The 50718-nt window shown below is 46.4% G+C and overlaps 1 protein-coding gene across 1 annotated transcript; it reads right to left on the bottom strand.

Annotated features, from left to right (window-relative positions):
* Positions 1–8896: 8896 nt before the first annotated feature.
* Positions 8897–44693, bottom strand: LOC132589303 (SERTA domain-containing protein 2-like). Its single transcript, XM_060262011.1, has 3 exons — positions 44320–44693; positions 34576–34693; positions 8897–12120 (listed from the first exon to the last, which is right to left on the bottom strand). Exon 3 carries the CDS (start codon positions 12114–12116, stop codon positions 11262–11264), a length of 855 nt encoding a protein of 284 aa, XP_060117994.1. The 5' UTR covers positions 12117–12120; positions 34576–34693; positions 44320–44693; the 3' UTR covers positions 8897–11261.
* Between the last annotated feature and the right edge of the window lie 6025 nt (positions 44694–50718).

Here is a 50718-nt window from a genome sequence, read left to right as displayed (position 1 = left end):
TTAATTGGGGGAAGGTGGCATTTTATCCTTAAGGTGAGTGAAACCTTAAAAAAAAAAAACCTGCCTGCCTTCAGAAATTAGTGAGTTAAAAGAGCCCATGTGAAAAGAAACCTCATCTCCAACTAGTTGTTTTGTGTGACTTCTCAATTTGATGCCTTTGTTCCTGCCCAAGTTCCTTTGCAGCTTTCTTACATTCAAGTCTGCATTCCCCATATTGTATAATTTACTCCCAGTTTGGTGCAGTGGTTAAGCGCGCGGACTCTTATCTGGGAGAACCGGGTTTGATTCCCCGCTCCTCCACTTGCAGCTGCTGGGATGGCCTTGGGTCAGCCATAACTTTCGCAGGAGTTGTCCTTGAAAGGGCAGCTGCTGTGAGAGCTCTCTCAGCCCCACCCACCTCACAGGGTGTCTGTTGTAGGGGGAGAAGACATGGGAGATTGTAAGCTGCTCTGATTCAGAGAGAAGGGCAGGGTATAAATCTGCAGTCGTCGTCTTCTCCTTGAAAGCACCGATCAAGAGTAACTCAGCCCTTTTGTCTCGGTGGTGCCGCTTTGGCAACTGCTGGGTTTGGCTTCTCTTACCAAGGAAGGACGTGTGGCAGGGATAAAGACGTGTTCTCTCTCCCTCCCACCCCTGCTCCTGTTATGAAGCACTTTACACAGAGGAAGGCAAGCGGATTCTCTTGCTCGAGTTTTACAATTCTGTCAACAGTTGAAAATTCTAAGGCCCTTTGGAGATCCTGCTTGGAACACACTTTATGTGGCCTCCTAGTACATCTCCCACTGGCTTCTTATGCACGTGTGCTGATGCTGCAGCTTCTCTCGACAGCACGAGGCGAGATTTGGTCCAGAGCAGTGTAGAGCACCAGTCTGAATGTAGTATAACCATGGCCCCCGAGTGTTAGAACTGTGTGTTAGTCTACTCTGGAATAAAACTAACTTGACATTATAGTTGTGATTTTTAGGAGAGTCTGTTTACTTCCCCCCCCACCCCCATTTTAATAGCAATAGTTCAGCTCAACATCCAGCTGCCTCCTTGTAGTAGCGGCTGTGAAGATGCGAAGAGGCGGAAGCCCGCAGCTGAAAAGTACATGCAGTGATGAAGGCACGCCACCATCCTTGTGAGAGGTTCGAGGCTGAAATTTAAAACAAACGAAAAATCCAGATCTCTTACAAGGCAGTTGACAACTAACAAACCTGCACTGATACTTTTGTAACTTTGCCTTTAATAAAAGATTTGCAACCTAGACTTTTGTTTTTAAATGTTTTTCTTTTTGAACAAAAACGACTGAAGCTGTTAACACCAGCGTTCCGCCACTTCTCCACTCGCAGTGTCTACCACCCCTGCCACTGCTCTCAGGTTCAGGGTTACAAGTGGGTCAGGAGGGTGACCGAGGGAAAGTTCCACATTGAGACAGTCAACATCAGGGGAAGGCCTCGGCCTCTGTGCCTTGTTGGCCCTCCAGAGGAACCAATGGCCACTGTGTGCTGGATGAGATGGATCATTGGCTCAACCCAACGCGACTCTCTTATCTCTCATTTGCTACCTTTCTTGTCTCTTTTAAAACACAGAGAGCCATTTCCCCACTTGGGTCATCTCTCTTAGAGACATCACTAGGCAGGGCATTCCAGCCCCCTTTAATAACAGGCCCTCCCTCCACAGAATTGTTGGGGCTGGGGCTCAAACACCGGTTCATTCATATGCTGCCACCATTTATTCATATCCGATAATATATACATCATAAAAGGTAAAGGTAGTCCCCTGTGCAAGCACCAGTCATTTCCAACTCTGGGATGACATTGCTTTCACAATGTTTTCACGGCAGATTTTTTTTTTTAGTGGGGTGGTTTGCCATTGCCTTCCCCAGCCATCTACACTTTTTGACCAGCAAGCTGGGTACTCATTTTATCGACCTCGGAAGGATGGAAGGCTGAGTCAACCTTGAGCCTACTACCTGAACCCAGCTTCTGCTGGGATCGAACTCAGGTCAGGAGCAGAGCTTGGACTGTAGTACTGCAGCTTTACCACTCTGTGCCACAGGGTTCCTAATATATACATAGACTGAGCTATTAATGTGTGTGCTTCATTCCTTGAGGCATGCAGCCTACAGCGTTAAACAAAACAAGTTAACTTCTAAGGCAGAAGTTAGGTTTTGCTTCCATTGAACTTTTGAACTGTGGTCCTGGTTCCTGCAATTGGGATCCTTTGGTAATTAGTGGATCAGCCAAAAGGACACAAGTAAGCTCTTGGGGGAAATTTCTCCTAACCTGGGTGTGTGGGCTGCCTGTGGGGAGGGGTGTCCCTATCCCAAGAACAGCCTTTGGGACATCTTAAGCGGTAGCAAAATGAGAGAACGGCCCATTGGACTTACCGTGAGGGGTCCTTCTCCTCAGAGGTTCGGAGGACATCTCTGTGGGTTATTCCTACTATTCCTTCAGGGAGGCAGGAACACTTTTTTCAACTTCCTGTTGGCGCCTTCGGAATAACCCCGCCCTCAGTTGTGGGACTCCGAAAGCAGTGTCGTCTTCCCTCTAGCTAGAAGGACTATAAACACAACTAACAACTCGTTTTAACATGTAAACTGTAAACTTGAACTCCGATAATACTGAAAGTAACACAGTACAAGGGAGATAGGCTATAGAAAGAAACCTAAGCGATGAGAATGAATCTGGGAGTGGCGAGATGTCCTCCGAACCTCTGAGGAGAAGGACCCCTCACGGTAAGTCCAATGGGCCGTTCTCCCTCAGAGGTTGTCGGACATCTCTGTGGGACCTACCAGAGCAGTCCCCTTTTAATCGGGTGGGTCTTCATCGCTGACCTCCCCCAGAACATGCAGTAATACCTTTCTCCCAAATGCTGCATCTGCTGATGCCATGGAATGGATCTTATAATGTCTTATGAATGTAGACGGAGAGGACCAAGTAGCAGCTCTACACACCTCTTCGACTGAAGCCCTATTCAGCAGTGCCGCGTTTGTGGAGGCACTCCTAAGAGAATGTGCAGTGATTCCTCCAGGTACCTGTAACCCTGATGCCCTATATGCTTCGCTGATACAGGCCTTCAGCACTGCACTGATGGATGAATTAGACATCTTGTCTCCCACTCTTGGAGGAGAGATGTTGATGAACATGGATTCAGTTTTTCTAATTGACTCAGATCGTAGAATGAAAATCTTCAAGGCCCTGCGCACATCTAACGTATGCCAGACTACCTCCTTTGGGTGTTTGGGTTCTGGACAAAAGGTGGGTAAGTAGATTTCTTGTGAGCGGTGGAACCTAGAAGCAGCCTTAGGAATGAAGGAGGGATCCGTGCGCAGAACCACCTTTTCTTTGTGGAACACGCAAAGACCCGCCTTCACTGATAAGGCCCCCAGTTCCGAGACTCGACGTGCAGACGTGATGGCTACTAAGAAGAGAGTTTTCATTCGCACCCATTTTAAGTCCACCTCTCGAAGGGGCTCAAATGGCTTCTTGGTAAGCGCTGATAAAACGGTATGGAGCCGCCAAGACGGAAAGCGATGGACTGTCGGAGGAGATTTCGATTTTGCCCCCTGCAAAAATAATTGGATGTGTGGATGTTGAGATAGCCTATACCCTCCAACGACCGGTAAGACAGTGGACAGGGCAGCTATCTGCCTTCTCAGCGTAGCTGGTTTTAACCTGGACTCCAGGCCCTCCTGTAAAAACGCTAGTATCTCCGCAATGGAAGGGGAAAGCGAAGGAACCTTTTTCCTACGACACCATCGGACAAAGGCCTTCCAGGTGGTGTTGTATATGCGAACTGTGGAGGGCCTTCTTGATGCTAGCATAGTGTCCGTCACCTCCGGAGAGTAACCTAGATTTCTGAATGTCTCCCGCTCAATCTCCACGCGGTCAGATGAAACCACCCCGGGTCGGGGTGCCACACCGGACCCTGATGAAGCATGTCGGGAGGAACTGGAAGTGACATTGGAAGGTCTATTGATAGCTCTGTCAACATTGAGAACCACGGACGCCGTGGCCAATAGGGAGCTACCATGATGATTTCCGCCTGTAGAGCTCTCACCCTCCGCAGTACTCGAGAAACTAGAGGGACCGGAGGAAACGCATACAAGAGACCTGGAGGCCATATGGCTGTCAAGGCATCTGTCTGTTCGGCTTCTGGATGGGAGAACCTTGTGAAGTACCTTGGTAGTTGCGAATTTGTGTTTGAAGCGAAAAGATCCACCTCTGGTAGACCCCAACGCTGGCATATGAGGTCGAATATGTCTGAGCTGAGGGCCCACTCGCCCTCGCAGATTTCCTGTCTGCTTAACCAATCTGCCTGTATGTTGTCCTGGCCTCTGATGTGTTCCGCCCTTAGAGAGGCCAGATGTTTTTCTGCCCATGTCAGAATTCTTGATGCTTCCCGGTGCAACTGTGAAGATCTGGAGCCCCCCTGGTTGTTCAGATACGCCTCGGCTGTGATATTGTCCGTTCTGACAAGCACATGCTTCTGGAACAATTGGGTCCTGAATGCAACCAGGGCTAGACGTATGGCTCTGATTTCTAGCAGGTTGATGGGAAGCAGACTCTCGGACTGAGACCACCTGCCTTGGACTGGCTTGTCCTGAAGAGAAGCTCCCCAGCCCCCCAGGCTGGCATCTGTGAATACCTCCAGGTACGAGGGAGGATGGAACAACTTGCCCTGGCGAAGATGAGACAAGTCTGTCCACCATCGCAAACTCCTCTTGACTGACAACGGAATTATCAGATTTATGGCCTTTCTCTCCATTATCTGAAGTTGAAATGGTCGTAGGAAGAGTTGAAGAGGCCTGGAATGGAATCTGGCCCATTGAATCATGTCTATGGTCGATATCAAAAGTCCCATTAGTTTGGCAAGCAACATCAGAGGTGATGATTTGCTCTGGATGACCCTGGAAGCCAAATCCTTGATGGCCCTGGCCTTGGACAGAGGTAGAAATAGCGAATTGCAAGTGGAGTCGATCATTGCGCCTAGGTGTTCCAACCTCTGACTCGGCTGAAGTGAACTCTTTTCTTTGTTCACCAGGAATCCGTGAGACTGAAGACACTGAATGGCCAGAGTTGTCCCCCGAAGGGATTTCTCTTTGCTGTTGGATCTGACCAAGAGGTCGTCCAGATAGGGGTGAATGTGAATACCCTGCTTCCTCAGCTGGGCTATTGGGTGAATTAACATTTTGGAAAAAACTCTGGGCGCTGTTGACAGGCCAAAGGGTAAGGCCCTGTATTGGAAGTGCTGATTCAGTACCACGAACCTTAGAAAACGACGATGAGAAGGGTGGATAGGGATGTGGAGATAAGCTTCGGTCAGGTCTATGGAAGTGAGGTACTCCCCTGACAATAGAGAGTCCATAATGAATCTCAAGGTTTCCATTCTGAAGTGACGTACTTTGACATAGCGATTTAGAAACTTGAGATCCAAGATGGCCCTCCGGTCGCCATTCTTCTTGGGTATGGTGAAAAGGATGGAGTATACGCCTTTCCCCTTCTCCAACCCTGGGACTAGTTCGACTGCTCGAATGTCGATAAGATGCTGAATTGCTTTTGAGGTGATGAGACGTTTGTGCTTCTGCTTGGGGGAAGGTGATCTGACAAATCTGTCTGGTGGAATGCGGTGAAACTCTATTGAATACCCCTCTTTTACAATTTCTAAAGACCATTGGTCTGCCTGAGAGGCCTCCCAGGCTTCTGCAAAGTGGAGTAGTCGAGCTCCCACCGGTACGTGACCGTAGTCATGCCTGCTTGGACTTGCCCTCTCTGTCAGGCTTGTCCATTTTGGAGAAGTTATTACGATTGAATTTGGAGCCGAATGAGCCTCTTTTGAAGGAATTCTTTGGTGTTTCCCAATTAAACTTCTTTGATTCAGAACGATATCTGGCCAAGGAATGTTGGGTCCGAAAGGACTGGGGGCCCCTCTTTTCATTCCTCCGAATGGATTTGGGCATGGCCTTCTTTTTATCCCTAGTCTCTACTAGGATCTTGTCCAAAGCGTCCCCGAAGAGACGATCCCCTTGAAAGGGATAAGCTGCCACTGTGGATTTAGAGAGGAAGTCAGCTTGCCAAGCCCTAAGCCACAGGAGGCGTCTAGCCACAGTAGCGGAAGCCATTGTTTTAGAGGCAAAGGTCAGTATATCTAAGGTTGCGTCAGCTGTGAATGACGCTGCCTTAAGGATGCGTGAGGCGCCCTCTAACATGCGTCTGTTGTCCTCTGGTAACATCTGGAGGAACTTACGTACCCAAACAATGGACGCCCTGGAGACCAGGGAGGCCGCGGAGGACGCCTTAACTATCATGGCCACAGATTCGTACAATCTCTTCAAGGTTGCCTCAGCTTTTTTGTCCAGGGGATCTCTAAGAGAACCCTGGCCGTCCTCTGAAACCAGTCCCGAAGACTGTAGAGCTGCTACTGGGCCGTCCACAGTTGGAGCTTGTAACAACTCATTGGTATAGGCAGGCAGTGCATATAACTTCTTTACTAAGTGAGGAAACTGCTTAAGGGAAGCTGGCTTTTCCCATTCTGCTCTAACCTGCTTTTCAAAGTATTCTGGAAAAGGGAAGACTTGTTCAGAAGCTTCCCCCCTGGGCAAGAACTCAGAATTACCACTGGTTCTTGACTTAAACTTCTTAGATTTAGCTACCTTGACTTCCTCATCAATAGGGCCCTCCTCAATTTCTAAGGCTGAAAGCGTTTTGGCTAGAAGAAACTGGTAATCTTCCTGATGGAAGAAACGACTAGCCTGTTCAGGAATTTTAACCTCCTCCTGTTCCTCCTCAGAGAAACATTCCCCCTCTTCCCTGTCTTCCTGGTCAGAGTCAGATGCCATAGTCTCGAGCTCTAAGGATTGGGAAGACTGCACTGGGGCCTTTCGCGCTGCCTTAGTGGGCCAGGAGAAAGAGCGGGGAGGGTCTGCAGGAAAGGTTGATCCTTGAGGGAGAAGCCCCAGCCGGGCGCAAAAGGAGCCCATTTCCTCCTGCATAGCTCTTCTAATAAAAAGCATAGCCTCTGGATTCAGAGGGTTGCCCATTTGTACATTACCCCCGTCCTGGAAGCCTTCGATGCGCGGTTGCAGGTAGTTCCGAGTCTCCGGAGTGCCTGCTCCTGGGGGTTGGAAGGTCTGAGAGCTACGCTCCGCACTTCCAAAATGGCCGCCGCTGCTTGCTGCCGCCCCGAGGGACGTAGCCTGGGCCTTCATTACGCGCCGTTTCTTGGCGCTGGCAGCTGGCTCGTCTGCGGCCGCGTCAGGAAGGGCGCGAACAAGCCGCAAAGGCAGGTCGGCTCCTTCGACGTGAGTCGGCGCTGCTAGAAGCGCGGCGCGCGACTCTCCCTCCTCGTCCGATAAGAAACCGTCCCTACTACAGGCCATTCTAAAACGACCCAGAACAAGTTTCCTCGGTAGTCTTTGATCAGCAAAGGCAGAAGGAAAAGGAGGGATAAGTAGATATGGAAAGGAAAGGATATGGAATGGAAATTGAGAAAAAGAAACAGAGAAAAAAGGCTGAGCCTAGCCTTGTGCTGCTGCTCCCTGTAGAGGCAGGAACAAAAACTGGGGGCGGGGTTATTCCGAAGGCGCCAACAGGAAGTTGAAAAAAGTGTTCCTGCCTCCCTGAAGGAATAGTAGGAATAACCCACAGAGATGTCCGACAACCTCTGAGGGAGAAGTTCTGTTCTGACAGAAAATCCTTCAATCAGTCAAATCCAACACCATCCTTACACTACAATTTCAGATCAGTTTCGAGCCTATTTAATTTTTCTTCAAAGGAACCCTGGGGAATTACTTTATGAATCTTTAGGTTCTTCTGGGGGGAGGGAAGGAACCTACTAAAATCAACATGGTTGGATCCAGCCAGCTCTTTGTCCATGAAGGTCCCACAATCCCAAGGATGCCTTCTTTGGGGTGGTCAAACCCTATTCTCCCTTGTTTATTAGTCAAAAAGCTAGCTAGATCCCACCAACAGTTATTTAGGGAAAGCCATGCCTATTAGGAACAGTTATTTTAAAAATCAGAACTTAATTTGTAATGACATGCTCACACATTCATCACTGATGCACGTTGTTTGTCAACATCCAAGAACTGGATATCATGCAACCTTTGCTCAAGTGAGTGAATTTGTATTTTAGTACGGGGCTGCACAGCCAGTCTGGTGTAGTGGTTAAGTGTGCGGACTCTTATCTGGGAGAACCGGGTTTGATTTCCCACTCCTCCACTTGCACCTGCTAGCATGGCCTTGGGTCAGCCATAGCTCTGGCAGAGGTTGTCCTTGAAAGGGCAGCTGCTGTGAGAGCCCTCTCAGCCCCACCCACCTCACAGGGTGTCTGTTGTGGGGGAGGAAGGTAAAGGAGATTGTGAGCCGCTCTGAGACTCTTCGGAGTGGAGGGCGGGATATAAATCCAATACCATCTTCTTCTTCATCCAATGCTGATGTGCAAACAGCTGTTTTAATGTTAACCAAACACCTTCACACTCTAAACTGAATCACACCTTATATATCCCTTCCCCAAACTGATACTGCAAGGAAAGAAGCAGCTTTTCCACTCGCACCAGAAAGGATTATTGGGGAATAGGAGAGCCACCCCTCCCTCAGATAACATGGGCTGTCTTGGCTAAAAACAGCCTGAGAGAGTTGTGGGCTGCCTTCAGACCAGCCAAGGTCCTTGTCTTGAAAATTAAGAGATATATCTAGAAGGCATTACCGCCACTGTAAGATTAAAAAACTGAGGATGACTCCCATTAGCTCCTGCCCATCTCTCTCAATTCCTTGAGCTGTCATGAGGTGGGGAGTGGCTCTTCTTGGCCAAATTCTGGGGAAGATGAGACAGCCCAGGGAGAAGTTCTTCTCTACTGGAGAGCTGGCAGCAGAAAAAGAAATGACCACATCCATAGATGAGAACAAGAGGGTCAGATTGAAATATTTATTATCACAGGAAGTTAAAAAATATTTCACCCACAATTCTGCTTTATCACAGTGCAGAAGGCCCTTACCATTTTCAAGATTCGCATTTTTTTACATATAAAGAAGCATTTATGCACAGTCTTGTATACATTCTGAGACTTAAGCATCTTTTGACCTCATCCCTTTTCTCCAGAAACGGACCATGTTTTGCCAAGAGGGCCACAGTGATTTAGATCCATTAGCGCACCACATGCACGTTAACGCAACAGTACTTTTCAGGCTGCTGAAGTGTGCCGTGGGCCAACAAGAATGTGACTTATTTTGCGCTATTTGTGGCGTAAGACCGACACATTCGTGCCTGTGGTGGGAGGCAGAAAATCAGCACCAGAATCAAAGCAGATGGCTATTTCGCTCCGTCTGAGATTAAACTGTGGAAAGTTTTCAGTTCTGCTGAAGCTCAGTAGGTTCTCCTTAAAACAGTAAAATGGAAGTATTACAGAAAACAAATAGCAGGAACTTTCTGAGAGGAGACAAGTGCGGAATAGCGATTCAACCGCTTGAGCGACACCTTCTTCATAACCTGTCCTCGCTACCTGAGCTCTCCCATAACCTCTCTGGTCTGTATCACCGGCACCGCTGCTGAGCCTGCCCGTTCCTCCTAACTAAACTTTCTACTGCTAGCAGGCAATTCTGGCATAACCGAGTATGTTAAGAGCACGGAGAAATGGTTCTGTAATGCCCACGTGCTGCTGTGTTATGTTCACTTTCCAGTAAAGGACCAGTACAAGTCAGAGGAGGAGAGGAGAGATCTATCGAGCCAGATGCAGCTTACAGTAGCAAAACCAGAAAGTAACTGATGTGAGAGCATGTGCAACTTGTAAACACCTGTATGGACACCTAAACGTAAAAACCTGCAGACAGTACTGGTGTCATGAATACAGAAACTAATGAATCACGATACAGCAGATGTGGCTTCTTGTCTCTGGCAAGATGATTACTGCCATGAGGATTCCTGATCCACTGAAGATAGAAAAGGGTGATGCTAAGGGCTCCTTGGCGATGCCCTTTATTGGAGGGGGAAACCACACTAGCCACACAGAAAAGGTACATTCCATGGTGAACACCTCTGACAGGGAACTGTGGAACAACACAGCCTCCAGTCTCCTATAGGGCTTCTGCATAAAACTGCCGCCAAGTTTGTGTGCCTCCAAGACTGGCCCATCGGGCATCTTGAGTTTTTAATCTGCCATTTGCATTTAGCAACAGCTGCTTACAATATAAGGGTGGTGCAAAAAAAAAAAGAAAGTTCCATTTAAGTGATATATTGCACATAAAATCTAAAAAATTTGTTGCAAAGATACAATATTCTCCAAATAGTTAAAATACTTCTACATGTACAGTTAAATATTAATATTTTTAAATTCCCCAAATTACCCCAAATTGATGCACGTAATACTGACAAAAGTTTTAAAACTGGATCATCTACATATAAATTACATTTGTAAATGCATACAATTAAATACCATCTGAATTTCACCAGCCAAGTAGCTGTCAGCAATTTCTTACAGATCAAGCGCCAGCTGGGGGGTGGGGGTGGGAGAAAAAGATCTGCAGTGTTAGACAAAGCACTGGAAAGAGTTAAAGCATTTCAGCTTATAGAGGTAGTGCCACCCACATCCAATCAGAAATTCATCATCTCCGAACTATGATGGACCTACATAGTAAAATGTAGAAAGGCTAAAAAAATTTACAAAAATAAATAGTTTTCAAATGCTTTACAAATTTGCTAGGTTATTTTTGCCACCAAGCATCTTGAGGCTCCTTCAACAAAAGGGAAGAGAGATTTTTTTTGTCTTTTTTTAAATATATCTCTATTTACTGAGGCTGCAAACTCCCAAGTATGCAACTCCAGTGAATGCCAACACAGCATGTAGTCAGATATTAAAAAATAGAAATCTTTACTTCAGAAGATATTTTTTTTCCAAAATTCATGTATCCAAATTCTTTCAAGACAGTTTAAAAATTGCACATTACAAAGTTAGTTCTGCTGGAATAAGGGGATAAGGGGTGTGTGCAAGAGAGACATTCTTTGCATATACCCCAGAAGGACCAAAAAAAAAAAAAAGATTGCACGATTAGTTTAATATACCATTTTACACAAAAGCCAGCCACATTTTTTGGTTTACATATGAGTCTTGGAGAGGTTTTTAAGGACCACTCAAAGATAATGCCTCTGGGTTGCCACTTTTGACACACCACTTTGCAGCTTTCCTCTCCATGGTTTTAATATTCCTCTGTGGTTTTCAATTCAAATGTGGCAGTAGAAGAAAGTATCTTTGGATTTTTTTTTTTCTCAAGGGGTGGAAAGCGTCAGGACCCAACAAGAATCTCCATGATGTGGTCCAAGTCACTCAAATCGCTTCTACAAATCGGGATGTTGCCTGCGGAGGAAGAATTGCAAGAGGAGAAGGTTTTCAAGGTCTCCTCCGCAGGCACTACAGGGGACGGTCTCAGAAGCGTTAGCGAGGGGCAATCAAAATCCGAATCGTACATCGAAGTGTCGATATCTTCAAAGATGTCATCTATAGCCAAGTCTTTCAAGTAGCTAGTGGAGTTTGAAATTTCAAAGGAGCCAAATGCACATTCCACTCCCTTCAAATCCTGCCTGTCATCTTCTGGCCGAAGACTGGGTGTTTCAGGAGCCTTGAACTGATCATCTCCAGGTGCAGGCAAACAGCTGGGTGGGCTCACGTCCTCCATGAAGTCCAAATCTTTCAGAATAGAGGAAATGGCGGATGACATCTCGTTATCGGAGACCATCAACAGGCTATTTTCCAGGGGGCCTTCTACCGGCCGCAGTTCATAACCGTTTGACTCCTGCTGGTTATCGCAAGGGAAAAGATGTAAAGGCATTATGGGCGAATCCACGCTCGTGCAAGCCGAAGGGCTGGCGCTGAGACCGCTGCATATGTTCGGGAGCTGCTGGCTGGTTTCCTGCCTCATCTCCTCCTGAATCTGCCGGACGGTGTTGGCTATAAGGACAGAGCGGTGCAAGTTTGGTTCCACCAGCATCTTGTATGTCTGCAACTTGGCGAGGCACACATTGAGCACCAGCTGCCTCTTGAGCGGGTAGGGCAGGTTTCGACTCGAATCGAAGGCACTTGAGAGGCCAGCCATGTTTTCCTCATAATCACTCAACTTGCGTTTCAGACCCCTTCCCAACATGAACCTGGAAAAGACAAGAGCATTAAATTACTTGATTTGTATAACATGATCAACTGCGCAACTAAAACAGCACTCCAAGGTTTCAACTGATCAGAAGGAAAGCTGGTCAGAGACCCTGGAGAACTTTGGGGGGGGGGAGAGGAGCACCTTATTCTGCAGCCAGGGTGTTGTACATGGCCACAGTTTTTCAGGATTGCAGAAAGCTACAAAAAATAACTCACCACCAGTGTTCCCTCTAAGCTGAGTTAGTGTGAGCTAGCTCACAGATTTTTAGCCTCCAGCTCACACCTTTTTGTCTTAGCTCAGGAAGGATGACCCCAGAGCACACTCATTGATGCAGTCTTAATGCCCAGAGCTCACAAAGGAGAACTTTTGCTCCCAAGACTCCACAGCTTAGAGGGAATGTTGCTCACCACCCAACCTGGCATTCACTGAGAAACAACAGTTTTCTAGCCCTTCACGTAGTCCAAATGTGCTTGGAAGTGTGTGAGCAACACAACAGGAAATCCCAGAACCCCAACTGAATAATATTTCCTTTGGCCAGAGGGTGGAGCTTCAGCATTCTACACAGTTTGTTGCTCCGCCCTGTGATTCGCTAGCTGAGCAAAAAATGCATAATTAGGTGAAAATCAAAGAAAACGTGAGTCTAATTGGTGTAACTTCAAATGATTATTACAGCTTACACAAAGGCTGCCTGTAGTTAATGACACTCGCAACATTGGGAACATTTATTCTGCACACATCTTGGTATGACACCCATTGCAGTATGCCATGTTTTCACACTGGGAACATATGAAATATGGAGGGCTGATGGTCCAGTCTCCTCTCTGGAATAATCTTAGCCAGGAACACTGCAATTGTCATATATTAAAACAGTGAGCACAAGTTTGTGATTTTAATACCAACATTCATTTTCCCGCCCCCGCCCAATGTATACTGTTCAGATAGAAGTTTCCCTGTGCTCCCTCAGGTTTGATCTAAAAGCTGGTTGGACTGCAAAGGAGAAGCTGTTCAAAGAATTCTTTTGATGGTGGCCACACTCCCTCCCCTCTTTTTGCCGCACAACTTGAAAGGTGGACTTTGAATCTTGGCACACACAGGAAGTCGCTTTTGGAGGAGCTGTTAAAACGCACTAGGCTTTTTCAGCGAGCTCTGTTCCAAACACAACTGCTTCCACATCAGTATCTGCAGCATTTTTTTTTAAAAAAACCAAAAACACTCAAAAACCTCAGTGGCAGCAAAGTATTCGCTTGAAACTCCAGACCACAAAATACTTGGGTGAAAGGTTTTAGCAGAACTCTGTGCATAAATTTAAGAACACTAAGCTATCTTGGTGATCAAGCCAAATGGAAAGGAAAACTCCTCAAGGAGGAAACGGACTGCTTCTCTTACAGCAATGACTGGTCAAAGTCCACCATCCGGAGGGTGTGTGAGCAGCACCTACCCCTACAACAACATTCTTTGAGAGTTTTCCCTTGAACACACAGTCCCCAAAAAATCTGCGGGCTGTTGAGTTTCAGAATAAATTTTTAAGATCTGGCACAAGAGCTTTAAAAAGAGAAAGAAGCACACGTCTGGGGAAAGAGAACATGCACACGTTTCTCTTTGCGCAGTTCTTGTGCCAGAACTTCCAATTTCCTCTTTAAAAAAATATATATATATATGAGTGAATGTGGAGGTGTGGATGGGTAGCTGGCAAAGGGACTGATAGAACAATGCAGACAATCTACAAAGTTAACAGACTGTGGCTGAAGTGAATTGTTTGAAACGTTGCACCCCTTCCAGTCCCAAACCTTATATGTACCTCGCAGAGAGAAAAACCAGAATGAAACCCCCAAACCAGGTTAACCAACTTGAGTTTCAGCTTCATCAGAACTATCTCAGTTTAAATATCATATCAGAAGAGCAAAGAAGCTGTAGCGGCAGCAGCTACCCCTTTGTGTTAACACAGAAAGCACTTACTTCTGGTGCAGTGAACATGCAAGCAGATGGCTGTATGTCACAAACACATGTGCATATTTGGCTATAGCTTTTCAGTGCACACAGAGGCAACGATTGTGCAGGTACACAAATAGGAGAAATACATCCCCTGTGACATCACACATGTTCTACCCGTAGTCTGCATGTTATTTCTTCCAGGGAAATGCTTTCCCAGGGAGATAGCGCTAAGCTGCTCACTATGGCATGATGCTCCGGTCTATATGGCCCTACTCATCTGTGGTGTAGTGGTTAAGAGCGGCAGACTCTAATCTGGAGAACTGGGTTTGATTCCCCACGCCTCCACATGCAGCTAGCTGGGCGACATTGGGTCAACCACAGCTCTCTCAGCCCACCTACCTCACAGGGTGTCTGTTGTGGAGAGAGAAAGGAAAGGTGACTGTAAGTAGCTCCGGAACTCCTTCGGGTAGTGAAGAGCGGAGTATAAATCAATTCTTCTTCTATATGATTTGCAGAATTCACCACTGCCTATGAATGCACAATCTGCAGTATAAACAAGGCGCCTCTGCACTTGTGTTTTATTTTGCTACAACAGATTGACACAGCTATCTCTCGGCATCCCACAGTGAGCCCAACGGAAAGCCTCTGTACCAACAGCCATGTCCCTTCCACCCAGAGTGATGCTGACATCATTCTCAGGCCCTATCAGTTCTACTTTTCATGGAATTTCTCCTCACGCTTCCATTCAAATATCCAAGTCGGAGCACTAAGAGTTTCCACCCAAATGTGCTGTCAGCATTAAGGTACCATGGCACGCTGAGCCAACTTCTATGCAAGGGTTCAAAACTCATCTTAAAAAATATTTTACCTTCAGTATTCTGAAGGTGGTTTATGGAGACAAGGCTATAAAGCCATAGCGCTGTCAGGTGTTACAAAATTCTCCAAAGACAGTCTTCAAAGGTCACATATACATAAAGGACCACCTCCTCATTTTATGCAACGTGATTTATGCTTTCCTGTAACTGCGGTGGTGGAAAGTGCCATCAAGCGGCCACTGACTTACGGCGACTCCACGGAGTTTTCAAGGCAAGAGGCAAAAAGAGGTGGTTTGCCATTGTCTTCCCCTCAGCAAGGAACCCTGGACCTCCTTAAGCAGTCCTCCATCCAAGGATTTAGCTTCTGAGATCCGATGGGTCATCCAGGTCACAGCACCATTACCAGAGTATATTTGATTATTAAGATTTGCTAATGCCTCTTATATCTGGGATAGAATTTACTACCTGGATCAGTTGTCTCATTAGCTCAAACCAATCAGAACCAACCATCATTTATAATTTGCAAATGCCTGAGGACGTGTCAATAAGCAACTGCCATTCTCATCTGGACAAGTGGCCACCCTATCCCATACATTCCCTCCCAAAAGTATCCAATCGCTGTCTGTTAAGAGAACTGTGGGGAAATAATGTGGTTTAAAACAGGGGTCCCCAACTCCTGGGCCATGGGTTGTTAACAACCGGGCCATGAGTTGTATAATTATTTTATTATATAGAAATAAAGTGCATAATTGTATTGTTCTGAAACTCCCCCACCCCCCGGTCTGTGGTAAAATTGTCTTCCACAAAACCTGGTCCCTGGGGACTGCTGGTTTAAAAGGCCAGTGAAATACGTGCTGTGCAGATTTACGTTTGGCAGGCAAGTTCCTTCAACAGCTTTAACACAAGAAGAGATTTTAGGGCCATACACATTTGAGACCAAGAGGCAGATTTGCTGAGCAATCCTAAGCAGGTCTACTCTGAACCCTAATATGGTCTATTCAATGAGTCTTACTCCCGGGGAAAGTGTCCTTAGGATTGCATGGAAGTTAAATACGTAGACCCCGCTCGTCGGCTTCCCCTTTTGTCCCAGCACTGGTATGGCCAGCAGAGGCTCAGTTGATTTTTAATGCTTCCCAGCACAGATCCAGCAGCCAAAGCTTCTAACCAAAAGAGGGGATGAATGGTTTTTCTGTGGGTGAGTGGCACAAAAGCCACTGCTTCTGTTGCCCAAATACAGGCACACCAGCTCTGCTGCTTAACTCACCACACAGCATCCTTGTGGAGCTAGCAGAATTGAGCAACGATTAACAAATATGGGGAAACGTACGTAATACAAAAGCATAGAATTTAGTATTTCTAGGAACAGAATTTGGACTGCTTCAGAGTCAAATGAAGATTATGTTCAGCACAAAACACCCTCTATCCCCAAACCGGACGCTTATCCTATGGCTCCAAGGAGTGTAAAACTGCTACATTTATGTATTCAGTTTTTAACTTGATTTTCCCCTAACAGGGACTTATAAACCTTATATAAAGCACATGAACACTGTGAATCTTAACCATAATGACCGCATAACGGACCTGACTTGTGGTATGAAGAAGGGAACTAGCAGGATATATTCAGTACATACCACCACCATTCAAAAACTGGCACAGAGACGACCCAATGGCAAGTTCACAGATCTACTATAAGTGTAAGAAGATAATAGCAGCCATGCTGGAACACACAGACGATCCATCTACTTCCATTTCCTCTTTCCAATAGCGGTCAAGAGCTTGCTGTTTGTCTTAATACTTCTAGCAACGTGCTCCTCAAATTCCTTGCTTCATCACTTTCTTGCATTTCAATTAGACGTTCTCTCAAATTCTCCCCAATCAGGCTAGACGTCCCCTCTCTAAAGAAGGCCTTCTTGTCTGTGATAGTTTCACTGACATTACTTTTTTACCCATCCCAGCACTCCTCAGTAAAACACATTCCAGTTGAGCTTCTGTTATTGTGGCCTGAATACTCTTCAAGAGATTTCACCCTCCGGCCTCTTGCTTTCACTTCTTCTATTAATGTCATCTTTGAGAAACGGCCTCTTGTGAAGTTACATGCAACTGTATTTAGCCATTCCAGGCAATTTACTGCCCATGTTCTCCACAGGTTTGACCACTTCTACCTTCTGCACCAGACCCTAGGTAGCCCTCAGGATCACCCAAAGGGTTCCTTTCCCTTGGAAGAACTGTTCTACGACTCAGCCATTTATCATGTCTAGAAATGTCCTTTGTGTCACAATCCGAATGGACCTTTGTCTGAATGATGTAAGGCAGCTGAAGTCTCCCATTATTGCATTGCTGTCTCCTTTAGCAGTGTATCAAGGAGTTCTTCACCTAGCCTTAGAATTTTGGTCAGCTGGTGATAATGCCTTCCAAGAACTAAGGTACTTTTTAACTCTAGTATTTTCATTACAATGGTTCCCTTTATCTCGCCTACCAATACCACCCACAACACAGCCTTCCCTACTTCTTCTCTACAGTCTACATCCGGGAATGAACACATCCCACTGATTTCCCAAGATCCACCAGGTTTCCAAAATGGCTTTACACCTATGCCTTCTTTTGGTACCAAGCACTCCTGCCCCATCTCCTCCCCCCTTGGCTTGGGAGATTTCTAGAATTGGCATGTATACACCAATACACCCAGTACCCTTTGAAACTGTGTGCAAACCAGGGGTCGTTTTGTAGAAAAAAAGGTGCAGGAGCTCAGTAGCATATCTCATTTGCATATGCCCCGGGATCTGTGTGCAGCGGGGAGAGAACTCCCAACTGCATGCGGACCCTGGCTGGAGATTCAAGAGCTGCGCTCGTGATCTCCTGCTGAATTCAAGCCCTGGCACAGACCATTGCTGTGCACAATTCCCCCCCCCCCCCCCGCTTTCTCATGTATGTTGGGTTCTTATCTGCAGTGATTGTGTGACAGTTTTGTTATGCAGAATGGTGATTCTATATCTTCTCAGGTGATCACATTAAATAAAAATGGACAGAAAGTTTCTTATCACTTTGTGGCTATAACATCAACTATGTATTCTCCGAGCCCCGTTTGCTGCTGTCAGCCAAGAGGGATCACTCCAAGTCACCAGAAGGGTTAACGCGGATTTCTCCACCCCACCAGCCAAAGAGGCAGCAATGTGATTCCTGAGCCATCATACTGGAAGGAGTCACCTGTTCCATCTGTCACAGCAACTGACGGTACAGAGAAGCAGCTGCCTGTGCAATACACACACCCAGTGAGGACTGAGGAAAGTATTCATGCAGAAGAAAACAGTTAAGCCAAAGCCTCCCATTGCTTTTTCCAGGTCACATTTCCTATTCTCTTTCCAAAAGGCCCTTTATGGGAAACTAATGCTGATAAGCTTGCAATTGCTTTGCTGCTCTGTTGCCATGCAAAACTAGGGCTCATCACGTTTTTTTCTAAAAAGCAGTCATCTGCCTGACAACTGATCAGTTAACTTAATTCATTTAACAATTCATTACAAATCTTGGAAGTTTTCAACAAAGGGGATATTGAGGGACCTGAGGAGAGGCGAAAAGCACCGTCCCAAGACTCTTGTGGTTGGAAGCCATCGTTTCAAGATGGAAAGAAAATTGCCATGTCTGAAGTTTAGATTGGAACGAAACTGGAACAAAACCATGCTAATTTTGGACTTGGGGGTCAAACTTGCTGTGGTGGAGGTCTTGTGGTCACCACAAGGATGCCACTATTTTAGAGTTATTTAAAAATGCCACGAGGGCCCAATCCTGATCAGGCCCTCTACACGGTACTCTGCCCACCGCCACTTCTTTTTAAGTGCTGAAAGAGCCGCCAGATGGCAGTGCGATCGTTTGGGCACTTGAAAAGGTATGAGGGAGACATGACAGAAGCACCTCAAAAACTGCCATGCTGCCATTTTGATCAGAGTTGGAGCCTGCCAACATTCTTAAGTGACATCAAATGGTGGCAGCGTCCTCATGGTGGCCACGAGGACACTGTCAAACCTAGCCTGGCCCTATCTTATTTGTTACACTAATTGATAAGATGTGGCAAACCCTCAGTGACTCTTTGAATTTGCACCAAAGAACATCTAGTATTGGTGGATAAGCAATGCGCACAAGCGACTACTGTGTACATGTTTTACTGCCTCACAGGCTTTAAACCACACTACTTTTATGTTTCAGACAGTCAGTTCCAGCAGCCAGTAAATTAGGCCAAGGTTTTGACAAGTACTCCTTGTAAGTATGAATAGCCATTTCAGGTTATTTTCAAACCTCAGTGTTTTAAAGCATTTGTAACTGTTTGTAGTCATAACCAGGGATACATGATGCCTTACTGCAGATTCTGGAGCGCTCACTGCTTATTTTTAACAGAAATTTAAGAGAGCAAGCACCAGATCCCCCACATTCTAAGTCCAAATTAGAAAGCACCACAATGATGATGTGTGAGAATGGCTTGGGGAATTTTTTAGGTGGCTATTCAATTGAGAGATTTCGCTTGCCTTCACCTCCATAGAGTTTAAATTCGAAAAAGATGACCGAGTGACAGAGGTTTATAAAATAATAAACTGGGTGGAAAACGCAGACATAACTTATTCTGCCATAATGCTAGAACTCACAGATAGCCAATCAATTTAAACAGAAACAAGTTCAGAGAGAAAGAAGGAAATGTTCACTCAAAGAGTAATAATTTACTCATGGAATTAACTGCCACAGGATGTAGTGATGCCCACCAGTTAGTCGACTAGCTGACTACACATACTCATTGAGGCTAGGTTAGTCATAACCAGGGCTTTAAAGCCCAGCAGGAACTCATTTGCATATTAGGCCACATCCCCTGGCATCACCATTGTTTCACACAGGGCTTTTTTGGTAGAAAAAGCCCAGCAGGAACTTATTTGAATATTAGGCCACAGCCTCTGACACCAAGCCAGCCGGAACCACGTTCCTGCTCAAAAAAAGCCCTGGCCATAACTAAATGGAACCTCCATGTTCCGAGGCAATAACCTTCTGAATAGTAGCACGGGGGGGGGGGGGGGGGGGACGGACGACAACAGGGGGAGGCTTGGGCCAGAGGCCTCTGGTTTGCTTAAATGGACATCTTTTCTTAAGCAATGCAATTTCCAGAACAATTGGAGTTAACACAGCTCGTTTAGCAGTGTTTCTGCCTGTGGCATAGTAGATGGCTTGATATCTAGAACCCAAGACGGAGGTTAACTGCCGAAGTAGGGTTGCCAGGTCTGTGTTGGAAAATACCTGAAGACTTTGGGGGTGGATCTGGGAGAGGGCGGGGCTTGGGGAGCGGATGGGCCTCAGCATGGTACAGTGCCATTGAGTCCACCCTTCCAAGCAGCCATTTTCTCCAGGGGAGCTGAATCTCTGCCAGTTGGATATCAGTTGTTAAAGCGGGAGATGGCCAGGATCCACCTGGAGGCTGGCAACCCTATGCTGAAGCCAAAGAGGCTGCCTCTTAGCAGGGTAAAAGGTCACCTGAGAACTGCGAAAGAGCTTGCTAAGACTCCTTGGAAGAAAATAAAAAATACCAGTAAATAGCCTAATCCTGTGCAGACTTATGGCACTGCCCCCCTGAAATCAATGTGCCCAGAGTAAGACTGGGTTGAAAAGAGAAGCTGATGATGACTTATGTGGTAATTCAACTGTTACATTATATTAGTTATAACCAACGTTCCCTCTAAACTGAGTTAGCGTGAGGTAGCTCAACAGTTTTTTAGCCTCCAGCTCACACATTTCTGTCTTAGTTCAGGAAGGATGGCCCTAGGAGCAAACTAATTTATGCAGTAGCCAAATCGCTCACTCACAACTTTAATGCCAGTAGCTCACAGCTCTAAGATGTGGAGTCTTGTCAGCAAAACTTCTACTTTGTAAGCTACTGGCATTAAAATTATGAGATACTGCATACGTTAGTTTGCTCTGGGGCCATTTTTCCTGAACTAGGACAAAGATGTGTGAACCAGAGGCTAAAAAACTGTGAACTAGCTCACACAAATTCAGCTTAGAGGGAACACTAGTTATAACTACGTGCACACTAGGTCAGGGTCTCTATCGAAATGTTAAGGCGGCCTCACAATTTCATTATAAAATGCAGAAGCCTACTTCATCTCCCTCATTAATGAAACAGGTGTAGTGCTGACACTGTGCTTTATAACATTCTGCATCCCTCACCTCAGTTACCCTCACAACAGTAAAGTAGATCAGTACTATTCCCCGTGCTAAAAACAGGAGATTGAAGATGACGGCAACATCTCTGCTGTAAGTGCCTTCTCTAGCCTTGGGCAAGGTAAGATTCAAATGACAGCCTCTAGTTTTCAATCATCTTTAGAATTTCTAAAGAGTCACAAACTCTCCAGAAGACCATCCCTACAACATGGAAGTCTTGAATAACCAGTGAATGCTACTGGAAGTGCTAGTACACAGCTCAGCAGCAATTTTATCTTTTGTTCTCTCTTCCTGTTGTTGTTTTTTTTAAAAGAAACCCCTTAGTTATTTGACAAACTATAACCTGGCCCAAGATGTAGGAGTAATAGATTATCAAGCAGAGTTACAGGGGTTTTTTTTTATCCTGGCTGCAGAAAATTTATCAAACGCAGGACATCAACTCAGTGTCGTCTGGCTTTCAAGATGCTGCACGAGGGTACGCTCAGAAGTTGTTTACCAAACCCAAGAGTTCAACAGGAAACGGCTCTTCTGAATGAGTAGATGCACGTTGAGCAATTTCACAGTAAACTTCATTTCTCATCAGAACTTAAATTAACACACACCTTATTTACTGGGATGTTTTGCTTGAAGTCTTAGGTGCTATATCTCCCAAGGATCCCCCCCCCCCCCACTTAGAAGATCCTGCACCTCTCACCAACCAGCCTCAGGAACCTCCTCGAATCTAGATTGCTGCAATGTGCTCTCCCTTGGTCTGTTCCTGATGTTTAAAGTAGCTGCGAGTACTGCATTAATAGCAACAGATCACTGCAAATGTATCATACTGGCACCCCAAGGCGAGAAACAGACAATCCTTTTTATGCAGATAGCAGAAAGCATTTTAAAAGGGAAGGGGACTAGAGCTCATGGTGGCGTGTACACTTGAAGCCAAGAACTTTTGCATTTTTTAGTATTGTTGGAAAGGCTTGCTAAACCTGTTTCATCAGAGATCACCACAGGCCTGTAGCAACAGTGGGGCCTGGGAGGAGCCAGCCCCATCCTTTCAAATCCCCCTTCCAACTATATGGCCCCTCCATTGGAGGGCCTGCAATCTATCTCCTTTGCTCACCGCCACTCTGAACAAGTGGTAGCAAGTGCTGCTGGTCTTTTTGCTTTTTTCTCTTCCTTTCCCTAACACAGCATGCAGAGCAAAGGGGGGGGGGAGAGTCAAGAGGTCTCTGTCTCTCTGAGAGAGGGGCACGTAACAAAGGGGTGGAGGGAGCAGAGCTGCTGTGCATGCCCAGGTGAAGAGGGGTTAGTTTGTGGGACTCAAGGCAGCTTACACAGCAGAGAGCCCTTGGCTGCCAAACCGGGCGGCCCTCCTGGCCCCCCCCCCCAAACAACAAATCCTACTGTGGGCCCCTCCAAACATGAAATTCTGGCTACAGCCCTGGGTCACAATGCAAGAAAGAGTGTCTGCATTAGGACAAGAAAGCCTCCTTCAAACCACTTGCCACTCTTTTAGAAACAAATGCCTTCGTATCCTACACTAAGAGGCTGCTTCTTAATCCTTAGTTTCCCAAGTATTTCTTATATTTGATAGATTTCTATTCTACGGACTTGGCCTAAAAAGATTCCTGAACCATTTCAAGCTGTGGTGGAGACAAGCCCTTAGCGATTAGAATTATCTTGCTTCTGGGAAATATTAGTTTTCTCCATTCTCCTACTTGCATTTGACAAAGGTAGTGTTGACTCTCAAAATCTTACACCCCCCAAATACTGCCAGTCTCAAAGGTCGTACTGGACACAAATCTAGCTCTTGTAGACCTGCACGGCTACCTTCTGCACCTACATTTTATATTTAATTTCATCAACTTTATTCATCAACCATAACTTCCAAAGCATCCTCTGGTAATGTAGGATAAAAAACTCATCTGAGCAGAGAGCAGGGTACCATTCGAGACTCAAACGACAAACAGATCCAACCACCCCTGCCCATGCAGTCTCTGCAAAATGCATGGGTTGGAAGAGAACCTAGATGCAAAATAAGTTTTAGGCTAGATAATAAAATATTGCATGCATTTCCGTTTCCCTTCAAAGTTTCAAGTTTCTCTCCCAGCAGGGGAAAAGAAACACCACAAGGAAACAAGATTTTCCCCTCATGATTGCTTCAAAATTTCAGGAAGCTGTATCTCTGCGCTTACTGTGAATTTTGAACTGGTTATTCACTTAACTAAGGTTTGCCTAAGGCTTAGAAGATGCAGAATGTACCTGGGACTCAGAAAATCAAGCACATTTTCAAGCACAGCTTAATAAAATGAAGATACACAGGTTCAGAATGTAAGAGTAGTTGGTCTAGGCTCGATACAGCAATCCACAAGTCTTCTGCATTTTGCCCTTCCCCCAACAGTCCTCTTTCTGACCACACTGAAAGCTGATTACTTTGTGGAGGTCCTGCAATTCCAGGATGCAACTTTCCTGGGTTCAGAACAAACAGCTGGGTGGAGGGTAAAGCACAAAAAGTCTGTGAAACTTGCGCAAGCAGAACAGTGGATCCTGCCCTCTGCCTGGCCTGGGGCACAGCTTGAAGACACACAATGTAATGAATTCACCAAAATTTGGCAGGCCTGCGCTAAGTCAGTACTATGTGTGGCAGAATCCCACATACACAACCAACAGAAAAGGTACAGTATTTCTTTGGTGACATGCTGACAGAAGTCGCAAGAAGACACTGTTGACAAGGCAGCAACAAGAGATTCCATGTTTAAGAAATCTTGGTTGGAAAGTGGCTGCTTCTGAGAGTTGCAGGATGGCAGACAGCCTACAGCCTTGCTTCAGAGCAAAAAACTCATAACAGCTGAGAGAATTCAAAAGACAAAAAGCCTGGCCCAGTGACTTAGCCATCATGAAAACTTAGATGCAACTTTTCTTCTCATGTTCAGTCACCAGAAGCTAGAATGAGGGGCTGTGAGGTTATTCTTCAGCCAGTCCTTGCCCCTCTTCTCTTAGAACCCAGGGTAAGGGGAGATAACAGATTAGATTTTCAGAATGTAAAGGTGCAAGCTGATTTCCCCAGTCTCGTGCTACAAATTGCAAAACCTCATGATATCACTTAGAGCCTCAACACTAAGAAAACCATGATCATTTTTTCTTTCCCTATAAGGTCCAACTGCAGCCACACGGGACTGTGGTAAGATTTGAGGCCATAATGGGAAGGGGAGAGGAGGTTTAGCCATTCTGCCCCATATGGCTTTGCCATATGAAACAGACATACACATTTGAGCTGCTATTAATCCCCAGAAGAAGGGGAGGAGAGAAAAAGGAATCTTTTACCTTTCTTCACCCCCCAATTAAGAATAATGCAGAGCATGCATGTTTCAATTTTCACTGATACGTTACTCTCAGAGATGTGAAAACCTGGGTGGAAAAGGTTGTTCAAGGACAGACCCACCGATGTTTCCTCAATTTTTTTCCACTTAGGGAGTAGAGCAGTCCACATCTTGAGCAGAATACAACTGCTGTAATTTGCAAGATCCTGAGCAGCTCCAGAATGCTGCTGAGTGGGGCTTCTTGTGTCAATGAGCGCCTGCTCACATACTGTTTAGAAGGAACACTGAGACCCACCCAGCTCTGGACATGTGGAGGAGATTGGAGTTATACCCCACCCTTCACTACCCAGTCTCAGAGTGGTTTATAATCTCCTTTCCCTTCCCCCACAACAGACACCCTGTAAGGTTAGGGGAGGCCTGCGAAGAGCTCTCTCAGAACTGCTCTTGAGCAGAACAGCTCTGAGAGAGTTATGACTGACCCAAGATCACTCCAGCAGTTGCATGTGAAGGAGTGGGGAATCAAACCACATAAGAGTCCACACACTAAACCACTACATCAAACTGGCTCTCATGATTTTAAAAACAGAATGTAGGGCGTAATTTTTTTTTAAAATGTAACACAATGAGATAATTTCTGTGTAATACAACCTATTTTCAGGAATATTTTTAAATATCAGAAATGCTGGCAACAATTAATGTGCTATAATGTATTTTATAATACACTATAGTTTTCAACTATAGTCCTTGAGAGGACAGCTATGGTAAACCTGGGCAGTATAATAAAAAGTAGAGACATCAGCCTGCCAACAAAAGTCCGTAAGAACATAAGAACATAAGAGAAGCCATGTTAGATCAGGCCAATGGCCCATCCAGTCCAACATTCTGTGTCACACAGCGGCCAAATATATATATATATATATATATATATATATACACATACACACACACACACACACACACACTGTGGCTAATAGCCACTGATGGACCTCTGCTCCATATTTTTATCTAACCCCTTCTTGAAGGTGGCTATGCTTGTGGACGCCACCACCTCCTGTGGCAGTGAATTCCACATGTTAATCACCCTTTGGGTGAAGAAGTACTTCCTTTTATCCGTTTTAACCTGTCTGCTCAGCAATTTCATCGAATGCCCACGAGTTCTTGTATTGTGAGAAAGGGAGAAAAGTACTTCTTTCTCTACTTTCTCCATCCCATGCATTATCTTGTAAACTTCTATCATGTCACCCCTCAGTCGACGTTTCTCCAAGCTAAAGAGCCCTAAGCGTTTCAACCTTTCTTCATAGGGAAGGTGTTCCAGCCCTTTAATCATTTTAGTTGCCCTTTTCTGAACTTTCTCCAATGCTATAATATCCTTTTTGAGGTGCGGCGACCAGAACTGCACACAGTACTCCAAATGAGACCGCACCATCGATTTATACAGAGGCATTATGATACTGGCTGATTTGTTTTCAATTCCCTTCCTAATAATTCCCAGCATGGCGTTGGCCTTTTTTATTGCAAACGCACACTGTCTTGACATTTTCAGTGAATTATCTACCATGACCCCAAGATCTCTCTCTTGGTCTGTCTCTGCCAGTTCACACCCCCATCAACTTTGACCGTATAGTCAAAGCAATGGTATTCCCAGTAGTAATGTATGGCTGTGAGAGCTGGACCATAAGGAAGGCCGAGCACAGAAGAATAGATGCTTTTGAACTGTGGTGCTGGAGAAGACTCTTGAGAACCCCTTGGACTGCAAGAAGATCAAATCATTCAGTCCTAAGGGAAATCAACTCAGACTGTTCCCTGGAAAGTCAGATACTGAAGCTGAAGCTCAAATACTCTGGCCACCAAATGAGAAGGGAGCACTCACTGGAGAAGATTCTGATGCTTGTAAAGACAGAAGGCAAAAAAAGAAGGGGACGGCAAAAGATGAGATGGCTGGACAGTGTTACAAACACGAATTTGAGCAGACTTCGGAGGATGGTGAAAGACAGGAGGGCCTGGTGTGACTTTGTCCATGGGGTTGCAAAGAATCAGACTCGACTGTATGACTGAACAACAACAACATAGTTTTCAATGTTTTCCAAATTATTCACTTGATACTCAACTTTGCTGGCAGCCCTACTCCGTCTAAATAACACACTTCCTTTTATTCACAACACAATTTGCTTTTAATTTCAATTCCTCCCCTGAGATGGAAAAATTAAGACACATGTTATAAGGCATCACAGTGTGTAGCAGTTTGCAGCTCTCTCAAGTACTAGGTCTTGACACATACTTTTCGTTTCCCTAAGTAGCCCAAACAGTACAATTTTATATGCTAAGTTATGAATTATGCATTTTTTGCCATTTAAGAAACATATGCTTCAGCTGGATAAGAAGGTAGTGCATATATTTCCATTTTCCTCAATATATGTTTTAATTTTTTTTCCCTTAAAAAACCCAACAACAGTGCAGTGGGGGAGATCTGGTTCTTCCCCTCCCCACAAATATATCCAGGATTTCTATTTACATTCTAGTTATGCCTCTTCTCCTCCCTTACACCTCAGACTGATCCTAACTGAGGATCCCCAAATAGCCGGTATTTCCCTTTTAGAATCCTCTTACAGCCTTAGCAACTGGTTCATTTCATACGATTGTGAATTCTATGGATAGCCGACTTGCCTCAAACAGCAGATGAGATGGTAAACTTAAATCTGGACTGTACCACTTGGAACTGCAGATGGAGAACCACATGATAGAATGCATCTCTATTGGGGGGGGGGGGACCATCTTCCTTCTTGATATTTAGCTTCTATGTACAGGGATTATTTTTGAACTGAGCACCTACATGCAATATGCAGCTCTGTCCAGATGCAGGTTCATCATCTCATCTGCTTTTTCTTGAGAACTAGGCCTCAATGATCAATTTGAAGGTGAACAGATCAGTCATTAAAGGAAATGTCTGAGGTGGGTAAAGCTAGTACATAACCATTCTCTCTTTAACAGTAACAAAATATGAAGTCATAACCACAGCAAATTCAAATTACCTTTATCATTGCAAGGCCTTCCATTATCGTTTATTGATCTAGGTTCAGGTGTGTAGCCATGTTGATCTGAAGCAAGAGATCAAAGTTTGAGTCCAGTGGTACCTTAAAGACCAACATCTGTTTGTGAACTCTTGTATTTGTATGCTAATATGCTGCCATTCACAGACCTTAAAAGGTAAAGGTAGTCCCCTGTGCAAGCACCAGTCGTTTCTGACTCTGGAGTGACAACGCATCACGTTTTCATGGCAGACTTTTTTACGGGGTGGTTTGCCATTGCCTTCCCCAGTCATCTACACTTTCCTCCCAGCAAGCTGGGGACTCATTTTACCAACTTTGGAAGGATGGAAGGCTGTGCCAACCTTGAGCCGGCTACCTGAACCCAGCTTCCACCAGGATCGAACTCAGGTTGTGAGCAGAGCTTGGACTGCAAAACTGCAGCTTACCACTCTGCACCACGGAGTTCTTTCATTGCCATTGCCTTCCTCAGTCACAGACATTACCAACCTCTTTTATCCAATCTCAGCTATACTTATCGCCCAGTTACTTAGGCATCTTGACTCTAGCTTGTCCTTCTTGGCAACTAACCCCCTGCCCTCTCTACCTATATGTAAGGCTTGAAGAAACCTGTTTCAATGCATACACATGAATTTATACCCAAAATTAAATTTTGTTGATCTTAAAGGTGCCACTGGACTAAAACTTTTTTCTATTTATTGATCTAATCATTGTGATAGCGTTGCTCTATTATTTTTAGTAAACAGAGCACATTTTGACATAGGTATGAAGTTTTACCTCACCCATTATCCTTCTAGAGATAGACACTAGATCCTGTCTATACATACATACTATTTTGTGAATCTTTCTGAGAAGGCAAACATTCTCCTCAATTATATTCAAGAGTGATGATGCAATCCTTCAATTAAAAAAGAAGTACCAGCGATACTTTGACATGACATTTCACAGCTGTGATTCTTTGAAAAAGTTATATGGCAATAAATGCTAGGGCTGCTCTTGATAAAAGCAAGTATTTTGTTTTGTCAGTTTGAAACTCCAGGAATTTGTTCTGGGTTTACTGGCAGGCTTACAGCACAATTCTAAATGCTGTCAAAGAATAGCTTAGGACACCAGCCAGCATAATTCAGACATTCATCAGCATATCTCAAAGGTACGTCATGGGTGCCTAAGTATGCCTTCACCACACCAGTGCAACCATAAAGTCAGGATAGAATTGAGAGGCATCAAGGTGTACTGGGGGAGAAACAGGACTTATTCAGTACTCTACGCTGTCCACCCTGTGTCTCAGCAACTAGGGGGAATACACAAGTGACAATTATAGTGTATCTTGAGAATTTTTCTCCAATTCATGAAAAGCAACAGCTTGGGATACCAACCAAGCCTGCAGTGTGAATCACAGTTTTTCTAAGCACTATATAAACCCCAGAAAGGCCACTTACAGCTCAGGTGATAGGGTGCTTTGCATGGGGTTACATCTCATTGGCCTTGTACTACATGCACACTTAAAATATACATGGAAGGATTTGGGTGACAGGAATCCTATAAAAAGAGACCTCTGCGCAACCAGCCATGGAAGAGAACAAACACTGTTGCAGCACACTGTTAAAACTGCTCTGCTCAGAACCCTTACAGCTACTGCATTTCACAACAAACACCAAACGAGAAAGGTAAGGACAATGCACTGCACAAGTTAAGTGTAGGCGAAGGGCCTCCATCTCAAGTCATGACTGCTGCAAACAATTCTCTGCTGCCCTGCCCCCCCAGTCTCTAGCCTGTATATTGCCTCAGTAACCCTCCCACCCTCCAAAGCTGCTAGAAGTAAATATGCACAGTTCAGAAAACAGGGGTGAAGGTGGGGATCAAGAAGAAGGGACTGGATTTATACTCTGCCCTTCACTTGGATTCTGAGAGTGGCTTACAATCTCCTTTCTCTTCCTCTCCTCACAACAGACACCCTGTGAGATAGGCAGAGCTGCGAGAGCTCTTTCAAGAACCAAGACTGACCTAAGGTCACTCAGCAGGTGCATGCGGAGGAGTGGGGAATCAAACCCAGTCCTCCCATATTAAGATTTTGTGCCTGAAACCATTACATCAAACTGGCTCTCAATGTACAGTCAATGCACTGTCCTGCTGAAGTACCCTTCCCACACACAAGTGAAAGATTCAGAGAGTGCAACCGCAGTCTCAGGTGACTACCTCTAATCTTTGCCGCTGTTGGCCAAACACTTAAGGTGGCCATTATCCTGCATCATCACAACTCCATGGAGCAGCTCCAGCAAAACATGCAGATACAGTTAAAGCACAGCTACCTAAAATGAAAACAGATAAGGGTTGGGTTGCTGAGTCTACTATGGCTCTAAACACATGTATTCCACCCTGGGGAAGTAACAAAAAAAAATTGCGAGAGCACCATGCACAGAGGGGGCTGGAGCCCACTCGCTGTTTGCTACTACTGTGGGGTAGTACTCATTGCTGTCCTTGTGCCTCTTTGCAGGCAGCCATCCAAAAGGGGTGGAGGCTAGGCTGAATAAAAGTGGGTGGCAATAATGAACTTCTTTACTGCAGCAGAGTGACAGTGCACAGGGGCAGGCAACCAAAATCACTAGTCAATCCACATGCCAATTAGCACAAAAGGCTCTCCCTGAGCAATTATGCTTGAATTGTGCCTGGAAGTCCTGGTAGCTGGTTCCATGAGGGGCTTGAACTGGGGAATCCGCAGTATGTTATACACGCAGGTTTCCCACACTCCCATGCCTTTCTCTGCAGTCCTCCCAGCCCTGGATATACATGGCTGGTTTCAATACCACAGTTCTTGGGAGATGGGTGCTCATTTGAGCGTCGACAGCTCCAGAGTCTGGGAAATGTAGTTCTAGCCCTCTCTCCTTATTCCCTTTCACTACTGTTTCAGTTGTTGGTGACCAAAATCAAGAGTTCTGCCTTCTTGTCAACATCTCTATATGACCGCTTTCTTACAATGAGCTGTTGGGGGGATCACAAAATACCTTCTGCGAAGGTGCAGCTATATGCTGAGACCCCAGTGCCTACACCCTCATTGCCTAATGCCTCCTTAGCCACCCCCCTTTTTTCCCAGGAGAGAGTGGCTGTAGTGGCCATGTTGTCTTTCCCCATGTTTCTCTGCCTGGTGAAAAGAAACACGGTTTTGAAAGGGGACTCGACCTCACAACTACGCAGCTTCCCTATCACAACAAAGTGAAGGGTGCTATGGTCTCTCCCTTATGTTTTGCTTGTGGGCTACAGCAAGCTGACATCAGAGGGCTGTGTCTGCATTGGTTGACCGCTTTCATCTCTGGCCATCACAGCGGCATCATCATACCACACTGTGACCTGTGGGTTCCAGCGGAGTTGCTATGGGCTTGGATGCGGTTGCTATGCTCTCTGTCCCTTGGAGTTGATCTCCCTTTTCCCTATTTCTCCTCTACTGAGCAAGCATAGGATACCAACTGGCAGCACAGAGATCAGAAGCTTAGGTCTGCACTGCTATTCTGACTGGTTTCTCAAAGAAATCACCAACTGCCTATTATCAGTTACTTGATCTGATAAAACTTGGTTCTTCGAAGATTCAGCTGGGAGAAAACTACACACTTTATTTTTAGTTATTGTCCTGCAGCCAGATTACTGCTCCCAGCACTCATGTGCATTCCATGCCATAGGGTTGTAACATCAACTGGTACTAGCTGAAGTACAATACTAAGGGGGGGGGGGGGAGAGTGTATTTTTAAGGAGCTCAATTTTTAAGTTTACACAAGCACAGTGCCCTCACCACTGCAGCGTCAATGTAGCTGATCAGTAGAGAAATGAAATACTATAACAGCTGATATGCTGTCAACTCAGGAGTCTAACACCAGCAACACTCACACAACAGAATGCTAACACCGCCCTGTGTCAGCCAGAATGCAAACAACCTATGAAGAGTGATGCCAACATGCCTCCCCGACATCTTTCCCCCCACCAACCCACAGAACACAACCAAGCAGAAAACAGACAGCACCCCCCACTGTATGGAAGACTGTGGTGCATGCACTAAAAGCTCTGTAATAACCACACTCCTGTAACTATAATGTCCTGAGTGGGTTTTTTCTGAAGGTGGGGGAATGCCTGAGGTGCTGAGATCAAGCTCATGAGGGGGGCTAGCTACTAGACAGCTTGGAAAGTCATCCCAGGAACAGCTACAGCTTTGCATGGTCAGACCCAGTCATGGAGAATTCGCAACTTGTTGATTGGCTGCTCCACACTTTGTAATCTTTCCCACAAGGCCATCCCTCTGCTGTGTTCATAAGGCTAAATATCAGCATCCATTGTTATTCATCCTAGCAACCCTTATCTTCCTATCTGCCCCTTCATTGTTTATCATACAGCAGCAGTTATCATGAAGATCATGAACATGGATGTGTGCAGACACTGGAACACTGAAGACACCTGAAATTAGCAATGAACAAAGGGTGGGCACAAAGTCCTATTTACCAAGTCACATTAAAACAGAGATGGCTATGAAGTTCAAACATTTATTGAACAGCATGAGGAATGGAGTTTCGAAGGAAAGTCAAATGTACAGAGCTGCCAACTCTGTTGGTCTGGAAAGACTCCTGTACCTTCAAAAGATGCACTGACAGACAGCACTTCATGCCTGAAGGGGAAAACGGTGCTGATCAAACAACTGCCAAGCAGTTTACAATGGTGCAGGAGCCAGGTTATTAGAACAAGAGAGCTGGCAAGCTCACGGCATAGCAGTTAGAGGCACAGTGGTGACTGCAGCTGTTGATCATGTTGCATATTCAGCAGATGACTGGTACTGCACTGTGTATAGAATCCATCCTGGCCTCTGTTAGAGGGCTGCCTGCAAAAAGCCAAGAGGCACAAGGATGGTGAATGAGCAACATCCACAATAATGATGGACAGCATGTGGACTCGAACACTCTGCACGTGGTGTGGTCTATGGATTGCAAGGCAGTAGCACCACTTAGGTGCTCTTCCAGTTCCCATAACTCCCCTCCTCCCTTGGGATTCCTATTCTTTAGGGCTAGGACTAGGATTCCCATACTTTACTACAGGGGAATGTAACATGGTCACTGGGTCATCTCTTGTAGGGAGCTGCACAGGAATTTTGTGTGCAGTTTCTGTTTGGGCTGCTCCATGATCACACTAAATAAAAAGTGTAACGAATGTCTACCTAGCAACAGCAATGGCAGAGTTGCCGTGCTTCCTGTTTCCCTGCATGCAGGGATATACCAGCATGTCATCACAATCATGTAGTACTGGTGTTCTGCATACATTTATGGTGGGGAGCTTATTGCCTTATGCACATATACCTCATTCCACCTATGCGAGACGTATTGCTAGATACTGCTGAGAAAGGAAGGGCTACTAAGCAAATGCACAGTAGATTCATCAGGGGAGGAAGGGGGGGGACATGCTTAGGAGACAAACTTAGAGGCAGAATCCTTTTGCTTACCTGCATGGGGTAACATTGTATTTGTATTTCCAGTTGGAAGACTAGAGGATGCAGGTCGATGCCTTTGCTGTGGAGTACCTCTAAAGCAGGGGTGTCAAACATATGGCCTGTGGGTCAGATCAGGCCCCCGGAGGGCTCCTATCAGGCCTGCGAGCAAGTCTGCTTCCTTCTCCCTTTCTTCTGTGTCATACCTTGCTTTGCCAGGATTTCTCAATTGCATAAAAGCTACAGAGCAATGCCTCTATTTTCTCCATTGGCTGAGGTTCCTCTCTTGGGGAGGAGGGGTGGGGAGGGAGAGCTTGCTTTGATATTGACCACAATATTGCAAGTGTGCTAGTACTTTAGGCATGTTTTATTTTAGGTTTAAAAAAAATTCTTTGTGTTTGTCTATGTTCTTTATAAAGTTTATACCTCTGCTACCTGGCATTACATTTCATGACACACATGGCCCGGCCCAATAAGGTCTCATTTATGTCAGATCCGGCCCTCATAACAAGTGAGTTCGACACCCCTGCTCTAAAGGTTCTGGCCAAAGCAGCTTTGGCAATATGATGTAACAAGGCTAGCTCTCCTTCGCTACCTGTTTGTGCACAGTGCGGTTTCTCAACAGTTCACATCAAGAGATGTGCTAGATGAGCATAACGTAAGGCCAGAGAGGCATAGCCCATGCTGGGATCACCATCACAGATACTTGTGTCCTGGCTGGGCTTTATATAACGGAGCTGTGATTGGCTGCAGACTTATTTGGAACCCCTAAGCTTTTCTGTGGCTGATGGATGGGAGGCAATTTTTTCCCCATTCCCATCAAGTACAATGGGAGCATTTATACTTATGCCAGTGTTGACACTAGTGGTTGTTATAACAACACTGGGATATAGACTGAAAGGGCTTGAGATGTCAACTATGTTCTATTACCCCCAACCCAGCATTGCTCATGTCTCACTGCTATCCTAGTGTGGGGCTTAGTTGCCATCCAAAGCAGTATCCAGACAGTCTTAATACTGCACAATCGTTGCTCACACTAATGCTGGCACAAGTAAAATATTTCCCAGTTGTTTGAGAGGCTGTTTACGCTCTGGTGTGCTACTGTAAGACAGAACAGAAAATAGACAAATACAATATGACTTTCCCTTCTGGTAAGGCACAGCAGTTATTCCTCAGTATCTAAAAAAAAGTAGTGCATAGTGTATTTTTGGTAATATACTTCAATCAGCCAAATGGTTAAAGGCAGGTTTCTTATGGTATGAAGAGTCCCGGAACACAAACAAATCTTTAAGCAACACAGCATTATCTGACTTGCATTTCTTAGTGATCAAAATTCTCTACCCCCTTAGTTATGTCTAAAAAAGGACTTTTGCATCTTCATTGACCATAACACCTGGCACTCTTAACAGTACGAAAGATATTCCATCTATTATTTTGCAAGGAACCAAGGGAAACTGGTCGTTATAATCCATCTCACGCTACCAAAGTTTTGAGATAACTTTTCCTTGATTCGTACTGGTTTATATAAGAATTAGAGGGATGGTAGCTTTGTGATCTGTATCTGGAGAAAATAAATTACTGCTAGGGAAATAACAGCAGGTTAAGCATCTGCTCCTATCTATTGTAACAGCTGAACAGTTGACAAAAACGGAGTCTCTGTTATCTTTGCTAAGCCCAAGAAACTGAAAGTTCTGGAAGAAAATAAAACCTTACCCTTAAAAATTAAAAGGCCAGAATAGTTCAGAGATGATGCAGGCAGGGTTCATCCACAACAGTGATCAAACACAGCTCTGGTAACAGCCACAGTAATCCTTTCAGTCGAGTGATGCAACTTCAGGGAAGAATTAGACAAACAGTTGGTTACTATAACATTTTATAAGGATGATCACTAACACAATGGGCTTGAACATTCCGATGATTATTTTTGTAAGCTTTGCAAACAAATATTTAATGACTGTTGTGCATAATGTTCTATGTCTGACCAAAGCTGCTACTTACAGGTGTCAGTCCAGATGCTATGTCTGAGAATTGCAGAGACAGAACCGAAGGCAGCTACCATAATAGTACTACTGTTACCTACGAGGCTATCCCCTACGATTTGGCTGCCAGAGGCCTGGAGAAAATATCCAGTTTCATATCAAAACAAGGGCCCCTACTCTCATATGGAAGTAAGTTCAGCTGCTGGAATGCTCCAAGGAACACACTGATCAAATAGGCCTTCTGTCTAAACTCTCCAGATCTAACTCACACCCATGGCCATGAGTAATTAACGTGAGTTTGCCAAACAAAAACCAGAGACTCCAGAGCTCTCTCCCCAAGACAATTTTCCCCAATAATTCAATCACTTGCGCAGGGAAGATCATCAAGCTGCTGGTCGGCCTTTGTTAAATCTTCCCAAGGAAGTCAGTTTGCCACTCAAGTACCTCAGTTACTCCTCTCTATCAGATGAAGGGAGCTACTGGGCTTCAATCTAACTTTTCTCCTATAAACCAACACAGCTACCTACCTGAAACCACCCTAAGTTTTCCCACTGTGCTCTACTATCCCACCTAGCAGGGCCATATATGGATGTTCACATCCCTTGGAGGGTACATCTGTCTGGACTCACCTAAAATTCAAACGTATTAATAGGAACCACGTGCACTCTTGAGCTAATCCCGATGCAGATACTAAACTCTGCACAGAATTGAACGAACAATGGAATTTCTCCACTGAAGTATAGCTATTTCAAGGCCTATAAACAGAAGCCCTTCCAACTTTGGAGTACATTCTGCTAGTGATTGTGAACCTCCTTGGCTTCACTCCTACTGAAATCATTGAAACATCTTTTTTTGCTCCTGGATTGACAGCTCTTGAGTTGGTTTTAGTTTTCTGGACTTTGTTTCAAAGGATTTCCCCACCTTGGACTACTTTTTCATTCTCCTCTCGCAGACCACACTGACTTTGACTTTTCTCCTCAGGATAAACAATGTATGACTTCCCTTTAGATTCCCCCATTTGTACCTTGATTAGGCAACAAATAAGGGGTATGCAACTAGGATTGTGTTACCGTATTACAACACTGTTTTTGCTTTCCTTGCATTTCATATTCTAGCTTTGTACTGTAATAGAGGACTAAAGATTTTCTTCTTTGAGTTCTTTCTGTCATGTCTTTGTAAGTGAATTGTGCTAGAAAATGATCTGTTTATACAACAGACTGAAATTGTCCCAAATAATTATCCCAGTAGTACACAAATATGGTTCTCTTACACATGCAGACACTCTTACAAGTGACAGACCTGGGCATGGAGACCAATTTGGGTAGCACTAGTTTATGCTTGAGGAACTCTGTGGCGCAAGGTTGTAAGCTGCAGTACTGTAGCTCAAGCTCTGCTCATGGCCTGAGTTCGATCCCAGTGGAGGCTGGATTCAGCTAGCCAGCTCAAGGTTGACTCAGCCTTCCATCCTTCTGAGGCCGGTAAAAGGAGTACCCAGCTTGCTGAGGGTAAAGTGTAGATGACTGGGGAAGGCAATGGCAAACCACCCCATAAGAAGTCTTCTAAGAAAATGTCATGATGTGATGTCACCCCATGGGACCTAACAACTCAGTGCTTGCACAGGAGACTACCTTTACCTTTTAGGTTGCGCTTAGAACAGCACGGGACTATGTTATCCGCACAAGATATTCTCAACTATGTTTAAGCATTAAGAGAGCTACCAGCTACGCATGTAATGTCTTTAGCCCTGTACTGTGTTATGCTATGGGGGCTGCACGTGCACTTTTATCACTCAGTTACATGCCCAGGGACAACCGGCAGCCACCCCAGGAGAAAGCAGCATAGCACATGACCACTGGAAACCCCTTTTCTTTGAAGACTGAGAATTTATAAAGCACTCTGACAGAACAGTAGCACTAGGAGTCCATAAGCAGAGCAGCACAATAGATCAAATGTACATATGTTGTAATAAGGGAGAACTTTGGTCCCAGGAGCATTTCTAAAGACTGCTAGAAAATCAAGTGTTTTTACAGAAGGCTACCACAGAAGATGGAAGGGAAGTGGAGGGACTCATTTGCTGAGACTCATACCCCATTTTCAGAAAGACCTTACACAGATCATTTACAGCAGTTCAAGCAAACCCTTCAACACAAAACTGAAGTTCTCAAGCAGGCAAATGGTAGCTAACAGCACGACCTTCCTCCCAAACAGACACATGCAGCTGACCCAAAAATACAGTCCAGTGCACCATGGGAGAATGCAAGCAAAGCTCCCCATTTATTCTTGCTGCTGCTTCTGTTGGCCGTTTTGTTTTAATGAACAGTCTTGGATTATGTTATTTGTGTTCAAATATGCATGCATGTTGTGGATAGAAAGGTAATGGTTGAAGTTTCAGAAATGAAACAAACATATTCCAATCCAGGCCTCTAAACGTCACGACTCTTGTGAAGAGAAATTATATATCATGTCTACCACCAGCGTGCTGGTGATAGATATAAATGATTAAGATCAGATCAAAGCCTTGCTCTTTAGAGGGAATGCAGAAGTCTTGACACTCATGATACAGATATAAAGCACTTCAGTGTTCACTGCAATTAGTGTATTCTCTTAAAGGGATCATTAATGCAGTTAAGTGTTCATAAATTCTGAAACAAGGTACCAGAGCAGCCTGATATTCTCCTTCCTTTACATTCTGCTTCCTTCAAAAGTAAAACCCAAGGGAGTCAGGCTTCCATATAGCCCGCACAAAGAGAAACCAGACAGAACTTCCTGGAAGCTGCTGCCTGCACCTCCCACAGTAGCAAGGCAGAAGCCTGCAATAACATTTTTGCCCTGGGTAGAGAGAAGTTTCTCTCCTTCTCTCTCTTCCTTTAGCACCTAGAACAAAATAGACAACTTCAGCCCACTGTTCTCCAGGCTGCCAAATAGCCTCTTCAAAGACCCAGATTTCTCTCAGGCACCTGAATGATCACTACAAGGGCTTTTTTTGTAGCAGGAACTCCTTTGCCTAAGGCCACACACCCCTGACGTAGCCAATCTTCCTGGAGCTTACAGTAGGCCCTGTATGAAGAGCCCTGTAAGCTCTTGGAGGATTGGCTATATCAGGGGGTGTGGCCTAATATGCAAAGGAGTTCCTGCTACAAAAAAGCCCTGATCACTACACTCTGTCACATTTCCCCAAACTCATTGAGATTCTCCTCCCCCAAATCCCCATCTAGCACTGTAACAAATTAGATTTCACCTTAGTTCCTAAGTATATTCTAACTACCCCATACAGAATATTAAGAACAATTTTGACAGAAACTGGGCCTCTACAACAGTCCAGCCTTTGTCCAGTTATCCAAGTATCAATACTCTTTCTTGAGGGACTTTGTCCATTTATCCTGGTCCCACCATTCAAACTTCATAAATGCCCTCCACTTTCAGAAGATTTCCACCTTTCTTCAGACAGACGTTAGAACCCCTCCAAGTCCCAGTAGCTGCCATTTTATAAATTCCACTTCCCTTATACAGAAGCCTAACCCTAAATCTGAACTAGCTTGCTCCATTTTATATCCAGGAAAACATTTCTCCCTCTCTATCTACTGGCATATAGCAGCGTTTCCTGACTTATCATCCAGTTTTTCCAAATGATGCAGTTTCCAAGTCTTCTCACACACCGTCTTAATTTCAAATTTAATCACAGTTCTATACATTTATTGTAACCATCTGGGCTCTGTTTTGTATGAAGCACCCCCTTATTTCACCAAATAGTACATAAATGTAATCTATATCTCTCCCACCTCAAGCTAGATTTCAAATTCAAAAGGGGGTTTTCACCTAAATAAAGAAGTCTTATATATCCTTTCCAAATATTGCACCCCATCACCCCTTTTACTTGATTTTCTGCACACCACCTCTTTATGTTGGTCAGAACCCTAGGTTTATTCTTTCCCCCTATGACAAATATCTGGTGCTTATACAATCAACTCACCAGAACTGTAAAGATATTTAAAATTCCTAGGTGCCCAGTTGGCCGGACACCTAGACTTTCCAGTTCTGCATCTCACCATGCCCAGCCAAGTCTCATCCACCTTTTTTTTTTGCTTTCAATCTGCAGCTTCTACCTCTCAGATGCAATTTACACTTCTCCATTCCCACATTCCTCTCCAGACTATTACCTGTAGCCCCAATCTCCAGCCGACACCACTCCAAACTCAGAGCGACTATCCTCCTGCAAAATATCCAACAGTATTCATATCAACATCTTCTGTTTTCCTTCCACCAATTTCTAACTCTAGTCAACTCCTCCCTCCCCCAAGAATCAGCCATTTCTAACTTCCTTTCAAGACCTTGACAGAACTCACCTGAACCCACACAGAAAAAACTAACACTCAAAAGCCCCTTCTCCCAGGCTTCTTCTCCTATAACTTCGTCCAAGCTAACTGCCTTTCAGTATTAACTATTTCTAGTCAACACCCACAAAAGGCATCCTTTCTCTATGCAAAATTGTACGTCTCCCATCTACACTCTCCCAGCTCAACACCTCTGATCAGCTACAAAATACTTAGCTACCGCTTGGAAATTTCTGACCCATTTACCTCCTCCGCATTTTTCAGTTAGTTCTTTCTACCTTAACCAGTCAGCAGTTACCATCTCCTCCTCAGATCACCTACTGCATTCTTAGGGTCTTACATCTTTAAGAAACTCAAAGCTCACTTATTCAGCATTGAATCATGAAAGGTTATACCCTGGAAAATTCTGTTAGTTAAACAGCTACCAAACTCAGATTTTGCTCTACTACTACAGACTAACATGGTTATCCCTAAAACTATATCTTTAAGTTTCACAAATGAATACCCCAGTGCAGTCATATTTGGATATGAGAGACTTAGGTTCCAATCTGTTCTATATGAGGGAAATTTGCCTCATCTACTTCACAGGGTTGTTGTGAAGATAAAAATGACAGACAACAACTGAGGAGAAAGGCATGACATAAAATAAATAAATCAGGAGCTCTGTCAAACATTTTCTGGCACAGTGTGCCAACTTCCATAACACAATCACTATCTCCTAATACTGGTTTTCAATCAACCAGACAAAACCTGACCCCACATGCAACATCTATCTTTCTCTCCAGGGAGAGTCAATTTGGTGTAGTGGTTAAGTGCGCGGACTCTTATCTGGGAGAACTGGATTTCATTCCTCACTCCTCCACTTGCAGCTGCTGGAATGGCCTTGGGTCAGCCATAACTCTCGTAGAGTTGTCCTTGAAAGGGCAGCTGCTTTGAGAGCTCTCCCAGCCCCACCCACCTCACAGGGGGAGGAAGATAAAGAAGATTGTGAGCTGCTCTGAGATGCTGAGATTTGGAGCGGAGGGCAGGATATAAATCCAATGTCATCTTCTTCTCCATAACCTAACCCCATCTACTTCCTTAAGTACTCTCACTTATGTGCTGTGACACTTTATTTACGTTATAAGGGTTGTATAGGGCTGCAGCCTCCATATTCCATATTTTCTGCCATTTGCTCTTCCAATTCCATGCCCACCAAATATTTCTAATGCTCAGCAAACCACAGTATCATCACTTCATCAAGCAAGCCCCATCCAACTACTAACCTTCCAAAGCTTCATGAACAGACACACCCAGCATCCCCCACCCCTAGCCTAGTCAGCTCCTAGTACTTATCACCCACCATTTTATTCACCACGGTGTTCAGCCTCTTCCATCATATCTTGCTATATGATAACCTCCTTCCGAAGACTCTCTAAGGAAGTGAAGGGAGAGGGCACCATCATTAGGAGTTGTTAAGCCCATTTTATTTGTGGTATTTAAGCTGCAGGCCTTTTTTGTTGGGAGGGGCAGTAATGGGGGGGGTTCATTTATCTCGCATATCTTTAGACACAAAAGGTTATCATGCTGCCTTTCTGCCCAATAAGATCCACTGACAATTAAAAACAAGGCATTATAAACACAGATCAGCAACCCAACTTAAAACTAATTTTTCTACTGTACTTTCAATTTAAGGTTTTGTTTAAAAAAATTTCTGAACAGGCAAGCCACCTGGAACCACAAGAGAAAAAGAGGGTATAAATATTTTTAATAACCGCTAGCTCACACCCCCCCCCACTAAATCTCACAGCCCCAAAGACTGACCTACCCTGCTCGCCCCCCTGCAAGCAGTTTCAAGTCTCTGCAGACACCGCCTATTTCTGCAGCCCAAATCCTTCCTCCCCAACTCCACACCTTCAACCAACTCCACCCCCACAGCAGCCCCAGTGTCAGGCACTCTCGAAGCCTCCCTCTCCAGCACCCCATAGCAAACAGCACCATTACCAGCTACCCCGCACCCCGTCCCCATCAGGGATCCCGTTCAGGCATCCAAAGACGACCCACTCGCCCCACAGAGAGCCCCACTCAGCCAGCTTCTACGGCCCCCTTGGTCCCCCAACACACATTTACCTCTCAGCCCCGCTCTCTCCATTCACCTTAGAGTCCCCTAGGTCCCCCCACCCCACACATTTATCTCAGAGCCCCCTCAGCACCCCCATATTCACCTCACAGCCCCCTCTCTCTCCATTCACCTTAGAGTCCCCTCAGTCCTCCCCTCACCCCACACATCCATCTCAGAGCCCCCTCAGCTCCCCCAAATTCAACTCTCAGCCCCCCTCTCTCCATTCACCTTAGAGTTCCCTCAGTCCTCCCCTCACACATCCATCTCAGAGCCCCTTCAACTCTCAGCCCTCCTCTTTCCACCTTAGAGTCCCCTAGGTCCACCCCACCCCACCCCACATATTTATCTCACAGCCCCCTCAGCTCCCCCAAATTCACCGCACAGCCCCCCTCTCTCCATTCACCTTAGAGCCCCCTCAGTCCTCCCTTCACCCCACACATCCATCTAAGAGCCCCCTCAGCACGCCAAAATTCAACTCTCAGCCCCCTCTCTTCACCTTAGACCCCCTGGGCCCCCCCACCCCACATATTCATCTCAGAGTCCCCCTCCCCCATTCACCTTAGAGCCCCCTGGCTCCCCATATTCACCTCATAGTCTCCCTTCCTATATTTACCTAAGAACCCCCTCAGCCCCCAACCCCCACATTCCCCTCAAAGTCCCTGCACCTCCCCCAGCATTCACCTCAGAACACCCTCGGTTCCCTCCCATTCACCTTAGAGTCCCCCTATTCACTTTAGAGGGCCCCCTTGTCCCCCCAGAGCCCCTGCGGCCCCACTCCTAGCATTCACCTCAGAACTCCAATATTCACTTCACAGTCCCCCTCTCTCTATTCACCTTAGAGCCCTCTCGGTCCTCCCCTCACCCCACACATTCATCTCAGAGCCCCCTCGACTCTCCCAAATTAAACTCTCAGCCCCCCCTTGGTTTCCCCCCCATTCGCCTTAGAGCCCCCTCAGTCCCTCCCCATATACGTCAGAGCTCCCAATATTCACCTCAGAGTCCCCTCTGCCCCCACCCAACATTCATCTCAGAGCACCCCTTCCCCCATTCACCTCAGAACCCCCTTGGTTCCACCCCCATTTGCCTTAGAGTCCCCTCAGTCCCTCCCCATTTACTTCAGAGCTCCCAATATTCACCTCAGAGTCCCCTCTGCCCCTCCCAATCATCTCAGAGCCCCCTCGGTCCCATCCCACCTTCACCACTCAGCCCCCCTCTCTCCAGTCACCTTAGAGCTCCCCCCCACCCCACACACAGCCCCCTCGGCTCCCCCAGATTCACCCCAATCCCCCCCCCGCATTCACCTCAGAACCCCCTTAGTTCACCCCCATTCACCTTAGAGCCCCCTCAGTCCCCCCATTCACTTTAGAGCTCCCTTGTCCCCCCCACCCCACACACAGCCCCCTCGGCTCCCCCAGATTCACCCCAATCCCCCCCCCGCATTCACCTCAGAACCCCCTTAGTTCACCCCCATTCACCTTAGAGCCCCCTCAGTCCCCCCATTCACTTTAGAGCTCCCTTGTCCCCCCCACCCCACACACAGCCCCCTCGGCTCCCCCAGATTCATCCCAATCTCCCCCGCATTCACCTCAGAACCCCTAGTTCGCCCCCATTCACCTTACAGCCCCCTCAGTCCCCCCATTCACTTTAGAGCTCCCTCGTCCCCCCCACCCCACACACAGCCCCCTCGGCTCCCCCAGATTCACCCCAATCCCCCCCCGCATCCACCTCAGAACCCCCTTAGTTCGCCCCCATTCACCTTAGAGCCCCCTCAGTCCCCCTATTCACTTTAGAGCTCCCTCGTCCCCCCCACCCCACACACAGCCCCCTCGGCTCCCCCAGATTCACCCCAATCGCCCCCCGCATCCACCTCAGAACCCCCTTAGTTCGCCCCCATTCACCTTAGAGCCCCCTCAGTCCCCCTATTCACTTTAGAGCTCCCTCGTCCCCCCCCACCCCACACAGAGCCCCCTCGGCTCCCCCAGATTCACCCCAATCCCCCCCCCGGCATCCACCTCAGAACCCCCTTAGTTCGCCCCCATTCACCTTAGAGCCCCCTCAGTCCCCCCATTCACTTTAGAGCTCCCTCGTCCCCCCCCACCCCACACACAGCCCCCTCGGCTCCCCCAGATTCACCCCAATCCCCCCCCCGGCATCCACCTCAGAACCCCCTTAGTTCGCCCCCATTCACCTTAGAGCCCCCTCAGTCCCCCCATTCACTTTAGAGCTCCCTCGTCCCCCCCCACCCCACACACAGCCCCCTCGGCTCCCCCAGATTCACCCCAATCCCCCCCCCCGGCATCCACCTCAGAACCCCCTTAGTTCGCCCCCATTCACCTTAGAGCCCCCTCAGTCCCCCCATTCACTTTAGAGCTCCCTCGTCCCCCCCCACCCCACACACAGCCCCCTCGGCTCCCCCAGATTCACCCCAATCCCCCCCCCGGCATCCACCTCAGAACCCCCTTAGTTCGCCCCCATTCACCTTAGAGCCCCCTCAGTCCCCCCATTCACTTTAGAGCTCCCTCGTCCCCCCCCACCCCACACACAGCCCCCTCGGCTCCCCCAGATTCACCCCAATCCCCCCCCCGGCATCCACCTCAGAACCCCCTTAGTTCGCCCCCATTCACCTTAGAGCCCCCTCAGTCCCCCCATTCACTTTAGAGCTCCCTCGTCCCCCCCCACCCCACACACAGCCCCCTCGGCTCCCCCAGATTCACCCAAATCCCCCCCGCATCCACCTCAGAACCCCCTTAGCTCGCCCCTATTCACTTTAGAGCTCCCTCGTGCCCCCACATGCCCCCTCCCGGGATTCACCCCACAGCCCCTCGGACCCCCCACTATTCACCTCAGAGTCCCCTCTGCCTGCCCCCCCGCCACATTCACCTGAGAGTCTCCCTTCTCCCATCTCACTTCCCCCACCCCGAGCTCCCCCTTCTACTCTCCCAGCCGGAGACCCCTAAGCCCGACGCCACCTTCTCCTCCTCCTCCCCCCCTGCTCTCCTCCCGCTTTCCCTCCGGAGCCGTCTCTTCTTCCCTCAGCCGGGCTCACCTGCCGGGGAGTTCCAGAGCGAAGGGAGACGAGGAGCCCTCCGCCTGCCGTGCCGCGCCGCCCCCCTTTCGCCCGGCCGCTCTCCCTTGCAGGGCTGCGCGGCGCCGGCTCCCCAAGCCAGCCAGGGCTCCCTCTCGGAGGGGCTGGGACAGACAGCTGTCTGCGTGCTGCGCGGGAGGGAGGGAGGGAAGGAAGGAGTGGGAGGGCGGAGGCGGCGGAGTGAGCCAGCGAGCGAGCGAGCACCACCCACCCGGCCGTCCACCGCCGCCGGATCCCGGCCGACAACAGGAGCCGCCGCCGCTGCTCCTCCCCTTCCCTCCTCCCGCACGCGCAGCCAACGCCACAGGCTGGGGCGGGGCCAGGCGCGCGCGGGGACGCGCGCGCGGATGCATCTTCTCTGTCTCTCTCTCCCACCTCACGCGTCACTCATCATTGGTCAGCCCCGCCTCACCCTGCCCAGCAACCGATTTCTGACTGGTTACCTGGCTCCCGGGCACCGCTTCGTCTCGCTCGCCAATAGGAAAGCGGCCTCGGGCAAAAAAGGGGCGGGCCATTCCTAGGCGGAGAGCCAATGAGATGCTGGTGCTCTACTTCCTTTCTCCCTCTCCCCCTCCCTTTTTTCTTTCTTTTGCTCCAAAAGGGTTCTCTTGGGTAAAGAAAAGGTGTGTTTAAACGAGTGGAAGAGCTAGTTCTGTTTGCTCACCTGTAGACGGCATTGCCTGGGAAGGCGTTAGATGAGTTTGCCCAGAATTAAAACCCAGGGGGAAGAGTCCTGTGCAAACGACCGCAGCGTTGGAACCCGATCCCCTGCACTTTCGCTCCGTTGCACGCTCACTTATTTCAAAGGGAACAGAACAAAGTAGGAGTCCGGTAGCACCTTTAAGACCAACAAAGTTTTATTCAGAAAGTAAGCTCTCGTGTGCATGCACACTTCTTCAGATGAGGGAATGAGGTACAGTGAGCAAAGCTACCTACAGCCGGTAGGCAGTGGTTTAGAATGCAAAGTGGTACAAAATTAACATCCAATGACAGAAAAGTAAAATTAACATATTGAGAAAACCATTGCTTGGGTAGCATTAGCATGGGAAGCCAATAAAACAGTAACGTGTCAGAATATGAGGATGTTTATTAATTATTCTATTGCTAGTAAGCCTCGGCCAAAATGAGGTCATTTCTCAGAACTTTTCCCCGTCCAACTAATTTACCTTTTAACATACATATAAACATCATTCTAGTTTGGCATTAGAAAAAAAAACGCATATTAAAATACAGAGAAAGATGGGTTTAGTCTATGTAATGAGATAAACAGCCAATATCCCTTATTTGAGTATGTCAATGCAAAAAACATGATTTTGATCAATGTTCTCTCTAAGCTGCAGAGTCTTGTGAGCAAAAAATCTATTTTTTGAGCTACTGGTATTAAAGTTGTGAACTACTGCATAAATTTGCTTGTTCTGGGGCTATTTTTCTTGCGCTAAGACAAATATGTGTGATATGAAGGCCAAAAATCTGTGAGCTAGATCACGCTAACTCAGAGGAAACACTGATTCTGATACACTGAAAAGAGAAATACATTTGGAATACGGTGCCTATATAGCCATATTTCAAAGGGGCTCACTTTCACTTCTTACATGTGTCTAGGACTGCGTGCAACCGGGCACTTTCAGAAGCGACCCTGCGTTGTTTGCACACGCCCGCCGACGCCGTTCCTTGCAAAGTGCCAGCGAGTCACCCCGCAGCGGAGGTGGCCGCTGCGCTGGGGTTTTGCAAAGCATCGGGGCGCCCCAGGGGCAGATCTGAGCGCGTGCTTCACGTCCTTCACGACGCTGCTCGTTGCAAACTGGTTTGCGACAAAAGCATGCCACGAAATGGGACATTAGTCACTCTCATGAGTCACTGCGAGTCTTTGCAAATGCACGCCGCCGCTGGGCCCCTCCTCGTGTCCCAACCCTCCGCCGAGGAATGAAGACATATGGGACCAGCCCGGATCTAGCGGCGAGGAATGCTGAGCTTCGTATGCCTGCGTAACGTCGTTTTCCAAGGCCGGTCTCTGCAGCATCCTCAGCTCAGCCCTTGCAGTTTTTCCAACCGGAAGTTGGAGAGGGGAAAAAAAAAACTATGCCAAGTTTGGAAGGGGCGTGCCTCGTCTGCCGCTACGTGGGGAAATGAAGCGGACGAACTTTTCCCTTTGGGTGTACTGCGCCTGCTTCGTTTCTGCTTCCCGGGCAGCCTTGGGAAGGCGTGGGGGTGAATAGCAACCTTTTTTGGAAACCCTTTCCCCCCCCCTTCCAGGTGGAAAAAAAAAAAGCGACTCCAACGATGCCAACTGCAAGTTGGCGTTTCTTACGCAATCTCTTCTTTGCGACACGGACAGAACGAAAGCTCTTGATTTGGGCTCGGGATTGTTAAACGTTAACACTTGCTCAAATGCCTGCTGTTAGATTTCGCAGGCAGACACGCTTCCAAGAGGGGTGCCAGCCTCCAGGTGGGACGCGGGGATCCTTCTGAATTACAGCTCCTCTCCAGACTGCTGCAGAGGTCAGTTCCCCTAGAGCAGGTCAAACATCTGGCCCGGGAGCCGAATCAGATCCCCAGAAGGCTCCTATCAGGCCCCCAAGCAACTGGCTGTCATCTGCTTCCTTCTCCCTCTCTCTAGCTTCCTTCTACATCACAGCTTGCTTTGCCAGGCTTGCTCAATCCACAGGAAATACAGAGCAAAGCCTCTATTTTCTCCATTGCCTGAGGCTCCTCCCCTTCCTGGTCCCCTGGGGAAGGCAGGAAAGAGCCAGAGCTTCCTTTGCCCGGTTCCCTGGATCCCATGGGAGAAATACAAAGAAAGCATCTTTAAGGCCTTTGAGTGCTTATGTTTTAAGCATGTTTTAAGTTTTTTTAAAAAATCTTTAATTGTGTTTGTCTGTTTCCTTCATAAAGCTTATATCTCTGCTATCTAAGATAGGTACACATATGGCCCGGCCCAACATGGCCTGGCCGGACAATATCTCATTTATGTCAGGTCCAGCCCTCATAACAAATGAGTTTGACACCCCTACCCTAGAGCTTTGTTGTTCAGTCACAGTCAAGTCCGACTCTTTGCGACCCCAAGGACCAAGTCACACCAGGACCTCCTGTCTTCCACCATCCTCCAAAGTCTGCTCAAATTTGTGTTTGTTACATCAGTAACACTGTCCAGCCATCTCATCTTTTGCCGTCCCCTTCTTTTGCCTTCTGTCTTTCCCAGCATCAGGGTCTTCTCCAGTGAGTACTCCCTTCTCATTTGGTGGCCAAAGTATTTGAATTTCAGCATCTGACCTTCCAGGGAATAGTCAGGGTTGATTTCCCTTAGGACTGACTGATTTGATCTTCTTGCAGTCCAAGGGACTCTCAAGAGTTTTCTCCAGCACCACAGCTCGAAAGCACCTATTCTTCTGCGCTCGTCCTTCCTTATGGTCCAGCTCTCACAGCCATACATTACTACTGAGAATACAGTCGCTTTAACTATACGGACTTTGTTGGCAGGGTGATGTCTCTACTTTTTATTATACTGCCCAGGTTTGCCATAGCTGTCCTAAAGAGCAAACGTCTTTTAATTCCATGGCTACAGTCACCATCTGCAGTGATCTTGGATCCCAGAAATGTGAAGTCTGTCACTACTTCCATGTCTTCCCCTTCTATTTGCCAAGGAGTGATGGGGCTGGATGCCATGATCTTAGAGCAGGGGGGGGTCAAACTTGCTTAACGTAAGAGTCACATAGAATAAATGTCAGATGTTTAAGAGCCAGAAGACAGGAAGGAAGGAAAGCAAATAGATGAGAAAAGAGGGCGAGGTGGTGTTAAATACTGGGTTCAATGCATCAGAGTAAAACAGGAACCATGCTTTCTTGATACTACATACTAAGACAAAAGGGCAGGGCCACCACCCCACTTATATACATACCCCAGAACAACCCCCCAGATCCCCAAATCATGGCAGTCAAGCTTCACACCAGAACTGCTCATTGGCTTTTTATTAGAAGAAGACTGCAGATTTATACCCCACCCTTCTCTGAATCAGAGTCTCAGAGCGGTTTACAATCTATATCTTCTCCCCCCATGACAGACACCCTGTGAGGGGGGGGGGCTGAGAGGACTCTCACAGCAGCTGCCCTTTCGAGGACAACCTCTGCGAGAGCTATGACTAACCCAAGGCCATTCCAACAGCTGCAAGTGGAGGAGTGGGGAATCAAACCCGGTTCTCCCAGATAAGAGTCCGCACGCTTAACCACTATACCAAACTGGCTCTCAATTGGTTTTCATTGGCGAGAGCCAGTTCGGTGTAGTGGTTAAGTGTGTGGTTGCCTTGAAAGGGCAGCTGCTGTGAGAGTCCTCTCAGCCCCACCCACCTCACAGGGTGTCTGTTGGGGGTGGGGGGAGAAGAAGAAGAAGAAGATATTGGATTTATATCCCGCCCTCCACTCCAAAGAGTCTCAGAGCGGCTCACAATCTCCTTTTCCTTCCTCTCCCACAACAGACACCCTGTGAGGTGGGTGGGGCTGGAGAGGGCTCTCACAGCAGCTGCCCTTTCAAGGACAACCTCTGCCAGAGCTATGGCTGACCCAAGGCCATTCCAGCAGGTGCAAGTGGAGGAGTGGGGAATCAAACCCGGTTCTCCCAGATAAGAGTCCGCGCACTTAACCACTACACCAAACTGGCTCTCCAAGGAAGGAAGAAAGATAAAGGAGGAAGGGAGGAAGATAAAGGAGATTGTGAGCCACTCTGAGGGGAGGGCGGGATATAAAACCAATATCTTCATCTTCTTCTTTCTATTAAAGTGCAAACTCATAGTGTATCCCAGAGTCCTTAGCATTCCCGTGGTAGCCTGGGTGCACTAAAAAGCTACCTACCAAACTTAAGTCCAGTACATAACAGGTGCAAATAAAGCAAAGAGTGGTGGGATGTTGAAAAGAGAGGACATAGGTTTGTTACATTACATGGCAAAGCTGAAATCCAGATCCAGTCCAAAGAGCTAACCAGACTTGGAAGGGCAGCCCATCCATTAGAACGTAATATCCTTATTGGATCAGTCCAGTGGTCCCCCCAGTCCAATGTGCTATATCCCACACAGTGGCCAGCCAGTTCCTCTGGAGCAGGGATGTCGAATTCATTTGTAACTTATGAGGCCTGGATCTAACATAAATGAGACCTTGTCGGGCTGGGCCATGTGTGTCATTTATTTATTTATTTATTTTATTCGATTTATATCCTGCCCTACCCCACCGAGGTGGGCTCAGGGCGGCTTACAACAGTAAAAGCTAACAGAAATCGGTTTAAATATGATTAAAATTATACAATAAAAACATAAAAACCTATAAATACATAAAACTCACATCGGTATACACTATGCTACATTTTCCTTAAATCAGTCCTTCAATTTCCATAAAATGTAATCCCAATTATCAGAGTTTATAAAGTTTATAACATGCTTAAAACATTAGCACTCGGTCGTAAAGGTGCTCTTTTCGTATCTTTCCCCTGCAATCCAGGGAGCTGGGCAAAGGAAGCTCTGGCTGTTTCTTTCCTTCCCCTGGGGGACCAGGAGGGGGAGGAGCCTCAGCCAATAGAAGGAAGAGAGGCTTGGCTCAGTAGCTCTGCTGTGCGATGGAGCAAGCCTGGCAAAGCAAGCTGTGATGTAGAAGGAAGCAAGAGTGAGAGAGAAGGAAGCAGATGACAGCCAGACATTTACAATATACCACAAAACTGTAACGCAAGCTATACTTCTATATACATAACAAATCAATAAAACAAAGGTGAGATAAGCCGTTTCACTCTCCATCATCCATTCATATGCAACACTTTGTTCTCATTTTCTTTTTTGTTTCTTTTGCCCTACAATCTTAGCCTAATTACATCCTTCATTTCATTTACACTTACATAACCAATCATAGAGCTTCGACCAATCTTGTATTTTCTTTTTACCTGGCTGAGTATTAAGCATGCACGTCAGTTTATCTGCACTATCTTTACTATCAGATCATCTATAGATGGAGCCTCCTTTCTCTTCCAAAACTGCAAATATAATTCTTGTAGCTGTTATTATATGAATTGTCATATATTTTGTCGATTTATCCTTATTTAAAAGCATGTTTAGCAAGAATAACTCGGGTTTAAATGGTATTGTTATTCATTATTTTTTTTGTATCAACTCATGGACCTTTATCCAATACCCTTTAGCAACTTTGCAGGTCCACCATATATGATAATAAATGCCCAACTGTTTTTCGCATTTCCAACATAGACTGGATAATCCCGGATACATTTTTGCCAATTTTACTGGTGCAATATGCCATCTATATATCATTTTATAAATATTTTCCTTGTATGATACCGATCTTGTTATTTTAGCATTTGTCGTCCATACCTGGG

This window comes from Heteronotia binoei, chromosome 21, assembly GCF_032191835.1.
Source record: "Heteronotia binoei isolate CCM8104 ecotype False Entrance Well chromosome 21, APGP_CSIRO_Hbin_v1, whole genome shotgun sequence".
In the NCBI taxonomy this organism is placed as follows: Eukaryota; Metazoa; Chordata; class Lepidosauria; order Squamata; family Gekkonidae; genus Heteronotia; species Heteronotia binoei.
Note: the sequence above shows the minus strand (reverse complement) of the source record. Positions and strands in the feature narration are given on the sequence as shown.

Excerpts from the sequence above, each read along its gene's own strand:
- LOC132589303 (XM_060262011.1), bottom strand. The coding sequence starts at position 12,116 with ATGTTGGGAAGGGGTCTGAAACGCAAGTTGAGTGATTATGAGGAAAAC.